Source organism: Bidens hawaiensis, unplaced genomic scaffold (genome assembly GCF_021521415.1).
Source record: "Bidens hawaiensis isolate Kalapana, Puna unplaced genomic scaffold, B.hawaiensis_p1.1 tig00026253_1, whole genome shotgun sequence".
Classification (NCBI taxonomy): domain Eukaryota; kingdom Viridiplantae; phylum Streptophyta; class Magnoliopsida; order Asterales; family Asteraceae; genus Bidens; species Bidens hawaiensis.
Window position 1 is genome coordinate 193,251 of NW_027494231.1, and position 72,089 is coordinate 265,339.

Consider the following 72,089-nt stretch of genomic DNA (forward strand, 5'->3'; position numbering starts at 1 on the left):
TCTAACTCATGCAATTGGTGGAAACGAGTGCCTTACGCTGCGGACATATCAAGATTGACCCTCTGTAGGGCCCACGAAGCACGGTGCTCCAACACAACAGGCAAGTGACAGGCCTTCCCATAAATCATCCGAAATAGTGTGGAACTGGTCGGAGTTTTGTAGGCTGTATGGAAGGCCCACAATGCATCATCCAACTTGTCGGACCAATCCCGACGATTCGAACCAACCTTTTTCTCGAGAATACGTTTGATCCCCCTATTATTCACTTCCACCTGCTCACTAGTCTGTGAGTGGTAGGCGGTCGCAAGTCGATGGGTGACCCCATAGCGTCGCAACATCTTCTCCATCTGCACATTGCAGAAGTGAGTACCTCTATCACTAATCAACGCCTTTGGGACACCAAAACGAGCAAAAAGGCTCTTGAGAAAATGGACTAAAACTCGGGCATCATTCGTGGGTAAGGCCTTGGCCTCAACCCATTTCGAAACATAATCGACAGCCACGAGTATGTACTTGTTGTTCCCACGCGAAGATGGAAACGGTTCCAAGAAATCAATGCCCAACACATCGAAAACCTCACAAACTTGAATAGCATTTTGGGGTATTTCATTTCAAGATGAGATGTTGCCAACCCGCTGGCAATGATCACAACTCCTAACGAAAGCGTGCGCATCCTTAAAAATCGAAGGCCAATAAAAACCACAATCAAAGACCTTCTTCGCTGTCAAGCTCGCACCGTGGTGACCTCTTGTCGGTCCTATATGACAATGGTTCAGAATCTGCCATCCCTCCTTAACATTAACGCACCTCCTGATCAACTAGTCAGCACCTATACGAAAGAGATACAAGTCTTCCAAAAGGTAAAACTTGACATCAGCAAAGAATTTCTTCTTTTGCTAGTAAGCCATCTTCGGGAGGTACCCGTCCGCAAGATAGTTCGCGAAGTCAGCGAACCATTGAAAACCCTCATCCTGAGCTGTAAAACACATGAGACTCTCTGTCGGGAAGTGGTAATTAATCCTGACCCCCGGCTCTCCTAACTCAGCTTCCTTAAGACGCGAAAGATGATTGGCCGCCACATTCTTGGTCCCCTTTTTATCATGGATTTCAATATCAAACTCTTGAAGCAACAGGATCCATCGGATAAGATGAGGCTTAGCATCCTGTTTGCTGAAGAGATAATGAATAGCAGCACGATCCGCGTACACAATTGTCTTGGACATAACTAGATACGACCTGAATTTATGTAATGCAAACACCACAGCTAAAAGCTCTTTCTTGGTGGTGGTGTAACTCTCCTGTGCACCATTCAAGGTCCGACTAGCATATTAAATCGGATGGAAGTGTTTTTCCTTCCGCTGTCCAAGAACCGCTCCAACTGCGAAGTCGCTCGCATCACACATCAACTCAAAAGGAAGCGACCAGTCTGGAGTAATCATGATCGGGGAGTTAACGAGTTTGTCTTTTAAAAGATCAAACGCCTCGATACACTACTCGGAAAACACAAACGGGGCATCCTTCTCCAGAAGTTTGGTCATGGGTCTCGCTTTTAGAAAAATCTTTAATGAACCGACGGTAGAACCCGGCGTGACCCAACAAACTCCAGATGGATCTCACAGAAGTGGGTGGGGGAAGATTAGAAATGGTCTCGACCTTCGCTCGGTCGACCTCTATCCCCGCGCTCGAAATCCAATGCCCAAAACAATGCCCTCGCGTACCATGAAGTGACACTTCTCCCAGTTAAGGACTAGGTTGGTGTCAACGCATCGGGCCATCATCCTCTCAGGGTTGGAGAGACAATGATGAAAAGAGCTCCCAAACAAAGAAAAATCGTCCATGAACACCTCCATGGATTCCTCAATCATGTCAGGAAAAATAGCCACCATGCACCTCTGAAATGTGGCTGGAGCGTTACACAGTCCGAACGGCATACGTTTATAGGCAAACGTTCCGTATGGGCAGGTAAACGTGGTTTTCTCCTGGTCATCAGGAGCAATCAGAATCTGAAAGTACCCGGAGAAACCATCCAAGAAGTAGTAATACTGCTGACCTACCAAACGCTCCAACATCTGATCAATGAAAGGTAAAGGAAAGTGGTCTTTCCTTGTGGCATCATTCAGTCTGCGGTAATCAATGCAGACTCTCCAACCGGTCACAGTCCTAGTTGGAATGAGCTCGTTCCTCTCATTAGTGACGACAGTCATGCCACCCTTTTTAGGAACCACTGGGACTGTACTAACCCATGAACTATCTGAAATGGGGAAAATGATCCCCGCATCACGGAGTTTGATAATCTACTTCTTCACCACCTCCTGCATCTTCGAATTAAGCCGCCGCTGCGGCTGAACGACAGTTCTGAAATTATCCTCCATAAGGATTTTATGAGTGCAAAACGAAGGGTTGATACCCTTAATGTCGATAATCTTCCATGCAATAGCCTCCATGTGCTCTCTCAGCACTCTCAACAGCTTCTCTCTCTCTCTCACTCCATCAAAGCAGATGCAATAATAACCGACAACTTCCTCTCCTCGTCCAAAAACGCGTACTCCAAAAGGGTGGGCAAATCCTTAAGCTCTAAGGCAGAAGGGGGACTCTCGACAGAAGGTCGATGCATCAGATCGTCTCGTATGATCCCAACAGACATTTCAGACTCGGGGGCATCTGACTCGGTGTCATCATCCGTTGACTGATTGGTCATGGAGACCATCTCAACCTACCGAATCTCCCTATCGAGAATCTGAGTGTCGGAGGCAGATCCTCCATAGATCTCACTAAAAACCTCCCCAACATGTTCCAAGATGGTATCGATGAAGTACAAGGAGTCATCAGCAGACTTGGGGTGTTTAAGTGACTGTCGAACGTCAAAGGTGACGTTCTCATCCCCAACTCTCAAGATCAACTTACCCTCGTAGACGTCGATCAACGCCTGTGCATTGGCAACGAATGGTCGGCCTAAAATAAGCGGTACACTATCATCGTCGTTCATGTCCAAATAGACAAAGTCCACCTGGAAGATGAACTTGTCGACACGAAAAAGCATGTTCTTGACCACCCCTCGAGGGTATTTCACAGAACGATTAGCAAGCTGGATACTCATCCTGGTAGGCCTCGGTTCGCCTAAACCCTACTTGCTGTACACGGAATACGGCATAAGATTAGTACTGGCACCAAGATCAGCCAGCGCATGAATCACCGTATCATCACTCAAGACGCAGGGAATCGTGAAACTCCTAGGATCGGACATCTCCTCCGGTAACTTCCTCTGCAAGACGGCAAAACAACTAGCACTCAAATGGATGGAAGCCACCCCACCTAACTTCTCCTTATTCGAGAGAATATCCTTAAGGAACTTCGCATGTTTTGGCATCTAAGTAAGTGCCTCAAGAAATGGAATATTAAGGTGAAGCTGCTTTAAAAGATCAAGAAATTTGGAGTTCTGCTCCTCATCTCTATCCCTGTGGAGTCGCCCGGGGTATGAGACTCTTGGTTTGTACACTCTCGGCGCTGTGCTCGGTAACTGCTGTTTCTCGGTCTGTGATGTACTTCCTGCGTTGCGCCTCTGATGCACCTGGGCAGCCAGAGACTCCATCTAAATCTCCTTATCCACCTGCTCCTCTCTGTCGATAACTGCAGTCTCCTCAGCTACTCCTCCTCTAGACCTATCCTAAATCACGGGCTCATCTCGTGCCCCTGCACCGCTCCACGTCGTCACACTTTTCGCGAATTCTTTCGGGTTTTGCTCGGTATTACTCGGTAGCGTACCCTGCGGCCTCTCGTTCAAACGACTAGGTATTACTCGGTATTACTAGATGCTCCCTGATTCCTCATGAATGGCTTGTGCTCACGAAACTTCTCCTGGGTCTCTTTATTACGGGAATCCTTTCGTGTCATACGCTGGGACAACATCTGCGTCTGCTGCGCCATCATCTCCTCTAAAGTGGGCTTCTTCTCCCCACTGCTCGCTCCTTCATCTGCATCCTGGAATAGACTCTAACGATGCTACAAACAAGACTGATTCCCGCTTCTCCAGTTGGAATTCTGATTGACTCTCCATCCCGAATTATAAGAATTGAAAGAATTTTGATTGCGGTTTGGATTGCCTACGAAGTCTACAGCCTCCTCCTGAAAACTGACTGGGCACTGAATGGTATCATGCCCTCCTCTGCATATCTCGTACAACTTGCTCTTCTTCTACAAGTCCTTTACAATCTTCGCCAACGCCTCTACCTGTGCCGTAAGTGCGGTGTTCGTGTCCACCGAATGCATGCCGCATGATATAGAATCGACGGTCTTACCACCTTTGGCGGGTGGTCGCTAGTATCCACTCATAGCTAACCCATTAAACAAAGCAATGCACTCATCCGGATCCTTCGTCGTCAACAGATTTCCTCCCGCCACCGTGTCAAGCATACTCTGCGTCGCGTACTTCACCCCATTATAAAACTTCTCGACAACCTCCCAATCTTGCAAGCCGTGGTTCTGGCATAACGCTAACAGATTTTTAAATCTATCCCATGCCTCATAGAAACTCTCGGTGTCCTCCATCTGAAAAGAATGAATCTGGTTACGCAAATGAGCGGCATTAGCCGGAGGATCGTATTTATCAAGAAAATGGGTCTGCATGGCAGCCCAACTAGCTATAGAGCCCTATGTGAGGGACTCAAGCCACAGACTCGCATGATCAACAAGCGAAAATGGAAAGACACAGAGTTTAACGGCGTCTTCGAATACGCCAGCAAGATGGAAAGTTTCGCAGATACGTGCGATGCGAGTAAGATGAGAGTGCGGGTTTTTGTGAAGTAACCCGTGAAACAAAGCAAAATGTGAAATGGTATTCATAATGTTTGACGGAATCTGCCAACTGGTACTAACTGCAATGGCGGGTGGTGCGATGTTGGATCTCGCGCCAGTATTGGCCGGACGGGCCCGGTCTGCAATTGTCATCCTCGGTGGTGGATTTTAGTCCATAATCCTATCCCTATCGTCGAAGTCAAAAAACGTAAGAGAAGAGGATAGACTGCCAACGGATGAAGAAGTGGACGATGGTGAATTGGTGTGACGTCTCTCACGAAACTCTCTCTCTGGATCAGGAAATCCTTTAGTGTAGGTGGTCCAGGAGATCGAGTTTGTCGCATACAACTATAAAAAGAAATAAAAGTAGCCAAACTATTCTAAAAAATAAGCAAAGCAAAACAAAAAATAATTACAAGTGGCAAACAAGGTAAATCCTAACTCGAATAGCTTTTAAAACGCCTAAAAACCGTGTCCCCAGCAATAGCGCCAAAAACTTGGTGTCCGTCGGACGATGTATCTATAAATGACCCTCACAAGTAAGCTTTAAATTTAAAACGAAACTCCTAACACCACACATAACCGGCAAGTGTACCGATCGTAAGTAGTATAGACCTAGGAAATCCGAGTATCGAACACAAGGACACGTATAAAGGCTAATGATCACTAACCTTAGCCAAGACCTACTAAAGAATAGTATTTAATTGATTTTTCATTTTAATTTTTCTTTTCAAAATAATTAAATGGGACAAACTGGACTAACTGACAAAAGTTACCAAATATAGAAAACTTAACAAAAAGTTAACTGTGTTGACTTTGGATGGAGAAAAACGTCTACCTAGGTTTGAATCAAACTGTAGGTCCAAAAAGCAAATGGATTGAATGAAATCAAGACACCAGTTCCTACAAATGACACGACTAAGCATCGCTCAGGCTCACTGGATCACCACTCGATCTCACACAACAAACCTTAACTACTCTTAATTGGCTAAAACAACCAAACCGGAAATACAAATGTTAACGTGTTCTAATGTTGACTCACCTCTCAGTCTCACCAACACTCGACCCTAATGTTAATGAATACTACACAACCAAGGATAGAGGAACAGTTTAAATTAAACCAAAGTAGATCAACTAGCCGCTCAAAACACCTAAACCGGACAAGAAACGAACTCGCTATCGCGCAATCCTAACTCTAGCATGCAAAGGTAATGGGACAACCCTAACTTCTTATCACATCTAAGTCTCTAAGAAGGCGTCTAACCACTGTACTTTAACCAATAATTCATGCAATAAAACACTACGGTTGTACCTACCACAAACAAACCCTAAACACAAAGTCTAGAATCAAACAAACACCGATCAATCAATACAAAACTAATTAACCAACGCAAGGTGTTTAAGGAATAAATTATCAAAATTTCCAGCCATCAAACACAACCTATTTGATGTCTAAATCAAACTTTGCAATAACAATTCAAGTCTATCAATCAAACAGTCTATAAAACTTATCAAACACTAACAATTATCATTATTCCTATGTAGAACCGACAAGATTAGCCTAACCTAATTTTTGGACAGCAGCTATTACTCAATAAACACATCAAATAACTCATCCCAATCATCATAAAGATCATTCAACAATCAACAATAATCATAAACCCTTCAATCCTTAAAGTAATTGCAAAACTACTTAACAATTGACCAAGAAAAAATGAATTGATGAACAAAGTTTTAAATGAAAGGATATGGGACGTTTTGGGGCTGCTCTGAGCTGATATAATTGACGGAAAAGCATTCCTGAGACTTGTTCTTGACCTCCTTCTTCTTCCTTAGCCGCGACAAGACCAAACCCCAGCACAAAACTCTTTTTCTTTCTTCCTTCTTGCTGTCGATCGGAACCTATGGGGAGCTTAAGGTTATATTTTTTTTTCTAATATTGTACAAGTGTAAGGCTTGGGCTTCCAAGATACAATTGGGCCGGGCTTTGTGTTGTTTCATGAAATCGTATGCATACAAGGCCCTTAAGATCCTCGCAAAGTCCGGTTTTTCTTTCCTTAACCCGCAACCTACAAGATAAATACTATTATGTAAAACCAAGTTAAAATACATTAACTATAAGGTAAATAAGATATAAAGACATAGATAAAATGTGCGAAAAATAAGTGTGTTTTGCAACACATCAAAGTTGTTTCCAAAATCAAATGCAAAAAGACTTTTAAAGAGAAGTGACTTTTTAAACAATTAAATGATTTTTCACTTAAGCAAGCTGTTCTTGGTGATCTCATTATAGAAATGATAAGAATATTCAGTTACAAGATCTATAGAAGCTTAAAAAGTTTTTAAGGAAGAGATTGTATCCAACCTTTTGGGAAATGATAGAAAACTGATTAGGTCATCTAACACATTGATTATAGGCTTAAAAGGCTTGAAGTATAGTCATTGACATTGTATGGTAGCTTTCCATGGTGTGTAGTTGCCTAGGTGATACAAACATAATGATCTTGCTAAGCCTGATGTGGTGATACATATGAAGATTAAGGTATGCTCTGTTACATATCTCTCCGAATGATAGGCAGAAAGGTAATTATTTAGTCATACACAAGCCTGTTGATGCAATGGTCGCCCAAAAATCTCTTTCACTAATACTTGAACAGATGTGTATATATATATATATATATATATATATATTCTGCTAATTATAAATATTATATTATAAAAAATAATCAGATCGACTTAAAGGGGCCTTAAGGGAACTACAGGGGCGAGGCATACAAATAAGTCTGAAACACCCTGAATGTACGGCATGTAAGTCCGGATGGCATGTAACTCCAACGTTCAACCTTAAAGTCTGCTTTTCAAAATACTGTTCATTTATACAAAATTATTTAGACCATACATCAGGGGGTTGAAGTCAATTTGGGGTGACTTGGAGAAAGCTAAATAAGCCTTGAGAAGCGATTAGAGACAACCTAGTCGATAATGTTGACCATTTATACCGTACGCATTTAATTGAACCTTAAACTATATCACTGAAAACTATGATAAGCATGCTAAGTGTTAATACCTGTTGTCAACCTGGCTTGAGTCATATTAATGCTGACCATGAAATGTTGTGAACTGTTTAATCAATATGATCCCATGCTGAGATCTCTCTATAAAATGTTTTGAACTGACAAATAACTGAAGTTTGATCTTTTAGTCACCTTAAACTTATTCTTGAGTGTCTAAAATGATAAATTTTGATGATTTGAGTAAATGTTTATGTGTGAAGTTGTCTAGATTACTAGACATGTAATGATCTGTTTCAAATGTGTTTTTTCGAAATGTTACAAGTCTTTTCGAGCATGTTCTAGCCTTAGAATTTCTCTCTAAGTACTTCGAATATGAATATATGCTTAAGACTAATTTTTATTGCTCTCCGAGCATAAAGATGTGTATTGAAAACTTTTCTAAGTCTTTCGAGCATAGATTCTTACATTTTAACAAGAATTTGAATTTCGAGCACAATGTTATGAGATGATTAATTTTTTCTATGTCTTTCGAGCATGTGTGTATGCTAGATACTTAAGTTTGGCTCTATGAGCACAAGTTGTGGAATTATAGATTTTGCTAAGTATTTTGACCATAAGTGTACTCTAATGAACAAGAAGTTGTTGAACCAGTTGGACATGAAATGGTAATATTTGAAGATCAAGAGACTAATATGCAAGGTGGACATGTTGAAGTTGAACCGGTAGTGGGAAGTGGTGAAACTAATAATGAACATGATGTGGGAACCAGTCAAGGAGAAAATGTGCATATAGATGATGTTTTTGTTGATAATGTGATTACTGAGTAACTGAAAATATTCACAAAATCATACCACATGTCCCAGGATCCAATTGAATACCAAGATGATATATCCCCACCTGAACCAGCTCAAGATTCAATTCAATCATCCCCAGCCAACACTAAACCCTTTGTATCCAGCCCATAACCATTTCAAGATACATCTATTCCAACACCTCCAATATCACCAATCCAAGAAACATCAATACCAACAGCTCCAAATCACCATTAAAGGAGCCAGTTCATGCTACACCTACACCAATCACCCAATAAATACAAGCCGAAACTGAAGCATACATATTACCATCACCTAAAACATCCTCAAACCAACCTGAAACCGATCTTGAATTCAAACCTGCCCAAGCCACACCCTCTTCCTCTCCAACATACATTAACGAAGATATACTTGCAGAAAATGCCAATTTGGAGTTTGAGAATATAATCCTCAGGGAGAGGAATGCATTCTTGGAGGTGAGAAAAAAAGCTTTAGAAGATGCTCTGCACCAAGCCTTAATGAAGATTCAAGCCCTGGAGCACTCTGAGGTTGAGAAGACCTCAAATGCACCAAAACAGGGGAGAATAATGAAGATGCAGATGCTCTTGTGCTGATCAATAAAGCTTATCATGATACAACTGATGAAAGTGCTGAAGTGAACACATCAAATGCTCTGAACTTGAAAAATGAAGAATATGAGGAAGATGATGTAGAGGATATTTTAAACAGGATGCAAGCATTTGAAGAGGGGGAGTTTGAAACTGAAGAAGAGACCCTTGAGCAAGTTGCAAAAAGAAAATTAAAGGCAAAGGGGTTGCTCACACTGTGGAATATTTACACCCCAAGGCTGCTCACAAAATAACATTTGGTGATGAAATCATAGAGACAAATATGGTAAATGATCCAGATGTAGCAGAAGCAGAATCAGTTAAAACTGTAATGGAAATAATTAATGCCGATATGGCTGCAATTGAAGAAGAAGAGGAGGAATTTCCTCAGCAGGTGTTAGAGACATTGATTAAAATGAAAAAGAAGGAGGAAGAGGAAGAAAGATTGAGTAAATTGGCTGATGAAGCTATTGGGGCTGCCATGGAGAATGTAAAGATCAGCCAAAATGAGCAGTCTGAAATGAATTTTGGTCTTGGAATAAGAAATGAACAAGAAAGGAGTGAAGGACTAAAGATGCCTTGGCCCTCATATGTGAAATTTATATCTATATTAGTGATGCTCAGGACTTATTTCGATATACTACTCAATCCTGAGGAGCATGCGCCAGAGAATGTGGTTGCAGCAAAGAAGAGCCCAAGAAGAAGAACGAAAACAACACTGGAGGGCAAGTCAGTTGTTAATTAAAGATAAACCAGAGCCCAGAGCAGAGGAGGTGTTTGATGATACTCAGACTGAAAATATAGTTGATCCTGTTCTTACTGAACCCAATGAAGCTGAAGAGCCTACTGTCAAAAGGTCTGAAAAGAGAAAACAAACCAAAGAGACAGAGGTTCCTATTGCCAAAAGGTAGAAAATGGTCAAGAAAGTATATACAATAAGGGGAAAGCTAAAGACTGTTGATGAGCCACAGGTTATTGAGATTGAAGAACCTATGATAGAGGCTCTACGAGATTTGGATGAAACTGCAGAAGTTGAGGAAGATGAGGATAGATGGAAGACTGACCCGGAAATTATTTTATAATGCAATGTGGTTTGGAATTTGAAACTCTTAAGAAAATGTCTAAAGATGAGATTGAGTAATTTGCAGAGCTAAAGGCCAAGGAGAAGAAAGAGAGGATAGAAAGGGGAGAGAAAAGAGAAAAGGAAGACAAAGCCTATCTCTTAAGCCTTGATTATGAGCAAAGATATTTAGAGCATATGACAAGGGAAACTATAACAACGGCAGTAGAGGAATGGAGAAGAAGAGAAACACAAAGAGCCTTCCTACTGCATGCTGGCCATCCACCTTCCTACCTCAATCATCAACCTTTTGTTGAATTTGATAGAATGTATAGACAAGCCTTGGTTGACGATACTGCTAAATATGTAAAAGAAGTGAGGAGGAAAGAAGTAGAAGGCAAGAAAGAATATGAAGAGTTGAAGAAGGAACATAAAGATATTAAATTCTTGGAAGTACAAGGATATAAATATGACTCTGTCAAAAACATGACCATAGAAGAATTGGAGAGAAAATTTAATATGGTAAAAGAATCTCACAAGCATGAAAGATGTGAAATGCAAACTGAAAGAGAGAGAAAGGAGAAGGAGAAACAAGAAAAGAAGAAAGTAGATGCTGAGAAAAGAAAAGCCGAAGCTGTTGAATGGTTTAATGACCCACAAAGGGTACAAATTTGAAGGAGATTTTATTAGTGAAAGAAATGAAAGAATCCGAATTTGACAGCTTGCCTTATGAATAATTACTTGAAGTTTATCGTAGAGAGCAGAAGCTGTATCTGGAGGTAGAGAGAGTATTTTTGGAAGTGAAGGAGAGAAGAAAAAGAATGGAGACCGAAAGGATGACTGATCAACCTAGCAAGTCAATAACTGAACAACAAAAGGCATATACGATTAGTGTGTTGTGCAGGAGAGGTGCAAGAATGGGAGACTTGATATTGAAAGAAGGAGATGAGACTAAAAGATTGTTTGATGAGTCTGAAAGGAGGTCTAGAAAGAAGCCATCTACAACAAGGTCTAGTGGACTTGTTGTTAGATCTGAAGCGGTAATGCAGCATGCTCTACAAAGAAATCTGAACCAGCCAACACATTTGTACTTTGATGCAAGATCAAGAACTCTGGGAGTCATAACTGATGATGGTGAAGAGACCCATATAACATTTAGAAGCAACTTTAGAAATTTTACCAAAGAACAATTGGAGAAGATGGCCAACATGATAATCAATACGGGAGCAGAATAGCTGGCCAACAACAGAACGATCTCTCCAAATACCTAAAAGAACAAGCTTAAAAGGGATTCCCACTGCTCAATCAAAAATGAAAAAAAATCATATACAGCAGCTGAGAGGGAGAGGAGGAAGAAAAGAATAAGAGATGTAAGGCTATCAGAACTCTCACTCTAGGAATCCAGGAAAAATAAAACAAAGAAAGGCAGTGACTCGAGCTCTATTAGAAAAACATTAAAGGAAAGCCTGGCTATGAGAAAAGAAATGGAGGTGCCTAATTCTGAAGTACAAATAGATGGGCAAATTGCTCATCTTACTTATAATAGGCAAACTGATTCAATATCACTTAGAAACTCTCAGGGAAGAACCATAGCCATTGTTGAACATGATCAGGAGTTGGAATTTATACACATCCAGGATCTTCAAGACATCATTAATGTAAATGTACCTTTGGATTCTAAGGATGCTATAGAATTGGAAATATTTCAACAAAGGGCTGCAGGTGTTTGATAGGAAAAGATGATTGAAGCTGAGAGGAGACGATGAACAGGATAGCAAGGATGGGAGATCTAAGGATGATTTGATTGTTCCTTGTTGATCTTTTGTATTTTGTTTTTTGTATTTTTATTTTTGATATGTAATTTGAAATGACATATAATTTTGATGTGTAATGCCCAAGTGGCAGAATTCTGATTATGTAATGTAATGACCTTTTCTTAAATTGCCTATCTTTAGAAATTGATACATTTGTAACTGTATGCATGAACGTTTTGGTGCATCTGAGCTTGTTCCAATCTAGGGGGGAGATTGTTGAGTCAGATATTTACAAAGGAAGATTGGAATTTTCTCAACCTCCTCAAAGAAACGAATAAGTATAGACTTCGAGCAAGCTTGGACATTCGAGCATGGTTTCACTACCTCAAGCATGATGTCTTATGGCTATAAGACTATCTTCTGGAATTTCTTCTAATTCTTGAAGGCTTCGAGAAAGATACACTTCATCAAGCAAGAATGATCTTCATCGAGTATGGATTGCCAATCTAGCAAACAACTTGATCTATCCAGCTTAAACCAAGTGTTCCGAGCACAATGGTGGGTGAGCATGGATACAATAAAGAAAGATCTCAAATGTTCTAAGTATAAACTTCGAGCATGGTTCAGTCCTGAGCAAGCTTCACACCTGAGTATGCTGAAGATTGTTCTCCATAAGTTACTAAGGCAGGATTGAAGAGATCTTGAAGAACATGCTTGCTCGTAGGACTTATTCGAGCAAAGTAAGAGTATGTCATAAAGATTGAAGTCTGCTGGAGGAGAATATTTTCTATCTGAAAATATTCGAAGTAAAGTCTGCTCAGAGACTTGTATCGAGCATGCTATGCATATCAAGTCTGCTCGACCAGGATATATCATACTCGAAGACTTGTCTACACTTGTATTTATTTATGTCATTCATTATGTAATCATTTGGGTTTGTAGAAGGAATGTCTGGGCCTATAAATAGTGTCCTAGGTTTACAACGTAAGGAGGACGTTTTGCTGAATACGAGGGCACAATCACCTGAGCGAATATTCTCTTTGTATAACCTCGTACAGTCGCCATCACGAAACCCTAGATATTCCTTGCATTAAAATCACTGTTCCTGTAAGACCCCGTATCCCGGGAATCCTACAATTGGTAATCACATCCACAAATTCACAAAAATTTAAAACCAAACGATTCTTTGTATTTAAAACAAGTTCAAAGTAAATAACAGCGGAAAAGTTTAAGTATTAAAAATCCCAAAACACGGGTACAGGTGTCCAAAATCAATTGTAAATAAAATATTCGTTTTATTTGAAATCTTCATCTCATTAAAATCGTTTCAGAGTAGTAAACAGCGGAATAAATAACATCAAAATTCCCAAAACCAGGGAAAGTGACCAAAATTAAAATTTAAATACTTATGGTAATAATTTAAAAGAAACAGTTTGCGTTATTAATTCTTCGAATAGATGTGCCTTCAACCGTCCGAGTAGTCTCTAGCACGTCCAAGCGGAAATCTCTAATCCTCAACCTGAAAGTCAATCTAACATACACACAAAGTCAGCTTGAGCTGAGTGAGTTCAAGTTTTCATAAACAATAATTCATACTTTATTTCAAAGCTATAGTTATAAACAATAGAGAAGGTATAAATAAAATAAATTATATATAATTCACCAAGTAATACAATCATCGTCGAACACACGTACACGGGCCTCTCCACCACGAGTCAAGACTCGAGTAATATATTTGACCCGGACGCGGTAAGACCTAAGCATGTGACACGAGCCTCTCCACCACGAGTCAAACCCGAGGAATATATTTGACTCGGTCACAGCTTATACATCCAAGCACGAGATACGGGCCTCCTCACCCCGGGTCTTCCCCAAGTAATATATTTGACCCGATTCCGGCTCATACATCCAAGCACGTGATACGGGCCTCCTCACCCCGGGTCTTCCCCAAGTAATATATTTGACCTGATCACGGCTCAACATCAGGGTCGAGCAAACGTACAACCCAAACACGTAACATCAGTGCATGCAAACACAAAGTAAGCATACACAACATCAGTTGTCGAAACGACTACAACATCGCCAAATATAGGCCAAGCAATAATGTATATACATATATACATATATATATATATATATATATATATAACATCCCATGGCCTACCATATGCTAGCAAGCCTATATAAATTCGTTTAAAAATATTTCAAGAGTTTAAATATCAAAACGGGATTATAAAACATTCCAAGAGTTTAAATATAAAAATGAGATTATAAAACATTTCAAGAGTTTAACTATAAAAACTGGATTATAAAACATTCCAAGAGTTTTAAATGTAATATGGGATACGAACAGTTAGGCCATCATCAACACTAAGTATTCGTACTTAGACATCTATATACATCCATATATTTATATCCCTATAAATACCGTCCAAATAATAACATCAGGGTCGAGCACACGTACAACCCAAACACGTAACATCTCATCCAAGTAATAACATCAGGGTCAAGCACACGTACAACCCAAACACGTAACATCAGTGCATGCAAACACAAAGTAGGCATACACATATCAGTAGTCGAAACAACTACAACATCGCCAAATATAGGCCAAACAATAAATTATATATATATATATATATACATACTATAACATTCCAAGGCCAACTATATACTAGCAAGCCTATATAAAATAGTTTAAACGTTTCATCAGGAAAAATCGTTTAATACTAGGAATTAATACTAGGCCTAATAGCAACCTCGAGCCTAGACCACAAGTAATTTTAAAACCCGAGTAATAAATTTGACCCGGCCGTGATTACCATGCATACACACATCAATAAGCCTACTCACGTCATTCTTAGTCTCGAGGAACTAAATATCAACACACAACTATAGGCTATAAGGTAACACATACTCATACATACATACATACCTCCATACATTCATACATATATATATATATATGTATATATCTATATATATAGATATATATATCATCCAAAGACATTCCAAATTACAAGTAAGCCTATGGGCCAAAAGGTAATATATATTAATCCGTCCAATGCATGAACTAATTAAATAGGTTTACTCGCATTCAATTACTACCAAGCCTATTAACATCATCGAGTCTAGACCATATTCAGGTATATAACCTTAAGGAATATAAGACTATAAACGAGTCTACAATATCCTAAGGCATAAAATATAGTTCACAAATAGTTTCATAAATGCACAAATATGAATAAGGCCATGTAATACCATCCAAATAGTTGTAACGAGTAAAATCGTTTAAAATTGTATTTCGGTGTGACTGCTAGCCCAAAATGTAAAAGAGTAAAAAGGGCATCATGAACTCACCTTAATCAACCGAACACCTGCAATGAGCTAGGAAATCCCTAAGTACACAATCACAAGCAAGGGCCTGTAAATTATACACAACGCGTTACTAAACTAGACTGTAACAACACTCTAACCTAATGGGCCGTTCAGGCCCAACACTCCGGACCAAGACCCAACAACTGGGCCCAAGGCCCAATACTTTGGCCCAAGGCCCAACAACTTGGCCCAAGGCCCAACCACTTGGCCCAAGGCCCCTAAAACCTTTCAACTAACCAAAACCACCGGTTAAGCCTAAAACGAACTTGTTGATTAATAACGAGTAAAACGTGCAGATTTTAGCATGCGAATATGCATTTAATTACATAGGATAACCTTTGAATTATATTATTAAATTTTTACCAGACTTTAATAAATGTCTTAGGTTTATAAAAATATTTTTATTATATTTTTCTATTGGACACAAAAATCATAAAAATTCTTCCAACACAGAAAGGTATATGCAGCTATTTCGGCACGCAACAAAATGGTTTTATTTTTATAAAATTCATTACCAAACCAAATTGACGATTCAAATTGAGTTTGGTTCCTAACTCAAAACACTAACTTCCAGAAGTGGAAACAACTAATTTGGACTTGTCGAAAAAAGGTTATGACGTCGGGAAGACAGACCAGAATCCGTCATCCCGCATCAGCTTTGACACTTGATTTTATAAATTCATAAAATCTATTTAAATCTCGTCCAAAAATTACGTATTATACCTTTCTGGAAACTACACTCAAAGTAGAACATCATGGAATCAAGAATCGATCAAAAACAGTGGAGTAACATCGCGTTACAGACCCTACATTAAACGTATACGAATCTGTCAGCAAGCTGTTATCATCAAAACTCAATCTTAACGACCAATAAGCGCGCCATAGGGATGAATTAAGTTGAAAAAGAGTTGTATACGTATAATACCGACCTGGAATTGAAGTTTGGACGGCCGGACGGTGGCTGATTGCACGCAAAACGAGGTGGAAAGGGGGGTGCTGCTGCTGCCGATCGCAGGACATGGGAGCTAGGGTTTTAGGTTTTGATTATAATATAAAATGTTACGTTCTGGCCCTTCCAAGTTGAAAATTGCGACACTTGAATAAAACTTAAGTAATCCCACTTATGGGTATGACAAGGAGGTCCCCAAAGTAAGCCGGTTAGAACCCGATAAATATACAAACTCTACAACGTGCATGCCGATAAACGAAAATGTCGGGTGCTACATACTAGTATAATACTTTAAGCCGTAAGAGGGGATGTTTTGGGAAAAAAGGATGGACAAACGGACTTTTAAAACGTATTACAAGGCTCTAAATTAGAAAGATGAAACCCCGGCTTTTTGACCAACATTTATAAACGATCGAGCCGATTAACGAAATTTACGGGCGTTACAGTTCCATAGAAACGATATATCAATAATTGTGAATCTTTTTCTACCATATCTATTACTGACTATTTTTGTTATTCAAACCTTCATTCCCAAACCTTGAATATAATGATTCCGCCGGGATATTTAAGAGGCCTTGAGTTCATAGATCTAGTGTGTTCTTGTTAACCTACATAGGTTTTGCACGAGATCCGGTCCTAGCACATACTATTTCGGCTGTTTTACCCTGGGAGACAGACGGACTCTTTAGTAGATACCCGAAATATGTTTTAAGAGACCCATGTCGAACAAGAATCTTCAGCCATAACCGTCAACATTAGTTTGTTTGTTCTAGTAGCAAAGGATCATACTAGAAGATGTAGATCAATCTCACGTTGAAGACTACATAAAAGATCGTTCAAGAATACGTGATTCAAGGAGCTTAGTCAATGACCAATGTGATGAAGACACAAGATGAAGCATAACATGAAGACTCATTAAAGACACTGGTTCGAATAAATTTTGGAATATGAAAATTTGTATTGTATATTCATTTATTCTGTTTTGCACTTATACGATATTTCCATTGCATAAAGAGGGTGTTATAATTATTGTATTATTTTTTTAATAAAATGTGACTCATGCCCTATAATTTTTATATATTTTGAGAAAACCTTAGGTAAAGCTATTGTGTAATACCTGAAGTTCCACTCGAGCTCAGCTTTGATGTGTGAAATTAATATACATAATTTCTTGAGAGTTAAAACTTACAAAAATACACCAAACTTGTTAAATCATGACGAGCCTAAATGATCTTCCCATATAAACTCGAGCTCATGTAGTAACTTCAACGTTCAGGATTTTAGTATATCACCATTTGAAATTGGGTGGTTATTTTCATATTGTTTGAAAGTTTACACCATGAATAACTGTATTTATAGAGGTTGTTAAACTTTGAAGAAAAAAAATTCGCTCACTCCTTATGTACATAAAACTTTGCTGTAGAGCAAAACCATTATTCCTAATTATGTTGCAACGAAACTAAAGTCTTTACTTGCAACAATTTCAAAAGTGATGACTTTTACATTCAGAGGTTGGGTTGCTGTGAACAACTTCATTTCCCTTTTTGCTCTGTGCTTGAAACAAAAAAAAAAACAAATTCCATCTTTCTAAAGACAACGTCTATTATTGGTCGACCTTTGCTTGATTTGGCAACGCAGAGCACAGCCACTTGTAGTATGGATTCAAAATCCACAGTGTTTAGATTCCCTTTTAGCCTTGGGTCTTCAATATCCGCCAACGGACGCCTTCCCATGCTAACATCCTTAGCCTGCACAACCCAACTCCCTCCATATTAATATATGATATAAATTGCTTTAAAACCGTTGTGATGCACAAGATGATTAAAAGAAATATAATTAAGTTATAGAAATTAAATATTTAAATTAAAAAACAAACCTATATTTTATCAAATTAAATGGTTTTATATGTTCAAATTATATTTTCTAATGGAGTACTCATACGAATACATGGTGTATTATCATGTTCTTCATAATCACAAAAATGATGGAATTAGTGATTTTATAAGTTGTAATCATAAATTTTAATGGAATAGCGAATTATAACAAAAGATAGTAAGAAATTTCATTGTGAATGATATTAATAAAAAACATAACAAATATAAAATTATAGTCAATAAAACACGATTTGTTTTATAGTTTCGAAAGAGATGGATGAAAACTCATGCATCCATGGAGGTTGAATCAATATGTCAAAATGAAAGTGTTATATATTCATAATTTCTCATTGACTTTATCACCTAAAACCTATAAATATCGTTTATTGAAATTTCCAACATTCATCTTCTACACTCAAAAACCGTCTATAAAGTTATTTAAAAAAAATAGATATGAATTCGTTAAAAATATAAATATTTTGATTATATTGACATAAATACCTGCATATTTTAAATCCCTATAATTTAGTTAATTATTTATTTGATTAAGGGATGCGTATATATGTTTTAATCATACTAACATAAATATTTTTTCGTTAAAAATAGAAAAAGAGTTTGAGTGGGAAATTTATTTTAAAAATGAATATCTAAGTCCCATCTGTCCCCGGTTATTTTCTTTAATTAGAATAGATAGATATTATTTATAAGTACGTCACTTAGCATCCGTACCCGAATAACTTGGCATTAGTATGCAGCACATAACATGGCATTAAACCGGTCATCTGAAGCAGTACACAATAATCGGATACATCCCCGTCAGCACGTTTGTCAAATTTGTCAATGGTAAGCGCATAAACCAGCGTCGGTACGTGTAACTCAACGTCGATACAAGGTAACGCGATACACCTATAACATGGTGTCGGATGCATAACCCGGTGCTGGGGCTTACGCTGCATCGGTGTATGCATAATCTAGGTCCGATATGTGTGTAGCATGTTGCTGGTACGCAGGTAATGCTAGCGCTAGCGCATTACTTTGTCTTGAACGCACGTAACTGGTGCCGATAACCATAAGCAAAGCCAAAATTTATAGTATTTTAAAAAAATTCAATTCTAAATATCTCATTTTAACCCGTAATCTGTTCCCATCTTAAGCCATTCTAACCCAAACTCATTCTGGGCCGACTCCTTTCGACACGAACCATACCAAAATTACCCTTTTTAGATCGACATGTTCCAACCCTAACTCTTTCTTACCTAATCCATTTTGACCCCTGACCCGTTTGTAGTCCTAAGTATTAATAATGCGTATGAATAACATACGCATTATTCATACCAGTACTATCCATCTCTCTAAAGACAACGTCTATTATTGGTCGACCTTTGCTTGATTTGGCAACATAGAGCACAACCACTTTTAGTATGGATTCAAAATCCACAGTGTTTAGATTCACTTTAAGCCTTGGGTCTTCAATATCTGCCAACAGACGCATTCCCATGCTAACATCCTTAGCCTGCACAACCCAACTCCCTCTATATTAATATATGATATAACTTGCTTTAAAACCGTTGTGATGCACAAGATGATTAAAATAAATATAATTATGTTATAGAAATTAAATAATTAAATTAAAAAACAAACCTATATTTTATCAAATTAAATGGTTTTATATGTTCAAATTATATTTTCTAATGGAGTACACATACGAATACATGGTGTATTATCATGCATTTTCTTCATAATCACAAAAATGATGCAATTAGTGATTTTATAAGTTGTAATCATAAATTTTAATGGAATAGCGAATTATAACAAAAGATAGTAAGAAGTTTCTTTATGAATGATATTAATAAAGAACATCACAAATATAAAATTAACGTCAATAAAACACGGTTTTTGTTATAGTTTCGAAAGAGATGGATGAAAACTCATACATCCATGGAGGTTGAATCAATATGTCAAAATGAAAGTGTTATATATTCATAATTTCTCATTGACTTTATCACCTAAAACCTATAAATATCGTGTATTGAATTTTCCCACATTCATCTCCTACACTCAAAAGCGTCTATAAAGTTATTTAAAAAAAATATATATGAATTCGTTAAAAATATAAATATTTTGATTATATTGACATAAATAGCTGCATATTTTTAATCCCTATAATTTAGTTAAATATTTTTTCGTTAAAAATAGAAAAAGATTTTGAGCATAAACCAGCATCGGTGCGTGTAACTCAACGTCGATACATGGTAACGCGATACACCAATAACATGGCGTCGGATGCATAACCCGGTGCTGGGCCTTACGCTGCATCGGTGTATGCATAATCTAGGTCCGATATGTGTGTAGCATGTCGCTGGTACGCAGGTAATGCTAGCGCTAGCGCATTACTTTGTCTTGAACGCACGTAACTGGTGCCGATAACCATAAGCAAAGCCAAAATTTATAGTATTTTAAAAAAATTCAATTCTAAATATCTCATTTTAACCCGTAATCTGTTCCCATCTTAAGCCATTCTAACCCAAACTCATTCTGGGCCGACTCCTTTCGACACGAACCATACCAAATTACCCTTTTTAGATCGACATGTTCCAACCCTAACTCTTTCTTACCTAATCCATTTTGACCCCTGACCCGTTTGTAGTCCTAAGTATTAATAATGCGTATGAATAACATATGCATTATTCATACCAGTACTATCCATCTCTCTAAAGACAACGTCTATTATTGGTCGACCTTTGCTTGATTTGGCAACATAGAGCACAACCACTTTTAGTATGGATTCAAAATCCACAGTGTTTAGATTCACTTTTAGCCTTGGGTCTTCAATATCCGCCAACAGACGCATTCCCATGCTAACATCCTTAGCCTGCACAACCCAACTCCCTCTGTATTAATATATGATATAACTTGCTTTAAAACCGTTGTGATGCACAAGATGCTTAAAAGAAATATAATTAAGTTACAGAAATTAAATAATCAAATTAAAAAACAAACCTATATTTTATCAAATTAAATGGTTTTATATGTTCAAATTATATTTTCTAATGGAGTACACATACGAATACATGGTGTATTATCATGCATTTTCTTCATAATCACAAAAATGATGCAATTACAGATTTTATAAGTTGTAATCATAAATTATAATGGAATAGCGAATTATAACAAAAGATAGTAAGAAGTTTCATTATGAATGATATTAATAAAGAACATCACAAATATAAAATTAACGTCAATAAAACACGGTTTTTGTTATAGTTTCGAAAGAGATGGATGAAAACTCATACATCCGTGGAGGTTGAATCAATATGTCAAAATGAAAGTGTTATATATTCGTAATTTCTCATTGACTTTATCACCTAAAACCTATAAATATCGTGTGTTGAATTTTCTCACATTCATCTCCTACACTCAAAAGCGTCTATAAAGTTATTTAAAAAATATAGATATGAATTCGTTAAAAATATAAATATTTTGATTATATTGACATAAATACCTACATATTTTTAATCCCTCTAATTTAGTTAAATATTTTTTAGTTAAAAATAGAAAAAGAGTTTGAGCATAAACCAGCATCGGTGCGTGTAACTCAACGTCGATACATGGTAACGCGATACACCAATAACATGGCGTCGGATGCATAACCCGGTGCTGGGCCTTACGCTGCATCGGTGTATGCATAATCTAGGTCCGATATGTGTGTAGCATGTCGCTGGTACGCAGGTAATGCTAGCGCTAGCGCATTACTTTGTCTTGAACGCACGTAACTGGTGCCGATAACCATAAGCAAAGCCAAAATTTATAGTATTTTAAAAAAATTCAATTCTAAATATCTCATTTTAACCCGTAATCTGTTCCCATCTTAAGCCATTCTAACCCAAACTCATTATGGGCCGACTCCTTTCGACACGAACCATACAAAAATTACCCTTTTTAGATCGACATGTTCCAACCCTAACTCTTTCTTACCTAATCCATTTTGACCCCTGACCCGTTTGTAGTCCTAAGTTTAAATAATGCGTATGAATAACATACGCATTATTCATACCAGTACTATCCATCTCTCTAAAGACAACGTCTATTATTGGTCGACCTTTGCTTGATTTGGCAACATAGAGCACAACCACTTTTAGTATGGATTCAAAATCCACAGTGTTTAGATTCACTTTTAGCCTTGGGTCTTCAATATCCGCCAACAGACGCATTCCCATGCTAACATCCTTAGCCTGCACAACCCAACTCCCTCTGTATTAATATATGATATAACTTGCTTTAAAACCGTTGTGATGCACAAGATGCTTAAAAGAAATATAATTAAGTTACAGAAATTAAATAATCAAATTAAAAAACAAACCTATATTTTATCAAATTAAATGGTTTTATATGTTCAAATTATATTTTCTAATGGAGTACACATACGAATACATGGTGTATTATCATGCATTTTCTTCATAATCACAAAAATGATGCAATTACAGATTTTATAAGTTGTAATCATAAATTTTAATGGAATAGCGAATTATAACAAAAGATAGTAAGAAGTTTCTTTATGAATGATATTAATAAAGAACATCACAAATATAAAATTAACGTCAATAAAACACGGTTTTTGTTATAGTTTCGAAAGAGATGGATGAAAACTCATACATCCATGGAGGTTGAATCAATATGTCAAAATGAAAGTGTTATATATTCATAATTTCTCATTGACTTTATCACCTAAAACCTATAAATATCGTGTATTGAATTTTCCCACATTCATCTCCTACACTCTAAAGCGTCTATAAAGTATTTAAAAAAAATATATATGAATTCGTTAAAAATATAAATATTTTGATTATATTGACATAAATAGCTGCATATTTTTAATCCCTATAATTTAGTTAAATATTTTTTCGTTAAAAATAGAAAAAGAGTTTGAGCATAAACCAGCATCGGTGCGTGTAACTCAACGTCGATACATGGTAACGCGATACACCAATAACATGGCGTCGGATGCATAACCCGGTGCTGGGCCTTACGCTGCATCGGTGTATGCATAATCTAGGTCCGATATGTGTGTAGCATGTAGCTGGTACGCAGGTAATGCTAGCGCTAGCGCATTACTTTGTCTTGAACGCACGTAACTGGTGAGCAAAGCCAAAATTTATAGTATTTTAAAAAAATTCAATTCTAAATATCTCATTTTAACCCGTAATATGTTCCCATCTTAAGCCATTCTAACCCAAACTCATTCTGGGCCGACTCCTTTCGACACGAACCATACCAAATTACCCTTTTTAGATCGACATGTTCCAACCCTAACTCTTTCTTACATAATCCATTTTGACCCCTGACCCGTTTGTAGTCCTAAGTATTTATAATGCGTATGAATAACATACGCATTATTCATACCAGTACTATCCATCTCTCTAAAGACAACGTCTATTATTGGTCGACCTTTGCTTGATTTGGCAACATAGAGCACAACCACTTTTAGTATGGATTCAAAATCCACAGTGTTTAGATTCACTTTTAGCCTTGGGTCCTCAATATCCGCCAACAGACGCATTCCCATGCTAACATCCTTAGCCTGCACAACCCAACTCCCTCAGTATTAATATATGATATAACTTGCTTTAAAACCGTTGTGATGCACAAGATGCTTAAAAGAAATATAATTAAGTTACAGAAATTAAATAATCAAATTAAAAAACAAACCTATATTTTATCAAATTAAATGGTTTTATATGTTCAAATTATATTTTCTAATGGAGTACACATACGAATACATGGTGTATTATCATGCATTTTCTTCATAATCACAAAAATGATGCAATTAGTGATTTTATAAGTTGTAATCATAAATTTTAATGGAATAGCGAATTATAACAAAAGATAGTAAGAAGTTTCATTATGAATGATATTAATAAAGAACATCACAAATATAAAATTAACGTCAATAAAACACGGTTTTTGTTATAGTTTCGAAAGAGATGGATGAAAACTCATACATCCATGGAGGTTGAATCAATATGTCAAAATGAAAGTGTTATATATTCATAATTTCTCATTGACTTTATCACCTAAAACCTATAAATATCGTGTATTGAATTTTCCCACATTCATCTCCTACACTCAAAAGCGTCTATAATGTATTTAAAAAAAATATACATGAATTCGTTAAAAATATAAATATTTTGATTATATTGACATAAATAGCTGCATATTTTTAATCCCTATAATTTAGTTAAATATTTTTTCGTTAAAAATAGAAAAAGAGTTTGAGCATAAACCAGCATCGGTGCGTGTAACTCAACGTCGATACATGGTAACGCGATACACCAATAACATGGCGTCGGATGCATAACCCGGTGCTGGGCCTTACGCTGCATCGGTGTATGCATAATCTAGGTCCGATATGTGTGTAGCATGTAGCTGGTACGCAGGTAATGCTAGCGCTAGCGCATTACTTTGTCTTGAACGCACGTAACTGGTGAGCAAAGCCAAAATTTATAGTATTTTAAAAAAATTCAATTCTAAATATCTCATTTTAACCCGTAATCTGTTCCCATCTTAAGCCATTCTAACCCAAACTCATTCTGGGCCGACTCCTTTCGACACGAACCATACCAAATTACCCTTTTTAGATCGACATGTTCCAACCCTAACTCTTTCTTACCTAATCCATTTTGACCCCTGACCCGTTTGTAGTCCTAAGTATTAATAATGCGTATGAATAACATACGCATTATTCATACCAGTACTATCCATCTCTCTAAAGACAACGTCTATTATTGGTCGACCTTTGCTTGATTTGGCAACATAGAGCACAACCACTTTTAGTATGGATTCAAAATCCACAGTGTTTAGATTCACTTTTAGCCTTGGGTCTTCAATATCCGCCAACAGACGCATTCCCATGCTAACATCCTTAGCCTGCACAACCCAACTCCCTCAGTATTAATATATGATATAACTTGCTTTAAAACCGTTGTGATGCACAAGATGCTTAAAAGAAATATAATTAAGTTACAGAAATTAAATAATCAAATTAAAAAACAAACCTATATTTTATCAAATTAAATGGTTTTATATGTTCAAATTATATTTTCTAATGGAGTACACATACGAATACATGGTGTATTATCATGCATTTTCTTCATAATCACAAAAATGATGCAATTAGTGATTTTATAAGTTGTAATCATAAATTTTAATGGAATAGCGAATTATAACAAAAGATAGTAAGAAGTTTCATTATGAATGATATTAATAAAGAACATCACAAATATAAAATTAACGTCAATAAAACACGGTTTTTGTTATAGTTTCGAAAGAGATGGATGAAAACTCATACATCCATGGAGGTTGAATCAATATGTCAAAATGAAAGTGTTATATATTCATAATTTCTCATTGACTTTATCACCTAAAACCTATAAATATCGTGTATTGAATTTTCCCACATTCATCTCCTACACTCAAAAGCGTCTATAATGTATTTAAAAAAAATATACATGAATTCGTTAAAAATATAAATATTTTGATTATATTGACATAAATAGCTGCATATTTTTAATCCCTATAATTTAGTTAAATATTTTTTCGTTAAAAATAGAAAAAGAGTTTGAGCATAAACCAGCATCGGTGCGTGTAACTCAACGTCGATACATGGTAACGCGATACACCAATAACATGGCGTCGGATGCATAACCCGGTGCTGGGCCTTACGCTGCATCGGTGTATGCATAATCTAGGTCCGATATGTGTGTAGCATGTAGCTGGTACGCAGGTAATGCTAGCGCTAGCGCATTACTTTGTCTTGAACGCACGTAACTGGTGAGCAAAGCCAAAATTTATAGTATTTTAAAAAAATTCAATTCTAAATATCTCATTTTAACCCGTAATCTGTTCCCATCTTAAGCCATTCTAACCCAAACTCATTCTGGGCCGACTCCTTTCGACACGAACCATACCAAATTACCCTTTTTAGATCGACATGTTCCAACCCTAACTCTTTCTTACCTAATCCATTTTGACCCCTGACCCGTTTGTAGTCCTAAGTATTAATAATGCGTATGAATAACATACGCATTATTCATACCAGTACTATCCATCTCTCTAAAGACAACGTCTATTATTGGTCGACCTTTGCTTGATTTGGCAACATAGAGCACAACCACTTTTAGTATGGATTCAAAATCCACAGTGTTTAGATTCACTTTTAGCCTTGGGTCTTCAATATCCGCCAACAGACGCATTCCCATGCTAACATCCTTAGCCTGCACAACCCAACTCCCTCTGTATTAATATATGATATAACTTGCTTTAAAACCGTTGTGATGCACAAGATGCTTAAAAGAAATATAATTAAGTTACAGAAATTAAATAATCAAATTAAAAAACAAACCTATATTTTATCAAATTAAATGGTTTTATATGTTCAAATTATATTTTCTAATGGAGTACACATACGAATACATGGTGTATTATCATGCATTTTCTTCATAATCACAAAAATGATGCAATTAGTGATTTTATAAGTTGTAATCATAAATTTTAATGGAATAGCGAATTATAACAAAAGATAGTAAGAAGTTTCATTATGAATGATATTAATAAAGAACATCACAAATATAAAATTAACGTCAATAAAACACGGTTTTTGTTATAGTTTCGAAAGAGATGGATGAAAACTCATACATCCATGGAGGTTGAATCAATATGTCAAAATGAAAGTGTTATATATTCATAATTTCTCATTGACTTTATCACCTAAAACCTATAAATATCGTGTATTGAATTTTCCCACATTCATCTCCTACACTCAAAAGCGTCTATAAAGTTATTTAAAAAATATAGATATGAATTCGTTAAAAATATAAATATTTTGATTATATTGACATAAATACCTGCATATTTTTAATCCCTATAATTTAGTTAAATATTTTTTAGTTAAAAATAGAAAAAGAGTTTGAGCATAAACCAGCATCGGTGCGTGTAACTCAACGTCGATACATGGTAACGCGATACACCAATAACATGGCGTCGGATGCATAACCCGGTGGGCCTTACGCTGCATCGGTGTATGCATAATCTAGGTCCGATATGTGTAGCATGTCGCTGGTACGCAGGTAATGCTAGCGCTAGCGCATTACTTTGTCTTGAACGCACGTAACTGGTGAGCAAAGCCAAAATTTATAGTATTTTAAAAAAATTCAATTCTAAATATCTCATTTTAACCCGTAATCTGTTCCCATCTTAAGCCATTCTAACCCAAACTCATTCTGGGCCGACTCCTTTCGACACGAACCATACCAAATTACCCTTTTTAGATCGACATGTTCCAACCCTAACTCTTTCTTACCTAATCCATTTTGACCCCTGACCCGTTTGTAGTCCTAAGTATTAATAATGCGTATGAATAACATACGCATTATTCATACCAGTACTATCCATCTCTCTAAAGACAACGTCTATTATTGGTCGACCTTTGCTTGATTTGGCAACATAGAGCACAACCACTTTTAGTATGGATTCAAAATCCACAGTGTTTAGATTCACTTTTAGCCTTGGGTCTTCAATATCCGCCAACAGAAGCATTCCCATGCTAACATCCTTAGCCTGCACAACCCAACTCCCTCTGTATTAATATATGATATAACTTGCTTTAAAACCGTTGTGATGCACAAGATGCTTAAAAGAAATATAATTAAGTTACAGAAATTAAATAATCAAATTAAAAAACAAACCTATATTTTATCAAATTAAATGGTTTTATATGTTCAAATTATATTTTCTAATGGAGTACACATACGAATACATGGTGTATTATCATGCATTTTCTTCATAATCACAAAAATGATGCAATTAGTGATTTTATAAGTTGTAATCATAAATTTTAATGGAATAGCGAATTATAACAAAAGATAGTAAGAAGTTTCATTATGAATGATATTAATAAAGAACATCACAAATATAAAATTAACGTCAATAAAACACGGTTTTTGTTATAGTTTCGAAAGAGATGGATGAAAACTCATACATCCATGGAGGTTGAATCAATATGTCAAAATGAAAGTGTTATATATTCATAATTTCTCATTGACTTTATCACCTAAAACCTATAAATATCGTGTATTGAATTTTCCCACATTCATCTCCTACACTCAAAAGCGTCTATAAAGTTATTTAAAAAATATAGATATGAATTCGTTAAAAATATAAATATTTTGATTATATTGACATAAATACCTGCATATTTTTAATCCCAATAATTTAGTTAAATATTTTTTAGTTAAAAATAGAAAAAGAGTTTGAGCATAAACCAGCATCGGTGCGTGTAACTCAACGTCGATACATGGTAACGCGATACACCAATAACATGGCGTCGGATGCATAACCCGGTGGGCCTTACGCTGCATCGGTGTATGCATAATCTAGGTCCGATATGTGTAGCATGTCGCTGGTACGCAGGTAATGCTAGCGCTAGCGCATTACTTTGTCTTGAACGCACGTAACTGGTGAGCAAAGCCAAAATTTATAGTATTTTAAAAAAATTCAATTCTAAATATCTCATTTTAACCCGTAATCTGTTCCCATCTTAAGCCATTCTAACCCAAACTCATTATGGGCCGACTCCTTTCGACACGAACCATACAAAAATTACCCTTTTTAGATCGACATGTTCCAACCCTAACTCTTTCTTACCTAATCCATTTTGACCGCTGACCCGTTTGTAGTCCTAAGTATAAATAATGCGTATGAAAAACATACGCATTATTCATACCAGTAATATCCATCTCTCTAAAGACAACGTCTATTATTGGTCGACCTTTGCTTGATTTGGCAACATAGAGCACAACCACTTTTAGTATGGATTCAAAATCCACAGTGTTTAGATTCACTTTAAGCCTTGGGTCTTCAATATCCGCCAACAGACGCATTCCCATGCTAACATCCTTAGCCTGCACAACCAAACTCCCTCTATATTAATATATGATATAACTTGCTTTAAAACCGTTGTGATGCACAAGATGATTAAAATAAATATAATTAAGTTATAGAAATTAAATAATTAAATTAAAAAACAAACCTATATTTTATCAAATTAAATGGTTTTATATGTTCAAATTATATTTTCTAATGGAGTACACATACGAATACATGGTGTATTATCATGCATTTTCTTCATAATCACAAAAATGATGCAATTAGTGATTTTATAAGTTGTAATCATAAATTTTAATGGAATAGCGAATTATAACAAAAGATAGTAAGAAGTTTCTTTATGAATGATATTAATAAAGAACATCACAAATATAAAATTAACGTCAATAAAACACGGTTTTTGTTATAGTTTCGAAAGAGATGGATGAAAACTCATACATCCATAGAGGTTGAATCAATATGTCAAAATGAAAGTGTTATATATTCATAATTTCTCATTGACTTTATCACCTAAAACCTATAAATATCGTGTATTGAATTTTCCCACATTCATCTCCTACACTCAAAAGCGTCTATAAAGTTATTTAAAAAAAATATATATGAATTCGTTAAAAATATAAATATTTTGATTATATTGACATAAATAGCTGCATATTTTTAATCCCTATAATTTAGTTAAATATTTTTTCGTTAAAAATAGAAAAAGAGTTTGAGCATAAACCAGCATCGGTGCGTGTAACTCAACGTCGATACATGGTAACGCGATACACCAATAACATGGCGTCGGATGCATAACCCGGTGCTGGGCCTTACGCTGCATCGGTGTATGCATAATCTAGGTCCGATATGTGTGTAGCATGTCGCTGGTACGCAGGTAATGCTAGCGCTAGCGCATTACTTTGTCTTGAACGCACGTAACTGGTGCCGATAACCATAAGCAAAGCCAAAATTTATAGTATTTTAAAAAAATTCAATTCTAAATATCTCATTTTAACCCGTAATCTGTTCCCATCTTAAGCCATTCTAACCCCAATTCATTATGGGCCGACTCCTTTCGACACGAACCATACCAAAATTACCCTTTTTATATCGATATGTTCCAACCCTAACTCTTTCTTACCTAATCCATTTTGACCCCTGACCCGTTTGTAGTCCTAAGTATTAATAATGCGTATGAATAACATACGCATTATTCATACAAGTACTATCCATCTCTCTAAAGACAACGTCTATTATTGGTCGACCTTTGCTTGATTTGGCAACATAGAGCACAACCACTTTTAGTATGGATTCAAAATCCACAGTGTTTAGATTCACTTTAAGCCTTGGGTCTTCAATATCCGCCAACAGACGCATTCCCATGCTAACATCCTTAGCCTGCACAACCCAACTCCCTCTATATTAATATATGATATAACTTGCTTTAAAACCGTTGTGATGCACAAGATGATTAAAAGAAATATAATTAAGTTATAGAAATTAAATAATTAAATTAAAAAACAAACCTATATTTTATCAAATTAAATGGTTTTATATGTTCAAATTATATTTTCTAATGGAGTACTCATACGAATACATGGTGTATTATCATGCATTTTCTTCATAATCACAAAAATGATGCAATTAGTGATTTTATAAGTTGTAATCATAAATTTTAATGGAATAGCGAATTATAACAAAAGATAGTAAGAAGTTTCATTATGAATGATATTAATAAAGAACATCACAAATATAAAATTAACGTCAATAAAACACGGTTTTTGTTATAGTTTTGAAAGAGATGGATGAAAACTCATACATCCATGGAGGTTGAATCAATATGTCAAAATGAAAGTGTTATATATTCATAATTTTTCATTGACTTTATCACCTAAAACTTATAAATATCGTGTATTGAATTTTCCCACATTCATCTCCTACACTCAAAAGCGTCTATAAAGTTATTTAAAAAAATAGATATGAATTCGTTAAAAATATAAATATTTTGATTATATTGACATTAATACTTGCATATTTTTAATCCCTATAATTTAGTTAAATATTTTTTCGTTAAAAATAGAAAAAGAGTTTGAGAATAAACCAGCATCGGTGCGTGTAACTCAACGTCGATACATGGTAACGCGATACACCAATAACATGGCGTCGGATGCATAACCCGGTGCTGGGCCTTACGCTGCGTCGGTGTATGCATAATCTAGGTCCGAGATGTGTGTAGCATGTTGCTGGTACTCAGGTAATGCTAGCGCTAGCGCATTACTTTGTCTTGAACGCACGTAACTGGTGCCGATAACCATAAGCAAAGCCAAAATTTATAGTATTTTAAAAAAATTCAATTCTAAATATCTCATTTTAACCCGTAATCTGTTCCCATCTTAAGCCATTCTAACCCAAACTCATTCTGGGCCGACTCCTTTCGACACGAACCATACCAAAATTACCCTTTTTAGATCGACATGTTCCAACCCTAACTCTTTCTTACCTAATCCATTTTGACCCCTGACCCGTTTGTAGTCCTAAGTATTAATAATGCGTATGAATAACATACGCATTATTCATACAAATACCATCCATCTCTCTAAAGACTACGTCTGTTATTGGTCGACCTTTGCTTGATTTGGCAACACAGAGCACAGCCACTTGTAGTATGGATTCAAAATCCTGAGTGTTTAGATTCTCTTTTAGCCATGGGTCTTGAATATCCGACAACAGACGCCTTCCCATGCTAACATCCTTAACCTGCACAACCCAACTCCCTCCGTACTAATATATGATATAACTTGCTTTAAAACCGTTGTGATGCACAAGATGCTTAAAAGAAATATAATTAAGTTACAGAAATTAAATAATCAAATTAAAAAACAAACCTATATTTTATCAAATTAAATGGTTTTATATGTTCAAATTATATTTTCTATTGTAGTACTCATACGAATACATGGTGTATTATCATGCATTTTCTTCATAATCACAAAAATGATGCAAGTAATGATTTTATAAGTTGTAATCATAAATTTTAATGGAATAGTGAATTATAACAAAAGATAGTAAGAAATTTCATTGTGAATGATATTAATAAAAAACATCACAAATATAAAATTAACGTCAATAAAACACGATTTGTGTTATATTTTCGAAAGAGATGGATGAAAACTCATGCATTCATGGAGGTTGAATCAATATGTCAAACTGAAAGTGTTATATATTCATAATTTCTCATTGACTTTATCACCTAAAACCTATAATTATCGTTTATTGAAATTTCCCACATTCATCTCCTACACTTAAAAGCGCCTATAAAGTTATTTAAAAAAATAGATATGAATTCGTTAAAAATATAAATATTTTGATTATATTGACATAAATACCTGCATATTTTAAATCCCTATAATTTAGTTAATTATTTATTTGATTAAGGGATGCATATATATGTTTTAATCATACTGACATAAATATTCTTTCGTTAAAAATAGAAAAAGAGTTTGAGCATAAACCAGCATCGGTGCGTGTAACTCAACGTCGATACATGGTAACGCGATACACCAATAACATGGCGTCGGATGCATAACCCGGTGCTGGGCCTTACGCTGCATCGGTGTATGCATAATCTAGGTCCGATATGTGTGTAGCATGTAGCTGGTACGCAGGTAATGCTAGCGCTAGCGCATTACTTTGTCTTGAACGCACGTAACTGGTGAGCAAAGCCAAAATTTATAGTATTTTAAAAAAATTCAATTCTAAATATCTCATTTTAACCCGTAATCTGTTCCCATCTTAAGCCATTCTAACCCAAACTCATTCTGGGCCGACTCCTTTCGACACGAACCATACCAAATTACCCTTTTTAGATCGACATGTTCCAACCCTAACTCTTTCTTACCTAATCCATTTTGACCCCTGACCCGTTTGTAGTCCTAAGTATTAATAATGCGTATGAATAACATACGCATTATTCATACCAGTACTATCCATCTCTCTAAAGACAACGTCTATTATTGGTCGACCTTTGCTTGATTTGGCAACATAGAGCACAACCACTTTTAGTATGGATTCAAAATCCACAGTGTTTAGATTCACTTTTAGCCTTGGGTCTTCAATATCCGCCAACAGACGCATTCCCATGCTAACATCCTTAGCCTGCACAACCCAACTCCCTCAGTATTAATATATGATATAACTTGCTTTAAAACCGTTGTGATGCACAAGATGCTTAAAAGAAATATAATTAAGTTACAGAAATTAAATAATCAAATTAAAAAACAAACCTATATTTTATCAAATTAAATGGTTTTATATGTTCAAATTATATTTTCTAATGGAGTACACATACGAATACATGGTGTATTATCATGCATTTTCTTCATAATCACAAAAATGATGCAATTAGTGATTTTATAAGTTGTAATCATAAATTTTAATGGAATAGCGAATTATAACAAAAGATAGTAAGAAGTTTCTTTATGAATGATATTAATAAAGAACATCACAAATATAAAATTAACGTCAATAAAACACGGTTTTTGTTATAGTTTCGAAAGAGATGGATGAAAACTCATACATCCATGGAGGTTGAATCAATATGTCAAAATGAAAGTGTTATATATTCATAATTTCTCATTGACTTTATCACCTAAAACCTATAAATATCGTGTATTGAATTTTCCCACATTCATCTCCTACACTCAAAAGCGTCTATAATGTATTTAAAAAAAATATACATGAATTCGTTAAAAATATAAATATTTTGATTATATTGACATAAATAGCTGCATATTTTTAATCCCTATAATTTAGTTAAATATTTTTTCGTTAAAAATAGAAAAAGAGTTTGAGCATAAACCAGCATCGGTGCGTGTAACTCAACGTCGATACATGGTAACGCGATACACCAATAACATGGCGTCGGATGCATAACCCGGTGCTGGGCCTTACGCTGCATCGGTGTATGCATAATCTAGGTCCGATATGTGTGTAGCATGTAGCTGGTACGCAGGTAATGCTAGCGCTAGCGCATTACTTTGTCTTGAACGCACGTAACTGGTGAGCAAAGCCAAAATTTATAGTATTTTAAAAAAATTCAATTCTAAATATCTCATTTTAACCCGTAATCTGTTCCCATCTTAAGCCATTCTAACCCAAACTCATTCTGGGCCGACTCCTTTCGACACGAACCATACCAAATTACCCTTTTTAGATCGACATGTTCCAACCCTAACTCTTTCTTACCTAATCCATTTTGACCCCTGACCCGTTTGTAGTCCTAAGTATTAATAATGCGTATGAATAACATACGCATTATTCATACCAGTACTATCCATCTCTCTAAAGACAACGTCTATTATTGGTCGACCTTTGCTTGATTTGGCAACATAGAGCACAACCACTTTTAGTATGGATTCAAAATCCACAGTGTTTAGATTCACTTTTAGCCTTGGGTCTTCAATATCCGCCAACAGACGCATTCCCATGCTAACATCCTTAGCCTGCACAACCCAACTCCCTCTGTATTAATATATGATATAACTTGCTTTAAAACCGTTGTGATGCACAAGATGCTTAAAAGAAATATAATTAAGTTACAGAAATTAAATAATCAAATTAAAAAACAAACCTATATTTTATCAAATTAAATGGTTTTATATGTTCAAATTATATTTTCTAATGGAGTACACATACGAATACATGGTGTATTATCATGCATTTTCTTCATAATCACAAAAATGATGCAATTAGTGATTTTATAAGTTGTAATCATAAATTTTAATGGAATAGCGAATTATAACAAAAGATAGTAAGAAGTTTCATTATGAATGATATTAATAAAGAACATCACAAATATAAAATTAACGTCAATAAAACACGGTTTTTGTTATAGTTTCGAAAGAGATGGATGAAAACTCATACATCCATGGAGGTTGAATCAATATGTCAAAATGAAAGTGTTATATATTCATAATTTCTCATTGACTTTATCACCTAAAACCTATAAATATCGTGTATTGAATTTTCCCACATTCATCTCCTACACTCAAAAGCGTCTATAAAGTTATTTAAAAAATATAGATATGAATTCGTTAAAAATATAAATATTTTGATTATATTGACATAAATACCTGCATATTTTTAATCCCTATAATTTAGTTAAATATTTTTTAGTTAAAAATAGAAAAAGAGTTTGAGCATAAACCAGCATCGGTGCGTGTAACTCAACGTCGATACATGGTAACGCGATACACCAATAACATGGCGTCGGATGCATAACCCGGTGGGCCTTACGCTGCATCGGTGTATGCATAATCTAGGTCCGATATGTGTAGCATGTCGCTGGTACGCAGGTAATGCTAGCGCTAGCGCATTACTTTGTCTTGAACGCACGTAACTGGTGAGCAAAGCCAAAATTTATAGTATTTTAAAAAAATTCAATTCTAAATATCTCATTTTAACCCGTAATCTGTTCCCATCTTAAGCCATTCTAACCCAAACTCATTCTGGGCCGACTCCTTTCGACACGAACCATACCAAATTACCCTTTTTAGATCGACATGTTCCAACCCTAACTCTTTCTTACCTAATCCATTTTGACCCCTGACCCGTTTGTAGTCCTAAGTATTAATAATGCGTATGAATAACATACGCATTATTCATACCAGTACTATCCATCTCTCTAAAGACAACGTCTATTATTGGTCGACCTTTGCTTGATTTGGCAACATAGAGCACAACCACTTTTAGTATGGATTCAAAATCCACAGTGTTTAGATTCACTTTTAGCCTTGGGTCTTCAATATCCGCCAACAGAAGCATTCCCATGCTAACATCCTTAGCCTGCACAACCCAACTCCCTCTGTATTAATATATGATATAACTTGCTTTAAAACCGTTGTGATGCACAAGATGCTTAAAAGAAATATAATTAAGTTACAGAAATTAAATAATCAAATTAAAAAACAAACCTATATTTTATCAAATTAAATGGTTTTATATGTTCAAATTATATTTTCTAATGGAGTACACATACGAATACATGGTGTATTATCATGCATTTTCTTCATAATCACAAAAATGATGCAATTAGTGATTTTATAAGTTGTAATCATAAATTTTAATGGAATAGCGAATTATAACAAAAGATAGTAAGAAGTTTCATTATGAATGATATTAATAAAGAACATCACAAATATAAAATTAACGTCAATAAAACACGGTTTTTGTTATAGTTTCGAAAGAGATGGATGAAAACTCATACATCCATGGAGGTTGAATCAATATGTCAAAATGAAAGTGTTATATATTCATAATTTCTCATTGACTTTATCACCTAAAACCTATAAATATCGTGTATTGAATTTTCCCACATTCATCTCCTACACTCAAAAGCGTCTATAAAGTTATTTAAAAAATATAGATATGAATTCGTTAAAAATATAAATATTTTGATTATATTGACATAAATACCTGCATATTTTTAATCCCAATAATTTAGTTAAATATTTTTTAGTTAAAAATAGAAAAAGAGTTTGAGCATAAACCAGCATCGGTGCGTGTAACTCAACGTCGATACATGGTAACGCGATACACCAATAACATGGCGTCGGATGCATAACCCGGTGGGCCTTACGCTGCATCGGTGTATGCATAATCTAGGTCCGATATGTGTAGCATGTCGCTGGTACGCAGGTAATGCTAGCGCTAGCGCATTACTTTGTCTTGAACGCACGTAACTGGTGAGCAAAGCCAAAATTTATAGTATTTTAAAAAAATTCAATTCTAAATATCTCATTTTAACCCGTAATCTGTTCCCATCTTAAGCCATTCTAACCCAAACTCATTATGGGCCGACTCCTTTCGACACGAACCATACAAAAATTACCCTTTTTAGATCGACATGTTCCAACCCTAACTCTTTCTTACCTAATCCATTTTGACCGCTGACCCGTTTGTAGTCCTAAGTATAAATAATGCGTATGAAAAACATACGCATTATTCATACCAGTAATATCCATCTCTCTAAAGACAACGTCTATTATTGGTCGACCTTTGCTTGATTTGGCAACATAGAGCACAACCACTTTTAGTATGGATTCAAAATCCACAGTGTTTAGATTCACTTTAAGCCTTGGGTCTTCAATATCCGCCAACAGACGCATTCCCATGCTAACATCCTTAGCCTGCACAACCAAACTCCCTCTATATTAATATATGATATAACTTGCTTTAAAACCGTTGTGATGCACAAGATGATTAAAATAAATATAATTAAGTTATAGAAATTAAATAATTAAATTAAAAAACAAACCTATATTTTATCAAATTAAATGGTTTTATATGTTCAAATTATATTTTCTAATGGAGTACACATACGAATACATGGTGTATTATCATGCATTTTCTTCATAATCACAAAAATGATGCAATTAGTGATTTTATAAGTTGTAATCATAAATTTTAATGGAATAGCGAATTATAACAAAAGATAGTAAGAAGTTTCTTTATGAATGATATTAATAAAGAACATCACAAATATAAAATTAACGTCAATAAAACACGGTTTTTGTTATAGTTTCGAAAGAGATGGATGAAAACTCATACATCCATAGAGGTTGAATCAATATGTCAAAATGAAAGTGTTATATATTCATAATTTCTCATTGACTTTATCACCTAAAACCTATAAATATCGTGTATTGAATTTTCCCACATTCATCTCCTACACTCAAAAGCGTCTATAAAGTTATTTAAAAAAAATATATATGAATTCGTTAAAAATATAAATATTTTGATTATATTGACATAAATAGCTGCATATTTTTAATCCCTATAATTTAGTTAAATATTTTTTCGTTAAAAATAGAAAAAGAGTTTGAGCATAAACCAGCATCGGTGCGTGTAACTCAACGTCGATACATGGTAACGCGATACACCAATAACATGGCGTCGGATGCATAACCCGGTGCTGGGCCTTACGCTGCATCGGTGTATGCATAATCTAGGTCCGATATGTGTGTAGCATGTCGCTGGTACGCAGGTAATGCTAGCGCTAGCGCATTACTTTGTCTTGAACGCACGTAACTGGTGCCGATAACCATAAGCAAAGCCAAAATTTATAGTATTTTAAAAAAATTCAATTCTAAATATCTCATTTTAACCCGTAATCTGTTCCCATCTTAAGCCATTCTAACCCCAATTCATTATGGGCCGACTCCTTTCGACACGAACCATACCAAAATTACCCTTTTTATATCGATATGTTCCAACCCTAACTCTTTCTTACCTAATCCATTTTGACCCCTGACCCGTTTGTAGTCCTAAGTATTAATAATGCGTATGAATAACATACGCATTATTCATACAAGTACTATCCATCTCTCTAAAGACAACGTCTATTATTGGTCGACCTTTGCTTGATTTGGCAACATAGAGCACAACCACTTTTAGTATGGATTCAAAATCCACAGTGTTTAGATTCACTTTAAGCCTTGGGTCTTCAATATCCGCCAACAGACGCATTCCCATGCTAACATCCTTAGCCTGCACAACCCAACTCCCTCTATATTAATATATGATATAACTTGCTTTAAAACCGTTGTGATGCACAAGATGATTAAAAGAAATATAATTAAGTTATAGAAATTAAATAATTAAATTAAAAAACAAACCTATATTTTATCAAATTAAATGGTTTTATATGTTCAAATTATATTTTCTAATGGAGTACTCATACGAATACATGGTGTATTATCATGCATTTTCTTCATAATCACAAAAATGATGCAATTAGTGATTTTATAAGTTGTAATCATAAATTTTAATGGAATAGCGAATTATAACAAAAGATAGTAAGAAGTTTCATTATGAATGATATTAATAAAGAACATCACAAATATAAAATTAACGTCAATAAAACACGGTTTTTGTTATAGTTTTGAAAGAGATGGATGAAAACTCATACATCCATGGAGGTTGAATCAATATGTCAAAATGAAAGTGTTATATATTCATAATTTTTCATTGACTTTATCACCTAAAACTTATAAATATCGTGTATTGAATTTTCCCACATTCATCTCCTACACTCAAAAGCGTCTATAAAGTTATTTAAAAAAATAGATATGAATTCGTTAAAAATATAAATATTTTGATTATATTGACATTAATACTTGCATATTTTTAATCCCTATAATTTAGTTAAATATTTTTTCGTTAAAAATAGAAAAAGAGTTTGAGAATAAACCAGCATCGGTGCGTGTAACTCAACGTCGATACATGGTAACGCGATACACCAATAACATGGCGTCGGATGCATAACCCGGTGCTGGGCCTTACGCTGCGTCGGTGTATGCATAATCTAGGTCCGAGATGTGTGTAGCATGTTGCTGGTACTCAGGTAATGCTAGCGCTAGCGCATTACTTTGTCTTGAACGCACGTAACTGGTGCCGATAACCATAAGCAAAGCCAAAATTTATAGTATTTTAAAAAAATTCAATTCTAAATATCTCATTTTAACCCGTAATCTGTTCCCATCTTAAGCCATTCTAACCCAAACTCATTCTGGGCCGACTCCTTTCGACACGAACCATACCAAAATTACCCTTTTTAGATCGACATGTTCCAACCCTAACTCTTTCTTACCTAATCCATTTTGACCCCTGACCCGTTTGTAGTCCTAAGTATTAATAATGCGTATGAATAACATACGCATTATTCATACAAATACCATCCATCTCTCTAAAGACTACGTCTGTTATTGGTCGACCTTTGCTTGATTTGGCAACACAGAGCACAGCCACTTGTAGTATGGATTCAAAATCCTGAGTGTTTAGATTCTCTTTTAGCCATGGGTCTTGAATATCCGACAACAGACGCCTTCCCATGCTAACATCCTTAACCTGCACAACCCAACTCCCTCCGTACTAATATATGATATAACTTGCTTTAAAACCGTTGTGATGCACAAGATGCTTAAAAGAAATATAATTAAGTTACAGAAATTAAATAATCAAATTAAAAAACAAACCTATATTTTATCAAATTAAATGGTTTTATATGTTCAAATTATATTTTCTATTGTAGTACTCATACGAATACATGGTGTATTATCATGCATTTTCTTCATAATCACAAAAATGATGCAAGTAATGATTTTATAAGTTGTAATCATAAATTTTAATGGAATAGTGAATTATAACAAAAGATAGTAAGAAATTTCATTGTGAATGATATTAATAAAAAACATCACAAATATAAAATTAACGTCAATAAAACACGATTTGTGTTATATTTTCGAAAGAGATGGATGAAAACTCATGCATTCATGGAGGTTGAATCAATATGTCAAACTGAAAGTGTTATATATTCATAATTTCTCATTGACTTTATCACCTAAAACCTATAATTATCGTTTATTGAAATTTCCCACATTCATCTCCTACACTTAAAAGCGCCTATAAAGTTATTTAAAAAAATAGATATGAATTCGTTAAAAATATAAATATTTTGATTATATTGACATAAATACCTGCATATTTTAAATCCCTATAATTTAGTTAATTATTTATTTGATTAAGGGATGCATATATATGTTTTAATCATACTGACATAAATATTCTTTCGTTAAAAATAGAAAAAGAGTTTGAGCATAAACCAGCATCGGTGCGTGTAACTCAACGTCGATACATGGTAACGCGATACACCAATAACATGGCGTCGGATGCATAACCCGGTGCTGGGCCTTACGCTGCATCGGTGTATGCATAATCTAGGTCCGATATGTGTGTAGCATGTAGCTGGTACGCAGGTAATGCTAGCGCTAGCGCATTACTTTGTCTTGAACGCACGTAACTGGTGAGCAAAGCCAAAATTTATAGTATTTTAAAAAAATTCAATTCTAAATATCTCATTTTAACCCGTAATCTGTTCCCATCTTAAGCCATTCTAACCCAAACTCATTCTGGGCCGACTCCTTTCGACACGAACCATACCAAATTACCCTTTTTAGATCGACATGTTCCAACCCTAACTCTTTCTTACCTAATCCATTTTGACCCCTGACCCGTTTGTAGTCCTAAGTATTAATAATGCGTATGAATAACATACGCATTATTCATACCAGTACTATCCATCTCTCTAAAGACAACGTCTATTATTGGTCGACCTTTGCTTGATTTGGCAACATAGAGCACAACCACTTTTAGTATGGATTCAAAATCCACAGTGTTTAGATTCACTTTTAGCCTTGGGTCTTCAATATCCGCCAACAGACGCATTCCCATGCTAACATCCTTAGCCTGCACAACCCAACTCCCTCAGTATTAATATATGATATAACTTGCTTTAAAACCGTTGTGATGCACAAGATGCTAAAAAGAAATATAATTAAGTTACAGAAATTAAATAATCAAATTAAAAAACAAACCTATATTTTATCAAATTAAATGGTTTTATATGTTCAAATTATATTTTCTAATGGAGTACACATACGAATACATGGTGTATTATCATGCATTTTCTTCATAATCACAAAAATGATGCAATTAGTGATTTTATAAGTTGTAATCATAAATTTTAATGGAATAGCGAATTATAACAAAAGATAGTAAGAAGTTTCTTTATGAATGATATTAATAAAGAACATCACAAATATAAAATTAACGTCAATAAAACACGGTTTTTGTTATAGTTTCGAAAGAGATGGATGAAAACTCATACATCCATGGAGGTTGAATCAATATGTCAAAATGAAAGTGTTATATATTCATAATTTCTCATTGACTTTATCACCTAAAACCTATAAATATCGTGTATTGAATTTTCCCACATTCATCTCCTACACTCAAAAGCGTCTATAATGTATTTAAAAAAAATATACATGAATTCGTTAAAAATATAAATATTTTGATTATATTGACATAAATAGCTGCATATTTTTAATCCCTATAATTTAGTTAAATATTTTTTCGTTAAAAATAGAAAAAGAGTTTGAGCATAAACCAGCATCGGTGCGTGTAACTCAACGTCGATACATGGTAACGCGATACACCAATAACATGGCGTCGGATGCATAACCCGGTGCTGGGCCTTACGCTGCATCGGTGTATGCATAATCTAGGTCCGATATGTGTGTAGCATGTAGCTGGTACGCAGGTAATGCTAGCGCTAGCGCATTACTTTGTCTTGAACGCACGTAACTGGTGAGCAAAGCCAAAATTTATAGTATTTTAAAAAAATTCAATTCTAAATATCTCATTTTAACCCGTAATCTGTTCCCATCTTAAGCCATTCTAACCCAAACTCATTCTGGGCCGACTCCTTTCGACACGAACCATACCAAATTACCCTTTTTAGATCGACATGTTCCAACCCTAACTCTTTCTTACCTAATCCATTTTGACCCCTGACCCGTTTGTAGTCCTAAGTATTAATAATGCGTATGAATAACATACGCATTATTCATACCAGTACTATCCATCTCTCTAAAGACAACGTCTATTATTGGTCGACCTTTGCTTGATTTGGCAACATAGAGCACAACCACTTTTAGTATGGATTCAAAATCCACAGTGTTTAGATTCACTTTTAGCCTTGGGTCTTCAATATCCGCCAACAGACGCATTCCCATGCTAACATCCTTAGCCTGCACAACCCAACTCCCTCTGTATTAATATATGATATAACTTGCTTTAAAACCGTTGTGATGCACAAGATGCTTAAAAGAAATATAATTAAGTTACAGAAATTAAATAATCAAATTAAAAAACAAACCTATATTTTATCAAATTAAATGGTTTTATATGTTCAAATTATATTTTCTAATGGAGTACACATACGAATACATGGTGTATTATCATGCATTTTCTTCATAATCACAAAAATGATGCAATTAGTGATTTTATAAGTTGTAATCATAAATTTTAATGGAATAGCGAATTATAACAAAAGATAGTAAGAAGTTTCATTATGAATGATATTAATAAAGAACATCACAAATATAAAATTAACGTCAATAAAACACGGTTTTTGTTATAGTTTCGAAAGAGATGGATGAAAACTCATACATCCATGGAGGTTGAATCAATATGTCAAAATGAAAGTGTTATATATTCATAATTTCTCATTGACTTTATCACCTAAAACCTATAAATATCGTGTATTGAATTTTCCCACATTCATCTCCTACACTCAAAAGCGTCTATAATGTATTTAAAAAAAATATACATGAATTCGTTAAAAATATAAATATTTTGATTATATTGACATAAATAGCTGCATATTTTTAATCCCTATAATTTAGTTAAATATTTTTTCGTTAAAAATAGAAAAAGAGTTTGAGCATAAACCAGCATCGGTGCGTGTAACTCAACGTCGATACATGGTAACGCGATACACCAATAACATGGCGTCGGATGCATAACCCGGTGCTGGGCCTTACGCTGCATCGGTGTATGCATAATCTAGGTCCGATATGTGTGTAGCATGTAGCTGGTACGCAGGTAATGCTAGCGCTAGCGCATTACTTTGTCTTGAACGCACGTAACTGGTGAGCAAAGCCAAAATTTATAGTATTTTAAAAAAATTCAATTCTAAATATCTCATTTTAACCCGTAATCTCTTCCCATCTTAAGCCATTCTAACCCAAACTCATTCTGGGCCGACTCCTTTCGACACGAACCATACCAAATTACCCTTTTTAGATCGACATGTTCCAACCCTAACTCTTTCTTACCTAATCCATTTTGACCCCTGACCCGTTTGTAGTCCTAAGTATTAATAATGCGTATGAATAACATACGCATTATTCATACCAGTACTATCCATCTCTCTAAAGACAACGTCTATTATTGGTCGACCTTTGCTTGATTTGGCAACATAGAGCACAACCACTTTTAGTATGGATTCAAAATCCACAGTGTTTAGATTCACTTTTAGCCTTGGGTCTTCAATATCCGCCAACAGACGCATTCCCATGCTAACATCCTTAGCCTGCACAACCCAACTCCCTCTGTATTAATATATGATATAACTTGCTTTAAAACCGTTGTGATGCACAAGATGCTTAAAAGAAATATAATTAAGTTACAGAAATTAAATAATCAAATTAAAAAACAAACCTATATTTTATCAAATTAAATGGTTTTATATGTTCAAATTATATTTTCTAATGGAGTACACATACGAATACATGGTGTATTATCATGCATTTTCTTCATAATCACAAAAATGATGCAATTAGTGATTTTATAAGTTGTAATCATAAATTTTAATGGAATAGCGAATTATAACAAAAGATAGTAAGAAGTTTCATTATGAATGATATTAATAAAGAACATCACAAATATAAAATTAACGTCAATAAAACACGGTTTTTGTTATAGTTTCGAAAGAGATGGATGAAAACTCATACATCCATGGAGGTTGAATCAATATGTCAAAATGAAAGTGTTATATATTCATAATTTCTCATTGACTTTATCACCTAAAACCTATAAATATCGTGTATTGAATTTTCCCACATTCATCTCCTACACTCAAAAGCGTCTATAAAGTTATTTAAAAAATATAGATATGAATTCGTTAAAAATATAAATATTTTGATTATATTGACATAAATACCTGCATATTTTTAATCCCTATAATTTAGTTAAATATTTTTTAGTTAAAAATAGAAAAAGAGTTTGAGCATAAACCAGCATCGGTGCGTGTAACTCAACGTCGATACATGGTAACGCGATACACCAATAACATGGCGTCGGATGCATAACCCGGTGGGCCTTACGCTGCATCGGTGTATGCATAATCTAGGTCCGATATGTGTAGCATGTCGCTGGTACGCAGGTAATGCTAGCGCTAGCGCATTACTTTGTCTTGAACGCACGTAACTGGTGAGCAAAGCCAAAATTTATAGTATTTTAAAAAAATTCAATTCTAAATATCTCATTTTAACCCGTAATCTGTTCCCATCTTAAGCCATTCTAACCCAAACTCATTCTGGGCCGACTCCTTTCGACACGAACCATACCAAATTACCCTTTTTAGATCGACATGTTCCAACCCTAACTCTTTCTTACCTAATCCATTTTGACCCCTGACCCGTTTGTAGTCCTAAGTATTAATAATGCGTATGAATAACATACGCATTATTCATACCAGTACTATCCATCTCTCTAAAGACAACGTCTATTATTGGTCGACCTTTGCTTGATTTGGCAACATAGAGCACAACCACTTTTAGTATGGATTCAAAATCCACAGTGTTTAGATTCACTTTTAGCCTTGGGTCTTCAATATCCGCCAACAGAAGCATTCCCATGCTAACATCCTTAGCCTGCACAACCCAACTCCCTCTGTATTAATATATGATATAACTTGCTTTAAAACCGTTGTGATGCACAAGATGCTTAAAAGAAATATAATTAAGTTACAGAAATTATATAATCAAATTAAAAAACAAACCTATATTTTATCAAATTAAATGGTTTTATATGTTCAAATTATATTTTCTAATGGAGTACACATACGAATACATGGTGTATTATCATGCATTTTCTTCATAATCACAAAAATGATGCAATTAGTGATTTTATAAGTTGTAATCATAAATTTTAATGGAATAGCGAATTATAACAAAAGATAGTAAGAAGTTTCATTATGAATGATATTAATAAAGAACATCACAAATATAAAATTAACGTCAATAAAACACGGTTTTTGTTATAGTTTCGAAAGAGATGGATGAAAACTCATACATCCATGGAGGTTGAATCAATATGTCAAAATGAAAGTGTTATATATTCATAATTTCTCATTGACTTTATCACCTAAAACCTATAAATATCGTGTATTGAATTTTCCCACATTCATCTCCTACACTCAAAAGCGTCTATAAAGTTATTTAAAAAATATAGATATGAATTCGTTAAAAATATAAATATTTTGATTATATTGACATAAATACCTGCATATTTTTAATCCCAATAATTTAGTTAAATATTTTTTAGTTAAAAATAGAAAAAGAGTTTGAGCATAAACCAGCATCGGTGCGTGTAACTCAACGTCGATACATGGTAACGCGATACACCAATAACATGGCGTCGGATGCATAACCCGGTGGGCCTTACGCTGCATCGGTGTATGCATAATCTAGGTCCGATATGTGTAGCATGTCGCTGGTACGCAGGTAATGCTAGCGCTAGCGCATTACTTTGTCTTGAACGCACGTAACTGGTGAGCAAAGCCAAAATTTATAGTATTTTAAAAAAATTCAATTCTAAATATCTCATTTTAACCCGTAATCTGTTCCCATCTTAAGCCATTCTAACCCAAACTCATTATGGGCCGACTCCTTTCGACACGAACCATACAAAAATTACCCTTTTTAGATCGACATGTTCCAACCCTAACTCTTTCTTACCTAATCCATTTTGACCGCTGACCCGTTTGTAGTCCTAAGTATAAATAATGCGTATGAAAAACATACGCATTATTCATACCAGTAATATCCATCTCTCTAAAGACAACGTCTATTATTGGTCGACCTTTGCTTGATTTGGCAACATAGAGCACAACCACTTTTAGTATGGATTCAAAATCCACAGTGTTTAGATTCACTTTAAGCCTTGGGTCTTCAATATACGCCAACAGACGCATTCCCATGCTAACATCCTTAGCCTGCACAACCAAACTCCCTCTATATTAATATATGATATAACTTGCTTTAAAACCGTTGTGATGCACAAGATGATTAAAATAAATATAATTAAGTTATAGAAATTAAATAATTAAATTAAAAAACAAACCTATATTTTATCAAATTAAATGGTTTTATATGTTCAAATTATATTTTCTAATGGAGTACACATACGAATACATGGTGTATTATCATGCATTTTCTTCATAATCACAAAAATGATGCAATTAGTGATTTTATAAGTTGTAATCATAAATTTTAATGGAATAGCGAATTATAACAAAAGATAGTAAGAAGTTTCTTTATGAATGATATTAATAAAGAACATCACAAATATAAAATTAACGTCAATAAAACACGGTTTTTGTTATAGTTTCGAAAGAGATGGATGAAAACTCATACATCCATAGAGGTTGAATCAATATGTCAAAATGAAAGTGTTATATATTCATAATTTCTCATTGACTTTATCACCTAAAACCTATAAATATCGTGTATTGAATTTTCCCACATTCATCTCCTACACTCAAAAGCGTCTATAAAGTTATTTAAAAAAAATATATATGAATTCGTTAAAAATATAAATATTTTGATTATATTGACATAAATAGCTGCATATTTTTAATCCCTATAATTTAGTTAAATATTTTTTCGTTAAAAATAGAAAAAGAGTTTGAGCATAAACCAGCATCGGTGCGTGTAACTCAACGTCGATACATGGTAACGCGATACACCAATAACATGGCGTCGGATGCATAACCCGGTGCTGGGCCTTACGCTGCATCGGTGTATGCATAATCTAGGTCCGATATGTGTGTAGCATGTCGCTGGTACGCAGGTAATGCTAGCGCTAGCGCATTACTTTGTCTTGAACGCACGTAACTGGTGCCGATAACCATAAGCAAAGCCAAAATTTATAGTATTTTAAAAAAATTCAATTCTAAATATCTCATTTTAACCCGTAATCTGTTCCCATCTTAAGCCATTCTAACCCCAATTCATTATGGGCCGACTCCTTTCGACACGAACCATACCAAAATTACCCTTTTTATATCGATATGTTCCAACCCTAACTCTTTCTTACCTAATCCATTTTGACCCCTGACCCGTTTGTAGTCCTAAGTATTAATAATGCGTATGAATAACATACGCATTATTCATACAAGTACTATCCATCTCTCTAAAGACAACGTCTATTATTGGTCGACCTTTGCTTGATTTGGCAACATAGAGCACAACCACTTTTAGTATGGATTCAAAATCCACAGTGTTTAGATTCACTTTAAGCCTTGGGTCTTCAATATCCGCCAACAGACGCATTCCCATGCTAACATCCTTAGCCTGCACAACCCAACTCCCTCTATATTAATATATGATATAACTTGCTTTAAAACCGTTGTGATGCACAAGATGATTAAAAGAAATATAATTAAGTTATAGAAATTAAATAATTAAATTAAAAAACAAACCTATATTTTATCAAATTAAATGGTTTTATATGTTCAAATTATATTTTCTAATGGAGTACTCATACGAATACATGGTGTATTATCATGCATTTTCTTCATAATCACAAAAATGATGCAATTAGTGATTTTATAAGTTGTAATCATAAATTTTAATGGAATAGCGAATTATAACAAAAGATAGTAAGAAGTTTCATTATGAATGATATTAATAAAGAACATCACAAATATAAAATTAACGTCAATAAAACACGGTTTTTGTTATAGTTTTGAAAGAGATGGATGAAAACTCATACATCCATGGAGGTTGAATCAATATGTCAAAATGAAAGTGTTATATATTCATAATTTTTCATTGACTTTATCACCTAAAACTTATAAATATCGTGTATTGAATTTTCCCACATTCATCTCCTACACTCAAAAGCGTCTATAAAGTTATTTAAAAAAATAGATATGAATTCGTTAAAAATATAAATATTTTGATTATATTGACATTAATACTTGCATATTTTTAATCCCTATAATTTAGTTAAATATTTTTTCGTTAAAAATAGAAAAAGAGTTTGAGAATAAACCAGCATCGGTGCGTGTAACTCAACGTCGATACATGGTAACGCGATACACCAATAACATGGCGTCGGATGCATAACCCGGTGCTGGGCCTTACGCTGCGTCGGTGTATGCATAATCTAGGTCCGAGATGTGTGTAGCATGTTGCTGGTACGCAGGTAATGCTAGCGCTAGCGCATTACTTTGTCTTGAACGCACGTAACTGGTGCCGATAACCATAAGCAAAGCCAAAATTTATAGTATTTTAAAAAAATTCAATTCTAAATATCTCATTTTAACCCGTAATCTGTTCCCATCTTAAGCCATTCTAACCCAAACTCATTCTGGGCCGACTCCTTTCGACACGAACCATACCAAAATTACCCTTTTTAGATCGACATGTTCCAACCCTAACTCTTTCTTACCTAATCCATTTTGACCCCTGACCCGTTTGTAGTCCTAAGTATTAATAATGCGTATGAATAACATACGCATTATTCATACAAATACCATCCATCTCTCTAAAGACTACGTCTGTTATTGGTCGACCTTTGCTTGATTTGGCAACACAGAGCACAGCCACTTGTAGTATGGATTCAAAATCCTGAGTGTTTAGATTCTCTTTTAGCCATGGGTCTTGAATATCCGACAACAGACGCCTTCCCATGCTAACATCCTTAACCTGCACAACCCAACTCCCTCCGTACTAATATATGATATAACTTGCTTTAAAACCGTTGTGATGCACAAGATGCTTAAAAGAAATATAATTAAGTTACAGAAATTAAATAATCAAATTAAAAAACAAACCTATATTTTATCAAATTAAATGGTTTTATATGTTCAAATTATATTTTCTATTGTAGTACTCATACGAATACATGGTGTATTATCATGCATTTTCTTCATAATCACAAAAATGATGCAAGTAATGATTTTATAAGTTGTAATCATAAATTTTAATGGAATAGTGAATTATAACAAAAGATAGTAAGAAATTTCATTGTGAATGATATTAATAAAAAACATCACAAATATAAAATTAACGTCAATAAAACACGATTTGTGTTATATTTTCGAAAGAGATGGATGAAAACTCATGCATTCATGGAGGTTGAATCAATATGTCAAACTGAAAGTGTTATATATTCATAATTTCTCATTGACTTTATCACCTAAAACCTATAATTATCGTTTATTGAAATTTCCCACATTCATCTCCTACACTTAAAAGCGCCTATAAAGTTATTTAAAAAAATAGATATGAATTCGTTAAAAATATAAATATTTTGATTATATTGACATAAATACCTGCATATTTTAAATCCCTATAATTTAGTTAATTATTTATTTGATTAAGGGATGCATATATATGTTTTAATCATACTGACATAAATATTCTTTCGTTAAAAATAGAAAAAGAGTTTGAGTGGGAAATTTATTTTAAAAATGAATCTCTAAGTCCCATGTGTCCCCGGTTATTTTCTTTAATTAGAATAGATAGATATTATTTATAAGTACGTCACTTAGCATCCGTACCCGCATAACTTGGCATTAGTATGCAGCATATAACATGGCATTAAACCGGTCATCTGAAGCAGTACACATTAATCGGATACATCCCCATCAGCACGTTTGTCAAATTTGTCAATGGTAAGCGCATAAACCAGCGTCGGTACGTGTAACTCAACGTCGATACAAGGTAACGCGATACACCTATAACATGGTGTCGGATGTATAACCCGGTGCTGGGCCTTACGCTGCATCGGTGTATGCATAATCTAGGTCCGATATGTGTGTAGCATGTCCCTGGTACGCAGGTAATGCTAGCGCTAGCGCATTACTTTGTCTTGAACGCACGTAACTGGTGCCGATAACCATAAGCAAAGCCAAAATTTATAGTATTTTAAAAAAATTCAATTCTAAATATCTCATTTTAACCCGTAATCTGTTCCCATCTTAAGCCATTCTAACCAAAACTCATTCTGGGCCGACTCCTTTCGACACGAACCATGCCAAAATTACCCTTTTTAGATCGACATGTTCCAACCCTAACTCTTTCTTAACTTATCCATTTTGACCCCTGACCCGTTTGTAGTCCTAAGTATTAATAATGCGTATGAATAACATACACATTATTCATACAAGTACTATCCATCTCTCTAAAGACAACGTCTATTATTGGTCGACCTTTGCTTGATTTGGCAACATAGAGCACAACCACTTTTAGTATGGATTCAAAATCCACAGTGTTTAGATTCACTTTTAGCCTTGGGTCTTCAATATCCGCCAACAGACGCATTCCCATGCTACATCCTTAGCCTGCACAACCCAACTTCCTCTGTATTAATATATGATATAACAATCTTTAAAACCGTTGTGATGCACAAGATGATTAAAAGAAATATAATTAAGTTATAGAAATTAAATAATTAAATTAAAAAACAAACCTATATTTTATCAAATTAAATGGTTTTATATGTTCAAATTATATTTTCTAATGGAGTACACATACGAATACATGGTGTATTATCATGCATTTTCTTCATAACCACAAAAATGATGCAATTAGTGATTTTATAAGTTGTAATCATAAATTTTAATGGAATAGCGAATTATAACAAAAGATAGTAAGAAGTTTCAATATGAATGATATTAATAAAGAACATCACAAATATAAAATTAACATCAATAAAACACGGTTTTTGTTATAGTTTCGAAAGAGATAGATGAAAACTCATACATTCATGGAGGTTGAATCAATATGTCAAAATGAAAGTGTTATATATTCATAATTTCTCATTGACTTTATCACCTAAAACCTATAAATATCGTGTATTGAATTTTCCCACCTTCATCTCCTACACTCAAAAGCGTCTATATAGTTATTTAAAAAAATAGATATGAATTCGTTAAAAATATAAATATTTTGATTATATTGACATAAATACCTGCATATTTTTAATCCCTATAATTTAGTTAAATATTTTTTCGTTAAATATAGAAAAAGAGTTTGAGCATAAACCAGCATCGGTGCGTGTAACTCAACGTCGATACATGGTAACGCGATACACCAATAACATGGCGTCGGATGCATAACCCGGTGCTGGGCCTTACGCTGCATCGGTGTATGCATAATCCAGGTCCGATATGTGTGTAGCATGTCGCTGGTACGCAGGTAATGCTAGCGCTAGCGCATTACTTTGTCTTCAACGCACGTAACTGGTGTCGATAACCATAAGCAAAGCCAAAATTTATAGTATTTTAAAAAAATTCAATTCTAAATATCTCATTTTAACCCGTAAATTGTTCCCATCTTAAGCCATTCTAACCCAAACTCATTCTGGGCCGACTCCTTTCGACACGAACCATACCAAAATTACCCTTTTAGATCGACATGTTCCAACCCTAACTCTTTCTTACCTAATCCATTTTGACCCCTGACCCGTTTGTAGTCCTAAGTATTAATAATGCGTATGAATAACATACGCAGTATTCATACAAGTACCATCCATCTCTCTAGAAACTACGTCTATTATTGGTCGACCTTTGCTTGATTTGGCAACACAGAGCACAGCCACTTGTAGTATGGATTTAAAATCCTGAGTGTTTAGATTGCCTTTTAGCCATGGGTCTTGAATATCCGGCAACGGACGCCTTCCCATGCTAACATCCTTAGCCTGCACAACCCAACTCCCTCCGTACTAATATATGATATAACTTGCTTTAAAACCGTTGTGATGCACAAGATGCTTAAAAGAAATTTAATTAAGTTACAAAAATTAAATAATCAAATTAAAAAACAAATCTATATTTTTTCAAATTAAATGGTTTTATATGTTCAAATTATATTTTCTAATGGAATACTCATACGAATACATGGTGTATTCTCTTACATTTTCTTCATAATCACAAAAACGAGTGATTTTATAAGTTGTAATCATAAATTTTAATGGAATAGCGAATTATAACAAAACATACTAAGAAGTTTCATTTTGACTGATTTTAATAAAGAACATCACAAATATAAAATTAACGTCAATAAAACACGGTTTGTATTATAGTTTCGAAAGAGATGGATGAAAACTCATGCGTCCATGGAGGTTGAATCAATATGTCAAAATGAAAGTGTTTTATATTCATAATTTCTCTTTGACTTTATCACCTAAAACCTATAAATATCGTTTATTGAAATTTCACACATTCATCTCCTACACTCAAAAGCGTCTATAAAGTTATTTTTAAAAAAATAGATATGAATTAATTAAAATAATAAATATCTTGATTATATTGACATAAATACCTGCATATTTTTAATCCCTATAATTTAGTTAATTATTTATTTGTTTAATGGATGCATAGATATGTTTTGATCATACTGACATAAATATTTTTTCATTAAAAATAGAAAAAGGGTTTGAGCGGGAAATTTATTCTAAAAATGAATCTCCAAGTCCCATGTGTCCCCTTTTATTTTCTTTAATTAGAATAGATAGATATTATTTATGAATGCGTCACCTAGCATCCGTACCCGCATAACTTGGCACTAGTATGCAGCACATAACATGGCATTGAACCGGTCATCCGAAGCAGTACACATTAATCGGATGCATCCCCGTCAGCACGTTCATCAAATGTGTCACCGGTACGTGCATAAACCAGCGTCACTACGTGTAACTCAACGCCGATACATGGTAACACGATACACCTATAACATGGCGTCGGATGCATAACCTGGTGCTGGGCCTTACGCTGCATTGGTGTATGCAAAATCTAGGTCCTATATGTGTGTAGCATGTCGCTGGTATGCAGGTAATGCTAGCGCTAGCGCATTACTTAGTCCTGAACGCATGTAATTGGTGCCGATAACCAAAAGCATAGCCAAAATTTACAGTATTTTAAAAAATTCAATTCTAAATATCTCATTTTAACCCGTAATATGTTCCCATCTGAAGCCATTCTAACCCAAACTCATTCTAGCCCAACTCCTTTCGACACGAACCATACCAAAATTACCCCTTTAGATGGACATGTTCCAACCCTAACTCTTTCTTACCTAATCCATTTTGACCCCTGACCCGTTTGTAGTCTTAAGTATTAATAATGCGTATGAATGACATACGCATTATTCATACAAGTACCATCCATCTCACTAAAGACAATGTCTATTATTGGTCGACCTTTGCTTGATTTGGCAACACAGAGCACAGCCACTTGTAGTATGGATTCAAAATCCTGAGTGTTTAGATTCCCTTTTAGCCTTGGGTCTTCAATATCCGGCAACGGACGCCTTCCCATGCTAACATCCTTAGCCTGCACAACCCAACTCCCTCCGTACTAATATATGATATAACTTGCTTTAAAACCGTTGTGATGCACAAGATGCTTAAAAGAAATATAATTAAGTTACAGAAATTAAATAATCAAATTAAAAAACAAACCTATATTTTATCAAATTAAATGGTTTTATATGTTCAAATTATATTTTCTAATGGAATACTCATACGAATACATGGTGTATTCTCTATGCATTTTGTTCATAATCAAAAAAATGATGCAATTAGTGATTTTATAAGTTGTAATCATAAATTTTAATGGAATAACGAATTATAACAAAAGATGGTAAGAAGTTTCATTGTGAATGATATTAATAAAGAACATCACAAATATAAAATTAATGTCAATAAAACACTGTTTGTGTTATAGTTTCGAAAGAGATGGATGAAAACTCATGCATCAATGGAAGTTGAATTAATATGTCAAAATGAAAGTGTTATATATTCATAATTTCTCTTTGACTTTAGCACCTAAAACCTATAAATATTGTTTATTGAAATTTCACACATTCATCTCCAACACTTTAAAGCGTCTATAAAGTTATTTTTAAAAAAATAGATATGAATTCATTAAAAATATAAATATTTTGATTATATTGACATAAATACCTACATATTTTTAATCCCTATAATTTAGTTAATTATTTATTTGATTAAGGGGTGCATAAATATGTTTTGATCATACTGACATAAATATTTTTTTGTTAAAAATAGAAAAAGAGTTTGAGCGGGAAATTTATTCTAAAAATGAATCTCCAAGTCGTATAACTTGGCATTAGTATTTAGCACATAACATGGCATTGAACCGGTCATCTGAAGCAGTACACATTAATCGGATGCATCCCCGTCAGCACGTTCCTCAAACGTGTCACTGGTACGCGCATAAACCAGAGTCGGTACGCGTAACTCAATGTCGATACATGATAACGCGATAGACCTATAACATGGCGGTGGATACATAACCCGGTGCTAGGCCTTACGCTGCATCGATGTATGCCTAATCTAGGTCAGATATGTGTGTAGCATGTCGCTGGTACGCAGGTAATGCTAGCGCTAGCGCATTACTTTGTTCCTGAACGCACGTAACCGGTGTCGATAAGCATAAGCAAAGCCAAAATTTACAGTATTTTAAAAAATTTCAATTCTTAATATCTAATTTTAACCCGTAATCTGTTCCCATCTTAAACCATTCTAACCCAAACTCATTCTAGCCCAACTCCTTTCGACACGAACCATACCAAAATTACCCTTTTTTGATCGACATGTTCCAACCCTAACTCTTTCTCACCTAATCCATTTTGACCCCTGACCCGTTTGTTGTCCTAAGTATTAATAATGCGTATGAATAACATACGCATTATTCATACAAGTACCATCCATCTCACTAAAGACAACGTCTATTATTGGTCGACCTTTGCTTGACTTGGCAACACAGAGCACAACCACTTGTAGTATGGATTCAAAACCCTATGAATACATGGTGTATTATCAAATTAAATGGTTTTATATGTTCAAATTATATTTTCTAATGGAGTACTCATACGAATACATGGTGTATTATCATGCATTTTCTTCATAATCACAAAAATGATGCAATTAGTGATTTTGTAAGTTGTAATCATAAATTTTAATGGAATAGCGAATTATAATAAAAGATAGTAAGAAGTTTCATTATGAATGATATTAATAAACAACATCACAAATATAAAATTAACGTCAATAAAACACGGTTTTTATTATAGTTTTGAAAGAGATGGATAAAATTTCATTCATCCAAGGAGGTTGAATCAATATGTCAAAATGAAAGTGTTATATATTCATAATTTCTAATTGACTTTATCACCTAAAACCTATAAATATCGTTTATTGAATTTTCCCACATTTATCTTCTATTCTCAGAAGCGTCTATAAAGTTATTTAAAAAATATATATATGAATTCGTTAAAAATATAAATATTTTGATTATATTGACATAAATACCTGCATATTTTTATTCCCTATAATTTAGTTAATTATTTATTTGATTAAGGGATGCATAGATATGTTTTGGTCATACTGACATAAATATTTTTTCGTTAAAAATAGAAAAAGAGTTTAAGCGGGAAATTTATTCTAAAAATGAATCTCCAAGTCCCATGTGTTCCCGGTTATTTTCTTTAATTAGAATAGATAGAAATTATTTATGAATACGTCACCTAGCATCCGTACCCACATAACTTTGCGTTAGTATGCAGCACATAACATGGCATTAAACCGATCATCTGAACGTCAAAACGTTCCTCAAATGTGTCACTGGTACGCGAATAAACCCGCGTCGCTACGTGTAACTCAACGCTGATACATGGTAACGCGATACACCTATAACATGGCGTCGGATGCAAAACCCGATGCTGGGCCTTACGCTGCATCGGTTTATGCATAATCTAGGTCCGATATGTGTGTAGCATGTCACTGGTATGCAGGTAATGCTAGCGCTAGCGCATTACTTAGTCCGGAACGCACGTAACTGGTGCCGATCAGCATATGCAAAGCCAAAATTTACAGTATTTTAAAAAAATTTAATTCTAAATATCTAATTTTAACCCGTAATCTGTTCCCATCTTAAGCCGTTCTAACCCAAACTCATTCTGCCCCGACTCCTTTCGACACGAACCATACCAAAATTACCCGTTCTAGATCGACATGTTCCAACCCTAACTCTTTCTCACCTAATCCATTTTGACCCCTGACCGGTTTGTAGTCCTAAGTATTAATAATGCGTATGAATAACATACGCATTATTCATACAAGTACCATCCATCTCTCTAAAGACAACGTCAATTATTGGTCGACCTTTGCTTGATTTGGCAACACAGAGCACAGCCACTTGTAGTATGGATTCAAAACCCTAAGTGTTTAGATTCCCTTTTAGCCTTGGGTCTTCAATATCCGGCAACGGACGCCTTCCCATGCTAACATCCTTAGCCTGCACAACCCAACTCCTTCCATACTAATATATGATGTAACGTGCTTTAAAACCGTTGTGATGCACAAGATGCTTAAAAGAAATATAATTAAGTTATAGAAATTAAATAATCAAATTAAAAAACAAACCTTTATTTTATCAAATTAAATGGTTTTATATGATCAAATTATATTTTCTAATGTAATACTCATACGAATACATGGTTTATTCTCATGCATTTTCTTCATAATCACAAAAACGATACTTAGTGATTTTATAAGTGGTAATCATAAATTTTAATGGAATAGCTAATTATAACAAAAGATAGTAAGAAGTTTCATTGTGAATGATATTAATAAAGAACATCACAAATATGAAATTAACGTCAATAAAACACGGTTTGTGTTACAGTTTCAAAAGAGATGGATGAAAACTCATGCATCCATGGAGGTTGAATTAATATGTCAAAATGAAAGCGTTATATATTCATAATTTCTCTTTGACTTTATCACCTAAACCTATAAATATCGTTTATTGAAATTTCCCACATTCATCTCCTACACTCAAAAGCGTCAATAAAGTTATTTTTAAAAAAATAGATATGAATTCGTTAAAAATATAAATATTTTGATTATATTGACATAAGTACCTGCATATTTTTAATCCCTATAATTTAGTTAATTATTTATTTGATTAAGGGATGCATATATATGTTTTGATCATACTGACATAAATATTTTTTCGTTAAAAATAGAAAAAGAGTTTGAGCGGGAAATTTATTCTAAAAATGAATCTCCAAGTCCCATGTGTCCCTGGTTATTTTCTTTAATTAGAATAGATAGATATTATTTATGAATACGTAACCTAGCATCCGTACCCGCATAACTTGGCATTAGTATGCGGCACATAACATGGCATTGAACCGGTCATCCGAAGCAGTACACATTAATCGGATGCATCCCCGTCAGCACGTTCATCAAATGTGTCACTAGTACGCGCATAAACCAGCATCGCTACGTGTAACTCAACGCCGATACATGGTAACGCGATACACCTATAACATGGCTTCGGATGCAAAACCCGATGCTGGGCCTTACGCTGCATCGGTGTATGCATAATCTAGGTCCGATATGTGTGTAGCATGTCACTGGTATGCAGGTAATGCTAGCGCTAGCGCATTACTTAGTCCTGAACGCACGTAACTGGTGCCGATCAGCATAAGCAAAGCCAAAATTTACAGTATTTAAAAAAATTCAATTCTAAATATCTCATTTTAACCCGTAATATGTTCCCATCTTAAGCCATTCTAACCCAAACTCATTCTGGCCCGACTCCTTACGACACGAACCGTACCAAAATTACCCTTTTTAGATCGACATGTTCCAACCCTAACTCTTTCTTACCTAATCCATTTTGACCCCTGACCCGTTTGTAGTCCTAAGTATTAATAATGTGTATGAATAACATACGCATTATTTATACAAGTGCGGTTCAGGAAGACTTGGAACATATAGATGCTGATGAGCTGGAAGACATGGACTTGAAATGGCAAGCGGCTATGCTAGCAGTAAGAAGCAAGAGATTGTATAACAGGACTGCAAGGTCAACTTTTGCAGGTCCAAATAACAGAATTGGATTTGATAAATCCAAGGTAATATGTTACAACTGCCAGCAGCCAAGTCACTTTGCAAAAGAATGCAATCTTCCAAAGCAATATGGAAATCAAGTGAACCAAAATCAGTTCTACCAAAATCAACATCAAAATCAGCAAGCTTATCAGTAGAGGAACTAACCAATGAATCAGAATCCCTATCAACAACAGAACAAGCCCCAACAGCAAGCCCAGCCTCAACAAAGGAATTATCAATTGCAGATACATGGGAACCAAAACATTGGAGTTGTTAATGTTGTCAATCAAAACAAGGACCAAGGAACTGTTGTTGTAACCATGGTGACTCAAGATGGTGATTTCGACTAGAGTAACCATGCAGCAGAAATGGAAAAGGCCAATGTTGCATACATGGCCAAAGCGCATGAAATTAGAGAATCTTCACACCCTAAGGTAACCAATGAACTTTCTACTTCTAACCTTCTAAAAATTATTGATGATCTTAACAGTTAGGTTGGGAACTGGAAAAGAGAAAGTGGAAAAAAGGATGCAATGTTGAATATCTATGGAGCAAGTGAGTCTACCTATGATAATCAAATCAAAAGTCTGAAAGAGGACTGTATGCAAGCTTACTTGACTCAGTCCAAATTGAATGTGGAGATAGAAGGGTTGAAAAAGTTGTATACAAAAGAAAAACTGAAGAACATAGAACTGCACATTGAAGTGGACTTTCTTAAGAACCTTGTGTCAACAGAAAACATTGTGGGACACATTGAGAAAATGAAACCCGAAGAGAAGTATAAGAAAGTCCCACCTCCCTTTTGTGACAAATATCCACTCAATGTGGATAAAGAGCAAAGAGAGGAATATCTAAAGCAGTTCAAAAGTGTATTTGAAGACAAGAAGAAATTTGTGGAACTCTATAATAATGTGGTGGTTGATAAAGAAGGTGAGTTTGTGATAAAGCAGAAGATTGCACAAACTAAAAGGGTAAAAAAGCCTGTTGAAATCAAGAAAAAGTGGAGTGAATACTCAAGTGGGAGAAGCACTTGCATTTGTAAGAGTGATAAGTCAACTAATGAGAAGAAAATTAGGAAGCATGCAAAAGGAAACAATATTGAGAAAATTCCAATGGTGCCCAAAGCAAACCAAAAAATGAAGAAACACTATGAAAAGATGAGAAGAGAACACAAAGTATTTGACCTTTTTGAAAGATCTGGATCCAAGAATGACAAGTCTGGGAGTTTCACCAATGTTAACTTTCATACTCCTATATATCCAGTCTTCTCAAATCATGAATTGTTTGACATAGGAGATGTTGACTATGAACCAAGAAGAAAAGGTGTGACTGAAAAGAATGAAGGTTCGTCATACACTTCCTTGAAAAAGGATGAAATCAAGTTTGTGAAAGCAAAAGATCCAAAAGAATTGGAAGTGTGTGAACCAATCAAGATTGACTTCAACAAAACCACCTACGCAACAACCTCCTTGGGATTAAATTTCCCAAGACCAACTGACAAGATAAAATATAAAAAGAACTAGAAGAGCTTGGGATTTTTGCAAAGGTGTGGTGCAAAAAGTGTGATTCTTATGGACATGTAAGACCCCGAATCCCGAGAACCCTATAGTTGGTATTCATCCAAAATACTTAGAAAAATACTTAAACTCAAAAACAGTTCATTCCATTAAAATAACCAATTCAGAGTATAATTCAACAGAAAATCATAATTATTAAAACAAGTTCCCAAAACCCGGGAATTATGCCCAAAACTAAATTTCAATGTATTTGATAAAATTTTAAAAGAAAAATGTTCATTATTAAAACTTCCGACTAAGTATGCCCTCCACCGTCCAAGTAGCTTCATGCACGTCCAAGCGGTAATACATCCTCATCCTAACTAGAAACTCACACTAACATGCACACAAAATCAACTTGAGCTGAGTGAGTTCAAGTTTTATTAATTAACATTTATAATAATAATCATAATAGTCATTCCAAGAGTTTCAAAATAATCGGGATATAACAATTACGCCATCATCAACAATAAGTAATCATCCTTATAGGTATATATAAACATCCATATAATTATATATAAACATCCTTATAATTATATACAAACATCCTTATAATCATATGTAAACATCCTTATAATTATATACAAACATCCTTATAATCATAAGTAAACATCCTTATAATTTTATATACAAATATCCTTATAATCATAAGTAAACATCCTTATAATTATATACCTTCATATATATATATCATCCAAGTAATAACATCAGGGTCGAGCACACGTACAACCCAAACACGTAACATCTCATCCAACGTATGCAAACACAAAGTAGGCATAAGTAAACATCGTTATAATTATATACCTTCATATATATATATCATCTAAGTAATAACATCAGTGTCGAGCACACGTACAACCCAAACACGTAACATCTCATCCAACGTATGCAAACACAAAGTAGGCATACGTAAACATCCTTAGTCGATAACAACTAAATAACATCGCCAAATATTGGCCATACAATAATATATGTACAAACATACGTACAAACATACAATAACATCATCTCAAGGCCTACCCTATACAAGCAAGCCCTTACAAAATAATTTAACGGTTCATCAAACAAAATCGCTTAGGTGTGCATGCTAGCCCAAAAATTAAAAAGAGTAAACAGGGGCATCATGAACTCACCTGACACAAGGCACGAATTCACCAACAGCTAGAGAACCCTAAGTATCCCCAAAACTCAAACGCCTGCCGATAAACATACAATCATCACAAATGACATCGAAAGGACTTGTTTATCCTATGAGACGTTCTAATTTGGTTCGAGTCACCTAAAGCCTCGACCTCATCAAACTCAATCATAACAGCCCCTGGGGCCTTAAGTTTACCAACACGACCCACAGATACTCCCAGGAGTAAAGAATTCCTAAATTACCCCCGGAAGCACTAGGTGACACTAGCACGCGCGTTTAAGAGTCGTTTAGGGAATTAACATCCAACTCAGCCCCGTGTGGACCCAATATGAAAAATTCACAGCCAACAAGTCCACGTGATGCTACACGAGTCGAATGGGTCGGTATTTCGCAAGTACACCGCGCTAACTATTCAATAAACACGAATACGTGTTGTACCGACCCATTTGAATAACCGACAACCAATTCAGCCCCATAACTTATAAAAAATGATTTTTCACCAGCCCGTACATCAAACCAAGTTCTCCCAAGCTGAATTGGTCATTAATCACTTCAACCGTCGCGTTAAACGCAACAATTTGCAATTCTAGTCAACCGAACACAATCTTTCAAACTTCAACTAGTTGACCAATTAAACGAACACCAATGAACATGATTTTAAAGTATGTTATACTAGACACACCTAGGAAGATGTTGGTGCAAAAACCTCAACTAAAACAGTCCCGAAACCGCTCAATTGGACAGCCACCGAGTTAACCTAAAACAAGTCGTTTATCGATCAATACGCGTAATATAATGACCAATGAAGGTGTGAAAGACTTGTAGGGACATAGTACTAACCTTCAATTGAAGTTTTAGACCTTTACTTTGGCTGCACAAAAGAAAATCGCAGGGGGGGGGGGGGCTGCACACTTCCGATCGGGATAGGAGAGGGAAGGGTTAGGGTTTGGTTTATGTTATAAAAATTTTTCACATCTAGCCCTTCCAATTTTAAAGAAGTAACATCTTGGTTGAAAAGTTAAATGTCTTAACGTACCGGGATGACAAAAAGGTTTCCGAGGAATGTCGGTTGAATCCCGAGAATTATACATACTTTACAAGCTTTAAATCTTTAAACCGAAAATTAACGGGCGTTACAGGACATCACACTAACTCATGCTGGATGGAAGAAGAAAAGAAGTATGCCATTCCTAAGAGGTACTGTGGATAAGACATGAAGCTATACAAAGAAAAATATGAAAAGTACTTGAATGGCGAAAAGGATCCAGCTGATGATGAAGCCAATAGAGTGAAGTTAGAGAAGAAATTGAAGGCTATCTTGAAATTGAATGAATCATCTAGTGAATCAGACAAGTCTATCAAAAGAAAGAGGTCTAGTTTCAAAGGAAAAAAATAGAGAGACCTGGTTTCCTAAATGGTGATGAGAAATTTCTACTAAAGCAAGGTTTTGAACCAAGAGGATTTAAATAGAATAAAAAAGAATCTACGATCAAGAAAGAAGAATATGTGTTTGAACAGATTGAAGTTGAGAATAGTGAGGTGAAAGTGGAATATGGGTATGAATCTGATGATTCATGTGAGATTGTTCATGAAGATTCAGTTCCACCTCCTATTGATATCTCAAATGATTCTGATGTACAAACTGATGAAGTTAGTACTCCAGACAATAACTAATCATTATGTGTTTTTATGTGCAAGGACAATCCACAAATGGAAATGACATATGGTATATGGACAGTGGATGTTCCAGGCACATGACATGTGACAGAGATGCACTTGTCACTTATGAACAAAAATTTGAAGGACCTGTTGCCTTTGGCAGTGCTGAAAATGGAGGGAAGATTGTTGGAAGAGGCACACTGACAAATGGCAATGTATCCTTTGAGAATGTGCTGCATGTTGAAGGTCTTCGATACAACTTGCTTAGCATTTCTTCAAGTCTGTGACAAAGGATATGAGGTCGGTTTCATGATGCACACTGTTTTATCCTAAATCCTGAGTTTTTCATCCCACCTGAAATGATTATGGTGATGGCACCAAGGAATGGAAACCTCTATGAGCTGAGAATGAAGAATGCAATCTCAAGAGGTGGTTCATGCTTTGTGTCAAGAGCCACTGACAATGAAACTAAAATGTGGCATAGGAAGATGTGCCATGTTAATTTGAAAAATATGAATAGACTTGTGAAGGAAGATGTGTCATTGGCCTTCTTACAAAAGAATTTAAGCTGGAAGAAAAATGATTTTCATGTATCAAAGGGAAGCAACACAAGTCCTCTCACAAGAGTAAACCGATTAACACAATTGATGAGGTGCTAGAACTACTTCACATGGATCTGTTTGTTCCTGTGAGTGTTCCAAGTATTGGAAAGAAGAGATTCTGCCTTGTGATTACTGATGAATTTTCAAGATTTACATAGGTGTACTTCTTGGGAACCAAGGATGAAACAGCTAAATTAATCAAAGGTTGTGTGCTGAGAATGGAAAATCTACTTGATAAGAAGGTGAAAGTGAGTAGAAGTGATAATGGGACAGAGTTTAAGAATGGTATCATAGATGAATTCTGCACTTCTAAAGGGATCATTCAGCAATTTAGTGCTCCAAGGACACCTGAACAATGGTGTTGCAGAAAGAAGAACCTGAACACTCATAGAAGCTACAAGAACCATGATAGCTGATGCATACTTACCAACAACATTCTGGGCATAAGCTATCAACACTGCATGCTATGTGAAAAACAGGGTACTCCAAAACAAAACTCACAACAAGACTCCGTATGAGATAGTTTTCAAAAGAAAGCCTTATGTGAAGTTCCTAAAGCCATTTGGTTGTAAATGCTCACTGTTGAACACAAGAGACTACTTGAACAAGTTCCAATCTAAGTCATTGAAATGATTCTTTGTGGGCTATTCATCACAATTAAAAGCTTATAGAGTTTATGTCAAGGAGCATATATGTGTCATTGAGTCCTCAGACATAGTCTTCAATGAAAATCATTTTAATGATGTTGATGGCCCACAGTGGTTGTTTAATTTGGAGAAATTGATCCAATCATTCAAAATCTACAGTGAAGATATGGATGAAAGTCTGTTCAGAACAAGTATGGAAGAAAATGGAAAACAGAAAGAAATTAATCTGGACAGATAATGGTCAAGGGTTGCAGCTAGTTTAAAAGAATTTAAGTTTATGAAAAATGATAGAAGATCAGATTAAACTGAAGTTGAAGCTCAAAATTATTGCCCAAGTGTAGTGGAGAGTGAATCAGTGCCAAGTCAAACTGAAGAGACAAATTTAAATAAAGACAGGTTCCAATCACTATTTGAGTCATTGCAAATTGGAAATAGTGAAGCATCAACATCTGGACATACCAACAACCAAGAGACCACTGAGAATGAAGAAGAACCACAAGTTGATGTTCCTGATGTAAATATTTCAAATCTAGATGCTGAAATTGTTGCAGATCAAATTGTTCAGACTTCCTCAATGTAAAGAAATCATCCTGCAGAAAACATAATTGGAGACTTGCATGAAAGAGTGACTAGAAGTTTCTACCAACAGGATTCCAAGGTTGCTTGGACAATAAAACTTCATCAAATGGAAGGTGCTCTTCGAAGCAGCTGTGAACTACAACGACCCAGAGCTATGGACTTCCATCACTGAAGGAAACTATGTTCCTTCAACAGCTCCGAACAACAATGCCACTGTTAAGGTAAAAATGAAAAAACGAGACGATAAGGCTTTGTCTATGCTGAAGTTAGGGCTTTCTTGGGAAATTTTGACAACTGTCAATCATCATAAGACCGCAAAGGGTATGTATGATGCAGTTATCGAAATGTTTGAAGGGAATACTGAATTAAGAGACATCAAGAAAGACAGACTTAAGCAGCAACTAGACAGGTTCAAGTTTAAAGACGGAGAAAGATTAAAATCAGTCTTGCAGAGGTTTATGACGATTGTAAACGACATAAGAACGATTGATTTGCAGATCTCTGACTTTGAGCTAAACAAAAAGCTTTTATTATCATTGTCCGGAGAATAGTACACTGCCAGCAAGTTTATCAAAGAAAAGGCAAGTTTTCCCAACTTTAAGTTGGATGATGTGATTGCATTTCTCAAGGCTGCAGAACATGAGATGATTGAAAATCATATGATTAGAAAGGACAAGCCAAGTTTTCAAGTGAACAATGCTCTTGTAGCACCAATGGGCAACCTCTCAATCAAGAACCAGCAGCCTATTATTGAAGAGCCATCAGAAACAAGTTCAACCTGCAGTGGACAATCAAAGTTTAATGTTTAGCTGATTGAAGATGATACTCCCTCTAAAGCAAATGGGCAGTCAACATTTATGCAGAACAATAATGCACAAGGAACAGATTATCAACCATTGTTCTCTATGTTTACTGAGTCATATCATGCTTTTTTCGCCAAGAACCTGATCAACACAAGTATTGTGCAGGAAGATCTTGAGCAAATCGATGCTGATGACTTAGAAGACATGGACATAAAGTGGCAGGCAGCTATGTTAGTAGTGAGGAGCAAAAGGTTGTATAACAGAACTGGTAAAACAAGCTTCAATGGACCGAATGAAAGAATCGGCTTTGACAAATTAAAAGCCATCTGTTATAACTATCAACAACCAGGACATTTTGCTAGAGAGTGCAACATGCCAAAACAAGTTGGCAATCAAGTGAATCAGAACCAATTCTACCAAAACCAGAATCAGAACTTCCAGCACAAGAGAAATCAGATTACCAACCAAAACCCCTATCAAAATCCAAACTGGCCCCAGCAACAAAGCTTTCAACCCCAAAGGAACAATCAAATGCAAGTTCACACTACTCAAAACAGAACTAATCAGAACCATGTGAACCAGCTGAGAGATCAAGGAAATATTGCAGTAACCAGGGTGCCACAGGATGGGGAATTTGATTAGAGCAACCATGCAGCCAAAATAGAGAAGGCAAATGTCGCATTTATGGCAAAAGTGCATGACAAACCTGAATCTTCAAATGCTAAGTTACAATCTGATATCTCAATTTCTGATCTTCTTATTACTATTGATGAACTAAATCAGGAGATTGGAAAATGGAAATCTGAGTGTGGGAGAAAGGAAGCCTTCTTGAATGTGTATGAAGCTAGTGAGTCACCTTATGAAAATCAAATCAAGGGGCTTGAAGAGGACTGTATGATGGCATACCAAACCAAATCAAAAATGTCAATTGAAATTGAGGGGTTGAAGAAGATGTATGCGGAAGAGAAATTGAAAAATGCTGACTTGTTGATTCAGATGGAATTCTTGAAGAACCTTGTTTTTACAGGAAATATAGTGGGATATGTGGATAAAATGAAAGAATAAGAGAAGTACAAAAAGGTGCCACCACCTTTCTGTGATAGCTACCCATTGAAAGTAGACAAGGAGAGCAGAAGTGAATATCTAAAAAAATTCAAGAATGTATTTGATGATAAAGCTGATTTTGTGAAGCAATATGCTGATGTGTTTGTGGATAACAATGGAGAATTTGCAGTGAAACAGAGTGAGGAACCAGAGATTAATAAGACTGAATAGTTGGAAAGTAAGAAAAATAAGTGGAGTGAGTACTCTAGTGAAGACAGTAACTGCAGATGTGGAAGCACAAAATCACCAAAGAGCAAGAAGAGAAAAGGGATCAAGCAAAAAGAAGAGTGAAAAGATTCCTCTTCTTCCAAAGATGACTCCCAAGTTGAAGAAGCACTATGAAAAAATGAGAAAAGAACATGTAGTGTTTGATATTCGTGCTAGACCACAGTCTGAAATCAAGAAAAGTGATGAAGCTTCAATGAAACCTTCTTATGATCAGTCACATCCTTCAATCTATCCAGTCTTCTCAAACCATGAACTTTTTGACATTGGAGATGTGGAGTATGTTCCAATGAGATGATCTGTTGAAGAAGAAAAGAGAAGCGATTTAAGAACCCATTCCAAGTTCAAGCCTGTTGTGTTTGTCAAAGAAAAATATCATCTGGAACCTGATCTAAACAAACCAATGAAAATGGACTTCAGCAACTCTTTATGTCCTGAAACCTCATTAGGCTTTGATTTCCCCAAAACCCAGTGACAAAATTAAAGACAAGCAACTGCTTGAAGATATGGGGAGTTATGCAAAGGTCTGGTGCAAGAAGTTTGATGCCTATGGTCATCACACTGACTCTTGCTGGTTTGAAGAGGAAGAGTTTGAAGTTCCTGATGTGGTCTGTGGGTTTGATATGAAAGGATACAAGAAAATGTATCAAAAATACTTAAATGAAGAAAAAGGCAATTCATATGAAGAAGAGAAAAGGTCAGTGCTTGAAAAGAGACTGAAACAAGTCTTGAAGATCAAGGATGAACCAAGTGTCTCTAGCAAACCTGCAAAGAACAAAAGGTCTAGTGACAAAGGAAAAGAGAAGATTAGACCTGGTGTTCTTAATGGAGATGAGAAATTTTTGATGAAGCAGGATTATGAACCAAGAGGGTTCTAATGGAAGACTAAGAAGGAGGTGACTGAAAAGAAGAACTATGTGATTGAGCAAACTGAAGAATTAATCAACTCACAGGCTGTGAAGAATGGGTCAGATTCTGACTCAGAAGAAGAATGTGAAGTTGTGTATGAAGACCCACTTCCAGTTTCATTTCCAACTCCTGATGAATCTTCATTACAAACTGATGAAGTTTGTGACTCAGATTCCAACTATTCTGTTTTATATGTATGTGCAGGAATAGTCCTTGAGCAGAAATGACCTATGGTACATGGACAGTGGATGTTCCAGGCACATGACCTGTGACAAAACTGCACTAATTAATTATGAAAGAAAATATGAAGGGCCAGTTGCTTTTGGGAGTGATGAAAATGGAGGGAAGATAGTTGGAAGAGGAACACTCACCAATGGCAAAGTATTCTTTGAGAATGTGCTGCATGTTGAAGGATTTCAATACAATCTACTCAGCATTTCTTAAGTTTGTGATAAAGGGTACAAGGTAACCTTCAATGATGAACATTGTCTGATTTTGAAGCCTGAGTTTGTGATTCCAACTGAGATGATCATGATGATGGCTCCAAGAAATAGCAACCTCTATGAGCTTAGAATGAACACTGCTACATCTAGAGGTGGTTCATGTTTTGTTTCCAAAGCCACTGAAAACGAGACCAAACTGTGGCATAGGAAGATGTGTCATGTAAATTTGAAGAACATGAACAAGCTTGTGAAAGGTGAATATGTTGTTGGCCTTCCCACAAGAGAGTTCAAGCTTGAAGAAAAATGCACATCTTGCCTCAAAGGGAAACAACACAAATCCTCACATAAGAGTAAAATGATAAACACAGTTGATGAGGTCTTGGAACTGTTACACATGGATCTATTTGGTCCTGTAAGTGTTCCAAGTATTGGAAAGAACAGATACTGCCTAGTGATCACTAATGATTATTCAAGATTTACTTGGGTATACTTCATGGGCAGCAAAGATGAAACCCCAGATTTGATCAAATCCTATGTGCTAAAGATGGAAAATCATCTTGAAAGGAAGGTGAAGGTCATGAGAAGTGACAATGGGACAGAATTCAAGAATGGAATTATGGATGAATTCTGCACTTCTAAGGGGATCTTTCAACAATACAGTGCACCTAGAACTCCTGATTAGAATGGTGTTGCAGAAAGAAGAAACAGAACATTGATTGAAGCTGCAAGGACCATGATTGCTGATGCAAATCTGCTAGTCACTTTTTGTGTAGAAGCAATCAACACTGCATGTATGTGCAGAACAGGGTTCTACTAAACAAGGCTTAAAACAAGACTCCATATGAGGTTATCTTCAAGAGAAAGCCTTATGTGAAGTTCTTGAAGCCTTTTGGATGCAGATGCTCACTATTGAATACAAAGGATTACCTAAACAAATTCCAGTCAAAATCTCTGGAATGTTTCTTTGTGGGCTACTCATCTCATTCAAAGGCTTACAGAGTCTATGTGAAGGAGCACATGGTGGTCATTGAGTCTTCAGATATAATTTTCAATGAGAACCACTTTAACAATGTTGAATGACCCAAATAGCTTTTTGACTTGGAAAAGATGATCAAATCTTTCAAGATCTACAATGAAGATACGAATGACAGCATGTACAGAACCAGCTTTGAAGATAAGGGAAAACAAAAACAAGTTGATCTGGACAAACTACGGTCAACTGTTGCTCCCGAAACAAATGGATTTAACTTTGAGAGAAGCAACCAACCAAAGGGTGAAGCTTATCTGAATGAACAAGATGCAGCAATTGAAGTCTCTAATGAACGTCCAAGTGAAGTAGAGAGTGAACCCATTCAAAGTCAACAACCTGTCCAGTCTGAAGGGATAAATCAATTTGAAGATAGGTTTCAGTCTTTGTTTGATTCTCTAGAATTTGGGTTAACTAAAGCATCATCATTAGAGATTAATCAAGTTCAAGCAAATGATGAAACTCAAGTGAGAATTGAAGATGAATCTGCTGAGTTAAACATGACAAATCTAGAGATAGAAGTGTCTGCACAACAAGTTGTGCAGACTACCTCTGTTAAAAGAAATCACCCTGTAGAAAATATAATAGGAGACTTGCATAAAAGAGTGACTAGAAGCTCTTCTGAAAGAGCAAACATCTGTATGTATGTCTGCTTCTTATTCCAAGTTGAACCTAAGAACATTAGTCAAGCTTTGAAAGACAACAGCTGGGTAGAAGCTATTCAGGAAGAGTTAGCCCAATTCAGAGACTTACATGTATGGGACTTGGTGGACAAGCCCAGAGGCAAGTATGCTATTGGAACAAAATGGGTATTCAGAAACAAGAAAGATGAAAGGGGGATTGTGATCAAGAACAAAGTAAGATTGGTGGCTCTAGGATGCTTACAGGAAGAAGGAGTGGACTTTGAAGAAGTCTTTGCTCCAGTTGTAAGACTAGAGGCTATCAAGATCTTTCTGGCATATGCAGCATCAATGAACATTAAAGTCTATCAACTTGATGTATAATTTGCATTTTTGAATGGAAAGATTGATGAAGAAGTTTATGTCACTCAACCTCCTGGATTTGAAGATCCAGTTCATCCCAACAAGGTTTACAAGCTCAGCAAAGCACTTTATGGACTACATCAAGCACCAAGAGCCTGGTATGATGAGTTGTCAAACCATTTGTGGAAAATAGCTTCTGCAGAGGAGCCATTGACAAGACTCTATTCTACAAAAGGAGGAACAAGGATCTGCTATTACTGCAAGTGTATGTGGATGGCATTATCTTTGGCTCTAAAAATAAACAAATGTGCAAAGAGTTTGAGCAAGTAATGAAATACAAGTACAAGATGAGCTCAATGGGAGAAATGAATTTCTTCTTTAGACTTCAGGTGCAACAAAAAGCTGATGGAATCATCATTAATCAATCAAAGTATGTACAAGAGATTCTTAACAAATTCAAGTGCCAAGACTTCAATTCAGTGTCCACTCCAATGGACACACATGAGAAAATGGTACATGATGAAAAGGGGGAGCCAGTGGACCAGCATGAATATAGGGCCAAGATAGGATCACTGATGTATCTCACAGCATCTAGGCCAGATATTATGTTTGTTGTGTGTGTCTGTGCCAGATTCTAAACTAACCCCAAAGTCTCACATATGCTAGCAGTTAAGAGGATCTTCAGATATCTAAAGGGAAAACCAGATTTGGGGATTTGATATCCAAAGAACCCTTCCTTTGACTTGATGGCCTACACAGATAGTGACTATGATGGTTGCAACATGAGTAGAAAATCAACCTCTAGAGGAAGCCATTTTCTAGGGAACAGGCTGGTGTCTTGGCAATGCAAGAAGCAAACTACAGTGTCAATCTATACTACAGAAGCTGAGTACATTGCTTCCTCTGCTTGCTGTGCATAGGTTCTGTGGATTCAAAATGAACTGCTGGATTATCGTATGAATTTCTTACTTACCCCTATTTTAATTGATAATACTGTTGCTATGTTTATTGTTAAGAATCCAGTCCAACATTCTAAGACTAAGCACATAGAAATTAGACATCATTTCATTAGGGACTGTCATGAAAAAGGTTTGATAGAAATGAAAAGGGAAGATACATCTGATAATTTGGCTGACTTGTTCACCAAACCTTTAGATAAAACCAGGTTTCATTTTCTGTTAAAATGCCTAGGAATGATAAATGCTGATGAAGTTTGATTTAGGATGTGTGTTTTACTCACTTTGAATGTTTGCATGATGATTTGCTATGCTTGAATGATTACTCTAATTGCATTAATCATGTATGTGACTGTCTTTGTGTAGAAATTTTGTTAAAACTGCTAATTACAGCTTTTGGTACTTTGATCTGTGGTTGCATGATGTATTTCTGTGATTCTAAGTACTTCGAGCATGAATATGTGCTTGATATTGTGTTTGTTGCTCTTTGAGCACAGGCAAAGGCTCTTGTAAGACTATTTTAAGTCATTCCAGCACAGATGTCATAGCTCAGTTGCTCGAGCATAGAATTTTATCTTGATAAACGTTTTAAGTATTTCGAGCATAATTCTATGTTGCATGGTATGTTTAATGTTCTTCGAGCACAAACCTCTCAAGTCCCATGAGCACAAAT